The sequence below is a fragment of the Callospermophilus lateralis genome, chromosome 4, assembly GCF_048772815.1.
Source record: "Callospermophilus lateralis isolate mCalLat2 chromosome 4, mCalLat2.hap1, whole genome shotgun sequence".
In the NCBI taxonomy this organism is placed as follows: Eukaryota; Metazoa; Chordata; class Mammalia; order Rodentia; family Sciuridae; genus Callospermophilus; species Callospermophilus lateralis.
This window is the reverse complement of record NC_135308.1, coordinates 107,109,582-107,181,670: the sequence shown is the minus strand read 5'-3', so window position 1 is coordinate 107,181,670 and position 72,089 is coordinate 107,109,582. Positions and strand designations below refer to the sequence as shown.

At 38.8% G+C, this 72,089-nt stretch overlaps 1 protein-coding gene across 1 annotated transcript; it reads left to right on the top strand.

Annotated features, from left to right (window-relative positions):
• Positions 1-38,005: 38,005 nt before the first annotated feature.
• Amigo2 (adhesion molecule with Ig like domain 2) lies at positions 38,006-40,807 on the top strand. Its single transcript, XM_076852790.1, has 2 exons — positions 38,006-38,217; positions 38,581-40,807. The coding sequence occupies exon 2, from the start codon at positions 38,644-38,646 to the stop codon at positions 40,207-40,209; it is 1,566 nt and encodes a 521-aa protein (XP_076708905.1). The 5' UTR covers positions 38,006-38,217; positions 38,581-38,643; the 3' UTR covers positions 40,210-40,807.
• Positions 40,808-72,089: the final 31,282 nt, after the last annotated feature.

Below are 72,089 nucleotides of genomic sequence, written 5' to 3'. Positions count from 1 at the left end.
ACTTCAGAAACATTTTCAAACAGTTCTCTAGGCAGTTTGCCAATTCATATGGTTGACACAAGAGTTGAAATCTATTTACCGTTCTACTCCAGTGAGTATTTGGGATCATTTTTCTGTTTATCAGAGAATTGGGGCAGATCTGTGGAATTCAGTGTTCCACAGTGTCTTAGGCGTTGGCTGAAGTGCCTCCTGCATTGTCTCTGAGAGAAGGAGAATCATACCCCAAATGAGGCTAAGCAATTGGAGTCCAGGTAAAGATGGCCCATCTCCATCCTTTGTGCCTTCAACACTTTTAAACAGATAAAACACTTTTGTGGGTTATACATATTTAAGCGCCTGGTAACATTTTATTCAAGGAAAGTTTTCTATAACTAAATAAAAAAGTAAGTTGAAATTACGAGCATTATCATTAGAGTTTGGGCCCTGGTGTATCATTTTGTAGATTGATCTGATTGAAACTGCTAACTGGCATATCAGTCAAAAACTTAAACTTTTCATTTCAAGATTTAAATTTATAGAACAACTTCTTTAAGTTCTGTTTTTATGCTGCTGCTATTAATAAAGGATGCTCTCATGCATCAACAATAATACATCTTCCAGATGACAGTTACAGCATCTTTCTCTCATGAAGTATTAATTAAACATTAAAAGATATTATGATGCAAAATGGTATGTGAACTCTTTCAATAACTGAACTGTGTTAACAGAAAATCAATTAGTATAAAATGGATGAAGAACACTCTCAGCTAGTTTTTTAAAAAATATTTTTTTAGTTGTAGATGGACACAACACCTTTATTTATTTTTATGTGGTGCTGAGAATTGAACTTGTGGGCAAGCTCTCTACCACTGAGCCACATCCCCAGTCCCACTCTCAGCTAATCTGACCTAATTGTCACTTACAGAACATCCAACAACAATATGTATACTTATTCTTTCAGGCACACATGGTACATTTCCCAAGACAGACAATGTTCTAAGCCATAAAATGTATCTAAATAACTTTTAAAGGTTTCAAGTCTATAAAGTATGTTCTTTTATCACAATGGAAATTAATAGAAAAAAAATCTAGAAAATTTCCAAATATTTGGAAGCTAAACTACACATTCTGATATAGCCCTTGGGTAATGGAAGAAATTAAAGGGAAATTACTAAGTATTCCAAACTTATTGTAAATGCAAACAAAACATCAAAATTTTCAGGATACCACTGATGCAACTATTAAAATAATCCTTTTCTGTTAAAGGAATAGAATTAGAATTTAAAATCTTCCAACAAAGAAAACTCCTGGCTCAAAAATTCAGTGGAAAATCTGAACAAATAGCAAAGGAAGAAAAATACCAATTTTATAAAATTCTTCAAGAGAATTACAGAGGAATGAATACTTTTCATCTCAGTCAGGCAGATGAATATTATCCTAATATGAAAACCAAAGACACTGTAAGAAAAGAAAATCTTGTGTACCAATTTCCTTCATAAAACCCAATGCAAAGGTGCTTAACAAAGGTTTAGCAAATTAAATCCAAAATTATAGAATAATACTTTGTAACAAGTTGGGTTTATCCCATGAGTGCAAGGTTATTTAACACTAGAAAATTAATCAATGTAATTACCCATGTTAACAAATTAAAATGAAAAAATGTGTGATCATCTCAATAGAGGCAGAGAAAGTAAAATCCAAAATGCTTCCTTATAAAAATTCATAGTAAGATAGGAGGAATATAAGGGAAAGTCATCAAGAAAAGGGTTTTTACAAAAAAAAAAAATCCAACAATTTACATTTACCATCATACCCAATGATGAAAGACACGCTGAATATTTTCTCTGTTAGACTGAAAACAAGGCAAGAATGTCCACTCTCACTACTTTTGTTCAACACTGAATGAGAGAGTTCAGTCAATGAAATAAGAAAAAAATGGTCCTTTAAAAAATAATTTTAAAAAATATTGTAAAGAAAGAAATAAAACGACTTATTTGCAGATTGGCTATGATTGTTTACATAGAAAATTCTATGAAATTTACTTTAAAATAATGAGAACTAATAAATGAGTTTAGCAAAGTTTAGAATACAATACCAAAGTGCAAAAGTCACTTCTATGTCTACATAAGAGCAAAGAACAATCAGAAATTGAATAAAAAATGCAATTCCATTTATAATAGCATTAAATAATGAAACTCTTAAGGATAACACTGTCAAAAGCTGTGCAAGACTTTATACTAAAGACTGTAAAACACTGCTGAGAAAAGTTAAGAGTTAAATATGTGAAAAAATATACCATACATATGGGTAAGAAGATGATTAAGATATTACTTATCTTCAAATTGATGTGTAGATTGAATACAATCTCAACATTCCAGCAAGCTTCTGTTTTTAATTTTTTTCCAACTTCTAAACTTCATATGGAAATTCAAAGGGCCTACAGTAACCAAAAAAGGAAAAGAACAAAAGTGGAGGCTAGTACTACCTGATATTATGACATATTAAAAAGCAGTAGTTATCAAAACAGCACAGTATTTCTATCAAGATAGACAAATGGATCAATGGAAGAGAAGAGTTAAGTCCAAATAGTCCAGAAGCGCACATATATGGTCAATTGAATTTTGACAGAAGTACAAAGGCAATTCATTAGAGAAAGGATAGCTCTTTCCATAAATGGTAATGGAACAATTTGTTTTCTTTGTGTAAGGAAAAAGAACAAAAGAACAAAAAGGAACAATTCCATAACTTGGTGAGTGTAACAAAATTGATCATTGATCAAATGTAAAACTGAATTAAAAATTTTAAATCATTTTTTTATTCAAGCTCCAAAGATTATATCCCTCTCCAAATTCTTGCATTCCAGATTTGAAGGACATTACTAAAGCCTATAGAAAAGCTGCTTAGTGTCTTGGGGAAAATGTTTGATTTCTAAAGAAGGGTAGGCGCAGAGAATAGAAGTTGAAAAGAGAGAGGCTCCATCAACCTGGTCTTTCATACTATATACCTTGGTGTGTGTGTGTGTGTGTGTGTGTGTGTGTGTGTGTGTGTATATATATATATATATATATAGAGAGAGAGAGAGAGAGAGGTTGCAAAATGTTTAATGATTCTCTATTATTGAGGACACAAGGAAATTATTTACTTCTAACAGGACAAAATGCAGTGTGAGCAGTTATGACATTAGTCACACAAAGATAACATGAAATACCAATTTCTGGATTAAAGAATGTGTATGGATCCACTTGTTTCTGCCCATCTTCAGGGAAACATCACAAATGAAGAAAACTTTCTGAGGTATAAATACTTAAACAGTGGTAAATCCGCTGTGGTGTTTAATTAAAAGAAGGGACCAGAGTAAAACATTGATTGTATATATTCTACTGACAGAATTCTTATTAGGCCAAGTGATGAATGCCTAATTTAAAATTATAACAATAATAAGTATTTAGCATGATTATTATATTCTAAATGCCTTTATAACTTCACAAGAATTGAACTATAATTATACCCATTTTACAGATGAAGAAAGGGAAGTTTGGAGAATCTTTTGACAAGAGTCAGGACAGAAGCCAGAGTCTACGATGTTCTTACCCATTTCTTTACTGCCCCAGTCAGCCAGAGCTTTCTAAGGCATGTTAAATAACTTATGTCAACATCTAAAAAGTTCTGACTGGACAATGAATCAGTTTATTATTTTATTAAAAATGCATTAGAACATGTTAAATTTGTGTTCTTGTTCCTACACATTGAAGAAAAATTGCAAGGGAAAATTTTCTTAATTCTCAAACATTTTTAATTAATCCAAAAACTCAATTTACATCAGGCTGCATTTTGCTTTTAATTTTTACATGAACTCAAGTAGTTTGGTTTCTAAAGAGTCAGTATTTTTAGGGCAGGTTCTACCCTATCGGTACCAACTAATGATTCATAACTTCGCAGTCATGAAAGGCACCTTGCAAATCCATGGGATAAGCACCTGCCGCTTGCCAAAATCTCACCTATAAACCACTCCCAAATTATCATCATATAATTTCCTTCCCAGTGTTTAAAGAATAAGATTTTTCTTCCTTACTGTTATTATTATTATTATTTTTATCATTGGTGCTGGTGATTGAACCAAGGACCACTGAGCCTCACTCCCAACCCATCTGTATTTTTTTCACAATTTTATTGAGACAGAATTCGCATAGTGTACAATTTATCTTTTTGAAATATACAATTTGATGGTGTTTAGTATATTCACAGATATGTGAAACTCACAATTTTAGAACATTTTCATAACCTCAAAAAGAAACCCCAGGCTCTTTAGCTATGCTCCCAAATCCACCCTTGGAAACCACGAATCTACCTTTTGTCTTTATAGACTTGTCTGTTATGGGCATTTCATACAAAGAGAATCTTAAAATACATGGTCTTTGTGATTAGCTTCTTCCACTTAGCATTATGTTTTTAAGCTTCATCCATGTTGTAGCATCTGTCAGTAATTCATTTTTTTTATGACTGCAAAATATCCCACTGTATGAATCAATCTGTCCATCATTTGATGGATATTTGCATTGCATTTATAATAATTGATAATACTGCTAATAAACATTCACATATAATTAGGTATATAATTAGGAGTAGAATTGCTGGGGTCATAAGGCTACTCCTTATTTAGCTGACGAACTGTCAAATTGATTTCCAAAGTGGCTGCACCATTTTAAATTCCCACTAACTTTACATGTCCTTGCCAACATTTATTATTTGCATTTTTAATTTTAGCTATCTTAGGTGTCATGAAGTAGTATCTTACTATGGTTTTGATTTGCATTTCTCTGATGATTAATAATGTTAAGCACATTCTCATGTACTTATTGCTATTGTATAACTTGCTTGGAGAAATGTCTATTCAGATCTTTTTTCCTATTTTTTATATTGGGCTATATATCTTTTTATTATCGAGTTGTAAGAGTTCACATGTACCCTGGACATAAGTCTCTGTGCTAGTCAGCTTTCCATTGCTGTAACAGAATACCTGATGAGGAAAAAAAAATTAAAAGGAGGAAAGATTAACTTTGACTCATGGCTTCAGAGGTATCAGTTGGTGGGTTTTAGTTTCATTGTTTTGGGGGCCTGTGATGAGGAGAACATCATGGTGACAGAGAAAACTGTTCACTTCAAGATGGCCAGGAAGCAAAGAAAGAGAGGGTGGGGCCAAAGTCCCAATATACCCTTCAAGGTCATGACTCCCAATGACCTAACTTCCTCCTACCAGGTCCTATCTCCTAAAGATTTCACTACCTTCCAATAGCACCATCAGCTAGTGACCAAATGTTCAACACATAAGCCTCTGAAGAACATTTACTATCCAAACCATAATAGTTTCCTATCAGATATATGATTTGCAAGTATTTCCTCCTATTCTATGGTATGTCTTTTCACTTTCTTGATAGCATCCTTTGAAGCACAAAAATTTTTAGTTTGATGAAGTCTAATTTATCTAATTATTTTTTGGCTTGTATTACACCAATAGTAAACTATTATAAAGTTGTGTGTTATTTACTATTTAGGATAAAATGTAGATGATAAATGTAAGACTCATTTCCTAATCTGATGTTACATTTTGAATATCAAAATCTCAAAGTAAAATAAATTATACAAGTTTTGAACTGAAAGAAATATTAAATATAGGCTAATCTATTTTTATTATACAGATTAAAAATCAAATCTTCACTCTTTTCATGATAAAGATGTCACCTTTTGCCAAATTGTGACCTAAAAACCATTTATTCCATTAGACTTATTTGCAGAGCAGAAATAATTCAAGTGTTTTGACAGCCTGCATGGCTCTCTAAAGGAAACTGGTAATTATCAGTGTGGATAGAGCTTATCAACCTCTCTTTTGTAATCAAGACTCATCATGCTGTGGGTGTGTCTGCAACTATTCAGATTATAAAATTTTGTATTTGTTTTCTGGAAACGTGGCTTCATGTAGACCCAACAGAATATCTTAATAGTGAAGGTCATTTTAAAGTAGAAACATTTATGACAATACTATCTTATTTTGAGACAAAACATTAAAAAATATATATATACTAATAGGAATCATGGTGCAAGCCAGGCACAGTGGAACACGCCTGTAGTCCCAGCAGCTCAGGAGACAGAGGAAGGAGAATCACAAGTTCAAGGCCAACCTCAGCAAAAGTGAGACACTAAGCAACTCAGTGAGACCCTGTCTCTAAATAGATACAAAATAGGGCTGGGGTTGCGGCTCAGTGGTCAAGTGCCCCTGAGTTCAAATCCTGGTACCCCAAGAAGAAGAAAAAAAAAAGAAAGAAAATGAAAAGAAATCATGGAAAATCTATTTGGAAATATTTTCTGGTTCTGTGTTCCGTGTATATCTAAAGTTCTCATCATTCTTATTAAATGGGTTTGTGCTCTGTGTGCAGTAAGATGATCATGGTGGAAAGCTGGGTGCAGGCATCAGCTAACTCTTCAAGGCTCACTTGAGGCCTGGACCTTGGTGGTGGTCTCCATATGGAGGCCTCCATCCCTGCTCCAGCTGGAGGGCTTGGTGCCAGCAACCTTAAGCCTTCTGGGATGGGAACATGTGCTTTCGAAAGAAGGCTCTGTAGGTCCAGTGATAGCAGGAGAAAAATCTCAAACTTAGATTTTTTTGTTTTTCCTTTCCCATTAGGAGCCACAGGAGGAAGAAACAATTATGCAGTCATACAAAGGGCTTCACTAGTGATTCTCAAAACCCTATTCTTTTAAAAGAATCACATTTTGGGCTACCCTTTGGGCCTATATATATATTGTTCTATACACATATCCTTCAAATTTTTAGTACAAATTTCTAGGCAATTCAAATCTGGTAAAAACTAGTTGTCAGAAGCACTTCTGAGGTGGTGGGGTCAGGGTAGAATATGGGAATGGAATATGACGTTGAAAGTGTCATCAGTATGGAATAGTGCGGTGTAAGCACAAAGCCGGGCAGTCAGTGCTATCCAACATGTGTTCAAGAAAGGTAGGGGAGGCAGCCAGCACCTTGTTAGGGGTTCTTCTTCCTGTTCAGGAGGGTATAAGCCACCTAAGAAATTAAAGTCTAGAATAATTAGTAAAGAACAAAAGCCAGAGTCAGAAAGATAGTTTCAAAAAGATGGAGCCCTGATTCTAGTTCACACAGGAGCTGGAGTTAGACAATGGCTCCTGTGGTTTATTTAAGGGGGTACATCAAAGGCAGGGTTAAGGTTTCAGGGGTGGAGTCTTGCTTCATGATATCTTGCAGTCAGCAGGTCAATCGGCATCTTGGCAGGTCACACCCATCTCAGAGGTCCTGTGTGGCTACAGCAGGTCACCCCATCTCCAGTGCCGTGTGAGACCTTTGGCAGAGCTGAGGGGGAAGTTCACCTGCATCAGGCAGTCTATCCCTATGGGGGTGCCATGGAAAGTTCCTAGTGCCAGACCTACCCACTCACTGGCTGCGATGCCAATATGGTAGTCCACATACAGCCCATGGAGGGCTCTGGACATTTTCATTCCATCTCTGTGGTTTCTAAGTCCAGAGATCTACCCATCTTCTGAATTCCCACTGGCTTCTATTTTGTATTCTGTCTTGACTTGTACTATAGTAAGTGAGTGATTCTTCTCCCCTACTCCTTCAGGCCAAGGATCCTCTCGGGTGACTCTGGGCACCAGAATGAATGAAGAAGATATCTCCAAATAATTGGGAGGGGGTTGTGTACACTTTTAAAGACATCTATGTCTTGCAGTCAGCAGGTCAATCGGCATCTTGGCAGGTCACACCCATCCCAGAGGTCCTGTGTGGCTACAGCAGGTCACCCCATCTTGTTAGGTGTTCTTCTTCCTGCTCAGGAGGGTGTGAGCCACCTAAGAAATTAAAGTCTAGAATAATTAGTCAAGAACAAAAGCCGAAGTCAGTTCTATTGGCCCATTTTATATAACAGACTACCTCCCGAGAGTGAAGGATATCAGCTAATGGAATTGCATGTGTTTTTGCGCCCAGCAGGGTGGCAGTATATAAAAGGGGGCAGGTCAATGACTGTCACTTCCATGACCAGGATGCTGTTACTGTTCCCTGCAGCTTGACGTTCTTTTCCAGAGAAATAAACTTTAGTCTACTTGCTAAAGGGAGAAGGGGCTTGAATTATTTATCCCAGTGCATCCTGGAGCCCAGAGGAGAAATGGGAAGTCTTTTAAAGTGATAAGAAGGCAGGTATTATGGGTATGACAAACACTTGCAAGTGATGTGACTTTGTTAAAAGATTACAACATCAGAAATCATAAAAATAAAATAATGCACCTTGGAAGTTGTGTCCTTATGAAAAACAAACTCTCAAATTTCTCTTTATTAAGGTCCAAATCACAAGCAAACCTCCAGATTGTGAAATAAAAACAATCAGGGAAAATCAGTGGAAATGGTTGCTTCATTTCCCACACTAACACCGTAGGATATGGAGATATATATTTTCCTCCAAAATAAAAACGTAATGAAGCGTGGAGAAATTTGCCTTAAGGCTCTTATTGAAATGGCACTTAGTTAAAATAAAAATTTCTCTAGTACAGATTTTAGACTTTAAACAATCAAGACTCTGGATTTGAAAGGCATTAGGAAATAAAGCTTCTTTTCAGTGGCCTGGGAGGCATCCCCCGAAGCAAGCTTGGCAGATGCATCCCTTGAATAACAGAGAGTGTGTATCAAATAATTCCAGGTTTTATGCTGTGCTTGGTGCCGCGTTGGCCATATAACAAGTGTTAAATAAAATAAGAGCAACATGTAACACATAGAGCCTGATTCCTGCATTCTGACTGCTAAACCCACATACCAGATGGTAATGCACGCTAATCTAATGCAGAGGGTGTGTGAACCAGGCCAGAGGCAGTTCCAAGTCAGGCCAGCTGCCTTCCCCCCTGGCCCCTTGGTGGGAGAGCTGCAGGACTTCCAAGAACAGTTCTAAGAGCAGGTCTGGAGCTTTTTGAGAACGCACAGTGCTCATAGAAGGGTCCAGACAATCCACGAATGATGCTCATTTCCTACAACTCTGAGTGCAAAGTGACATCTAATCAGTTCCCTTTACCACCAGAAACCACTTTCTAATAAGCTTTATAACAAACAGGGATTCCTCAGCAAGAACAAGTACAATTGGTTGCTTATGAGACATTTCAAAGTACTAGTTCTTAAAAAAAAAACATATACCTTAAAGACTGAAGTAAGCCAATCACAAAAGGACAAGTATTAGATGATTCCACTATATGAGGTAGCCAGAGGAGTCAACAGAGACAGAGTGGAATGGTAGTTGCCAGGTCCTAAAGAGAAGGGGAATGGGGGGTTATTGTTTAGTGTGTGTGTGGTGTTACAGTTGCGCAAGATGGAAAGAGTCTGTGGATGGTTGGTGATGACGGTAGTACAACAGCGTGAGTGGATATAAGGTCCCTGAGTTAAACACTTAAAAATGGTTCAGATGGAAAATTCTGTGTTATTTGTATTCAGTCACAATCTGAAAGTATAGAAATAAATAATGTAAAAGTCTGACAAGCATTTATTTCTTCTGAGGGTCAGTGAAAATCATGGAGATGTTCCTCCTGTCACGAAGCCTTTTGAAGGCTGTCTTCCACAACCCTCTTGCCTGGTGGTTTGGGTTCCCCTGGAAAGCAAGTGAACTACTCAGGCAGAGTGAGGTTGGCCTCATCTTTGTGTCCTTGTAGCTTTGCACAGGCCCTTGAAATATGAGGTTCAGAGCACCCCTGGGTTTCTTTTATCAAGACAACCCAAGTGTTAAATGGACTCTTCACTTCTACCAAAAATCAATTAACAAAAAAACCACAGTTTAAAAACCACACTTCTAAAGCAGTTGAATTCTGTGGGAGGGGAAACGTATTTCTTCTTGAAATCTGAAGTTACATAAATCAAACTTCAAAGAACACCAGTATGTTCTTTAATGCCACCTATGGTTTTTGAACCGAAAAGCTCAAACGTTTGGTGCTGTGACCTCGTGGCTCTCTGCATTTGTGGCCTGAGAAATCAAACTTCACGTTGGACCAACTTCTGTATGTGTCTGTTATTGACTCAGCAGAGAAGAGACTGATCAATAACCACCTAAGGAAAATGCCAGTTTGATCCAAAAAAGAAACTCATGTTTTCATGATCAAAGCAGATTCTTAGGGAGCCTCAGACCCTTTCAGTGATGATGTTGCTGAAGGGTGACAGACATTTATCACTTGAAGTTCAAGGTGAGGCTGCTTCTCTTGCACTTGAGGTCTTTATCATATATTTAAGAACAATAACATTCAGTATCTTTGTGAGTTTTTGACTCTTCAACAATATTCTAAGTCCTATGTTAAGCAGAAATATCATACTCTGTTAAACTTGAGCCAGGTCCTATGCTGGGCCTGTTGTTCTTGTCAACCACAAACTGCCATCAGACACTTCCTGTGTGAAATATGTTTACAGTTCATAACTAGTTGACTGCATAGCTACTGAGTAAAAAATTGTCCACTGAAGCGGGTCTTCCCGTAACTCCATTGTTCTTTCATCTTTATTGGCAATGTCTACAAAGCTCACTTGGCATCTCTACACACAATGTTTTTCATTTTTAACCTCAGAATGGTTGCTGGGTATCCTCTGGATTAGCATTTATATGTCTTATTGTCCATTCATTTACCTTTCTCTGCTCATCTACTTTTCAACAACAACAAAAAAGCCCATTATAAGGTTTCATCTAGAGATAAGAATACCAGAGAAGAAGAAGGAAAATTCTTGAATGATTTGGACTATCAGCCAGCATTCTCCTGGTCAACCTTTTAGGCCGGTTCTAAACTCCACTGCACTGTGTGGGAAAACAGAATCTCCGTTTTAACAGGTTAAAAATTACTGAAGAGTATGATAAATTGTCCGAGCTTAACACACTTTAGAATCTTAGAGATGTTCTTTAGAGAGAATATCAGAGATCATCATGTTCAGTGACGCCCATTCTTGGCTGCACATGAAAACCAGCTGAGGCATTTAAAAAAAACATACTGCAATCTGATTTAACTGGTCTACAGTGTCATCTTTAAAATTTTTTAAAGGAAAAAATTTTTAATGTTTTTTTTAAAAAATGTTTTTTCAACTAATTCTAATGTGTAGCCAGGATCAAGAAACTCTGACATGGATCAACTCCTTCCCCCCACTTACAGAGAAAGAAAAGCTAAATGATTTGCTACAAGAGGCATGAAGATTGCTAGGAGAGAAGTAGGGATTTTAAAACTTTAAATCCAGTTTGCGAAACTTCCTTCTTTTGTACTCAGTCTCCAAAGCATTCCTTAGACAGTGCAAAAACAGAAGTAAACTATCAACTGGATGATTTTCACAGGACCTAGAATGATTTTGAGTTGAGTTGGAAGACAAAGCGAAAAGTTTATTTTAGTTTTCATTTCCAGATCTGAACATGATGAATCCGCAAGACAAAAGAGTTCTACCTCTTGTCAGGAATCTGCCAAAGGAAGATTAACAAGGTCTGTGTGTGCATGGACATGTTATACACTTCTAAAATTAAATGGACTAATCAGAGGCATGAAGTTTCAAGTACAGAAGTAAACAAAATAAAGCAATACGAGTGGCCACAGTGAATCCTGGGCTTGGACTGATCCCAAAGATGATTCCGCTCTGTTGTTAAGTGTCAAGTAATGGAGATGTAAGAGAAGATGCCAAGGGCCAATAAATATGCAAAAAGACACTCAGTCTCCCCAGGGGTCGGGAAAATGGGAATGAATCTACGACAATTTGATCTATCTGATCAGCAAGAAGTAAAAAGTTGATTATCCAGGTGAGGAATGCTCAGTGGGAATTGTGTCAGCTTCCAGACAGAAATCTGGACATCAGGAATGTGTAGGGTACACAAAATTGCAGGAGAGGAAGTCACAGGAAAGAACTGCTGTTCTTCACCATCCCTGTTACTTTCCTTTGAGGTTGTTGAATCTGCATGTTTAGGTCTGTACATGGGCAGTTTTGGAACTGGCCCCTGAGAAGCTCAGCAGCATTGGGCTGCTCTCTCTGCCTTTTGTACCCTGTCCTCTCCTCAGTCCCCACCTCAGCAGCAGATCTCAGTGTTCTCAAACTAAGAAAAGCCAGACTCATCCATCCGTCCACTCCATCTTGAATTCCTCATGGCCAGGGCGGTTAGTGAGTCCTTTGCTCCATCACAACTTTCCACCGCTGGGCTGCCGGACGTGTCTCTCTACCATTTACTGGGTGCTTGCTGGGGTCAGAATAGCTTTTCATTTTCTCAAATAGTCATTTTGCCCTCAATCGACCCCAGAAAGTAATTATTATCTCTAACTCTATTTTACAGATGAGAAAACAGAGTTTCAGAAAGATTAAGTGGTTTTCCTGAAGACCCTCAGCTGGCAATTGGCGTAACAGTCCTGATTTGTCTGCATTGGGAGTCTCATTTTCTTTGTGAGAGAAGTTTTGGGAGTGAAAACATACTTTCCCACCAATTTTCTCTTCCAGGGAACATTGGATCTGAACAGATCCTGCAGAACAGGCTCCTGTGTGGGAGGCGAACCCATGACTCCTGTGTGGGAAAGGAGCCTGTATCCTGAGACTCCTTTCATTCCTGGGGCATTGCGGCCTTCCCTGCCAGGGTCACTGCCAGCAGTCTGCACACTGGTCCTTTGGGCCACTTCAGCTGCAGATTCAGCCGAGGAAGGGATTTCTGCTGCCAGTTCCACTAGCTTCTGTGATCTGGTCTCTCTGCCCAGGCTGGTGTCAAACACTCTGCCCTGGCCCTCCCTAATGCTCTAACTTTAACCCAGGGTACCTTTTGCTTCTTCTGGGAAGATAGGCAAAACATGAACAGTTCACCTTAATTTACCTTTTTGTATTCAAGACCATTTTCTTGGCTTTCCAAGCGGGTCTATGGGATAGAAGCAGTACATACTCTGCCTTGAGAGGAAGAAACTCTATTCTCCCCTTCTCCATGGCCCAGGGAGGGAACTAACAGACAGCAGCCCTAAGGTCAGTCTCAGGAATTGCCCCTCCCTACAGGGAGCTATAAGATTGCTAATTACTGTGTCCTGAGCTGCTCCATCCTGCCCTTCCCCCTTCAGCTCACCTGTTTCCCACCTTTTTGGCCATCCCACCAAGCATTCCTGGGCCTAGTCACATACACAGGAAGGAGAAAGATAGAGGAAGAGGGCAGGAGAACAAAGGAAGCCTAGGACACATAAACAGGGCAGAAGGATACCAGGACACCAGCTATGGCCCCCTTCCACTCCTGGGAGAAGGCTATGTTACTCCCTTTTAAATAAACCCTGCTTTATATGCCTGCCTTGGCGTGTTTCTCTAATGTTCCAACTTCAACATTGAGCCTAAGACACTTACCACCTATTACTGTATTTCTATTTGACCCAATTTCAAAATGAAACGTCATCAAGCCAGAGACATCCAGATAGGTCTCTTAAATGCCCTGTTAATGGAACAACATACTAATGACAATCCCCCTGCTTCAGTATTCTATGGGTTATGTTAAAAATTACAGACTTTCAGGTGCACATGCTCTTGCTTTATGAACACTTTGTCTGAGCCTCTGTCAAATGAGTTCTGTAGCTTTCCTGGTCAAGGTTTCCTGTGTCGGAGTTTGGGCACATCACTAACATGGTGGGAAAACAGTCTACAGTGACCTAGGGTGGGTGTTGGGGTGTACCTTCCCCAGAGAAAGTTCTTAGCATACAGGTCTGAGGGGGAAGGTGCCTTAGAGAGAAGGCTACAGCCTGGAGACAAGGGAGCAGGCCCCCTAAGAATGTTTGGGTCCTCTTCCTACTCCTCCCCCTAACCTACCCTCCATTATTTGTATGAAAGGCAGAGACAGAAAAAAGGTTTGGAGGAAAAAGAAACCTGCTCTGATTGGATAGGCTTTTTTGTTTGTTTTAAACTTTTGCTCAGGATAGGGGAGGAACTACAGCAGAGAAACAGGAATTGAGGCCAAGGGGTGCCCGGTGGGGAGGGGTCCCCTCTGAAATGGAGGAGGGGTTCTGACCTAGGGCAAGGGTACCCAGAGACCCTGTGGACTCTGGCAGGTGGCTCTACATCTATCCATGCGGGATCAGAGATGGTGTTTGCTGATGCTTCTCAGGAATTCAACTTACCCTGAACACCTAAGAGGTAAGAGGGTGGGTCCAAGGAAGCCAGGGGCTGCCTAGAGGTGTGTACTTTCCTTCCCACTGTGCAACTCACACCCTGGACTGAGTCATCTTCATCACAAGGATTACCTTACACTTAATGATTTAATGCTACAAACAGGAAAAAATAATTGCAGTAAGGAGCAATGAGAAAAATTTATCTAACAAAACATTTTTGACTTTAGAAGGAGAAAATGCAAACCACCGGAGTCTTCTATTCAGCCATGAAATGATCTCTCTGGACTTTTGTGGCCTAGCAGAAAGAGCACTAGACTGAGAGTCCAAACACTTACCTTCTGGCAATAGATCCAATATTCATGGGCTGGTGACTCAGGGGGTTTCTTCACTGTTTTGTCCTGGTCATTCCTCTATAAAATAATAAAGGAATATTTAAGTTCTCCAGGTTTAATTTTCTGATATATATTTTTTTCAATTACAAATTCATACAACTTGTTAACTACATCATTATAATATTTTTCTCCCCTTTGGGATGATATAGAAAGGATTTCTCTGTACTGATGGGGACTGAAGTAGCTGTGAGACTGTGTTTGTCACATTGAGCATCAATTCCCATGCATGTTCTTTTGAAAGACATCAGTGCTTTCAGTCACTCTTCAATCATTCACACTCTGTTCATTCTCCCCCAGTGACTTTTATTCTTCCATGAGCAGTTTCAAAGCTACTTCTTACGAGAACCTTTTTTAAAATGGCAAAATATTTCCCCACCCCCACACACAAAAAATCCAGCTAGGAATGACTATTTGGGGTAAAGCAATGACAGAATAAATTTTAAGACTCAGGAATGAGCAAGAGTTTCCATCCCCTTTGCAATAATCATAGAGCTGAATTAATTGTATTTTCCTTCTCATTCTCAGGTTCCCTTTATCTCAGGCCCTTGACCCCGAACTAATCTTTCTCTCATTAAGCCTCTCCCTACCAATTCTGCCTGCACAGTACTACGCTCTCCCTCTAGAATCCTTCGTCCATCCTCTATCATCTGTATTAATGGCAGGATAAAGTCCAAGAGCTTCATCCAACCGTCCCACCCTTGTCAACATCCTTGGCCAATGTCACTCTCATAGGCAGCCTGTTTCAATTTCACAGGTTTCCTATTCTAAGAACACCCCAGACCCTTCCCATTCTGCTCTTGAACTTACTGACTTGAAATATCTCCTGTTTAACAGCCAACCAAGTCTTAGTCTTCCTTCCAAACTCAGCTAAGAACTCCAACTTGAAGGTAGGCATCCCTATTATGTGCAGTTCCCTGACTGACTTGGCAAAAGAAATGACCAAGATAGATTTAGAGACATTTCTTGATGGGGCCAGGACTTCCTCAATCTACTTTTGGCTGGCATGTGAGAGGTCCTGGGGGACCTCCTGAAATGGAGAAGCAGTGGGAGGGCTGAGGCAATGGGACCTGGCTTCTATGTCAGGAATTTGGATTGCACCAGTGGAAGCTGCTGTGGATGGCTTCCCCTTCCTTCTGGATCCCACCTACTGTCTTTCTTCCGCCTACAGGCCTCCACCCTCAAAAATACAAAATACCCTGTTAGAGTAACTAGCAAAAGTTTGGTAGAAATTTTCCAGTGCTTTGATTGAAGTTAATGGTCATTTTTTTTTTTTTTTTTTGTGGTGCTGAGGATTAGAACCCAGGGCCTTATGCATGCAAGGCTAACACTCTACCAACTGAGCTATATCCCCAGTCCTAATCTGGTACAAGTTAAATTCCTTATCACCCTAGAGACATGGCTACCTCTGTTCTTTCTCCAGAAACTAACAAAATTTACCCTTGATCCTTGTCCCAGTGAACATCCAAACACTCTGCAAGTGGGTATTGGAATAAGGCCTAAAACCTACAAGCACTCAGAAGATGACTGCCCACGTGATGATAAGAACAGCACACATAGCTAACATTCACTGATCTCCTACTATGTGGCAGCCACCATCGTCAGCACGTTCATTCACTCTTTTAATTCCCATTATCACTCCCATTATATAATGGAGAAAATCTGTAGTGTCAAAGGTGAGCTTCTTCCCCTCAAGTCCCACAGCTAGCGAGGGTCACAGCCCTGCCCCATAACTGCTGTTTTCATTTTGCTTCAATTTAGGGGAAAAGCTTTAGTGGAGGCAGATAGAAACTTGCATGTGTGGGGGAGATAGGGTCTTCAACACTTTCCTGACTTTTTCTCTGAGAGCATCCTCTGGGAACTGAGGGCCTCTCACTACCTGAACTATGAAAATGGCACATGTTTAATTATTCATTTCCCATCGCCCTTAATGAGGGGATTAACTGCTGAGTGAAACAAAGGGAAATAGTCTGACCTTCAGGCTGACAGGAAGTGATAATTAACTAAAACCTCAAGTCAGTTTAAATGGACAAATGAAAGGGTTTTACCGGTCTTGATGCAAATGAGTCATGGGGTCACTAATTGAAGTCACATAATGGAGCCATGACCAGGAGAAAATAAACATGGGCTAAAAATATGTTTTCTTAATGATGGGCACAGCACCCTGTGGGGGTGGGAGTCCATTTGATCTCAGATTCAGAAGAGCATCCTGAAAGTGGAGGCTACTATGAGGTGTGTTCATCACAGCTTCTAGACCAGCTGGTTGGCTTTTCATTACTCGGTTGATTGGTTTGACCAAAAGTTACTGTGGGATGATTCATGGAACCGTTTTGCTGCTTGGCATGTAAACACAGCCTTCTAATCTAGACCTTTCGCTATGAAAATGGTCATAAATAGCTGCGAATTACTACTGTTGTGCAACTCCTGAGTTCATCGCGCTTCTGGCAGAGCAGATGGGAGCCGTGTTCCAGGCTTTGCTGCAGTGCCCATCTTTCCCGTAGCATTTAACGAGCTAGGTGCTACCCAGATGACAAGACGGCACCCTGGTCCCACTCTCTCCCAGGACAACACACTTTTCAAGAAGGCCATCAAATGTTGCAAGTCTCTACACACAGATACTGCATAACCTATAAATATATATCTGCTCAAAATATGGCAAAATGAGTCACTATTAATAACTCAGAGAGTCATGGGGATTCAGGCAGCACAATTCTGCTGCCAAAAGTTCAGAATGTTTGCTCAGGGCTTTGATTTTTTTTTTTTTTTTTTTTTTTTTTTTTTTTTTAACTCTGTTCTTGGTTTGCTTCAGTACATTTCCTATTTAGATACTTCACCAAGTATGTCAAACTTTATCTGTGACCTTACTAGGACATACCAGAGGATGCAGAAGGGGAAAGCCTGTAAAGCTATTGGGGTTTTAAAAATCATGCTTGCCCAACAAACATTTTCCATTTCTCTTTCCCATAGCAACCATCATCCATGCCACATATGCAGAATTGCTAGAAGAGAAAGTGAGGAAATTCTCTAACTTATTTATATGGATAATAATATTCTATTATTAACTATTTCTAGAATATTTGTGACTTCCAGACAGAATACTTCTACATGTCATAGCTAAGCCTTGTGGCAACCCTGCAAAGTACATGTTACGCTCCTGTCACAAACCAAGGTTCAGCAGTTAGTTAGGTAATGGGCCTGATGCACAAAAGACTTTCAGGACTGGAAAGCAAACCCAAAATTCTTTAGCTTGAGCCACATGAAACTGACAGTAATGCATTATTTCCAACCCCCAAATGGCAACATCCTGGTTCAGCCTCATGCTGTAAAGCACCGACCCTGCAAGGATACCCAGACTCTCCTCCTGATGTCATGAAGCCTCTTTACAAACTGGCGACACCTTGATTGGAAGATTGTGTGACATAATCTGGGGTGAGGGTGGTGAGGGAATGGCTATGTAATCTATTATCCTTATACCCATTATTGTTATTATTATAGAAAAAGACATGATGTGAAACTGAACTAAAAAATGGCAAATCATGCCAGAAATCCTTTAATTTACATACATTTTTGATACATCCTATCAAATGCTCACATGTAAGCATGCTCACCAGATTTTTCCCAAGCAATGAAATGATTATGAGTACTGAAAAGCTAATGATGCTAAAAATGTTATTTTGATATACCATGTGTTTTTTCTTTAATATTTTTTCAATTGTAGATGGACACAATAGCTTTATTTTATTTTTATTTATTTTTATGTGGTGCTCCTCGGCATCAAACCCAATGCCTCACGGGTGCTAGGCAAGTGCTCTACCACTGAGCCACAATCCCAACCCCACATCATGTGTTTTAACAAGCAGGTAGCCTATGAATCTGCAACAGGGCTGTATTCAAAAGATAACTTGAATTTACTTTCTTGATCACTGGGCTTTAGAGAGAAGCTACTATCTATGACAAATTATATCTCCAAGTTCTTCTCTCAGAAATAATACAAAGTAAATTCAAATTTTGCCTTTAATTCATAGTTTTCTCCATCTATTTAGTTAAAATAGGAAAGATTCAAAGGGCTAATGATGATTATGCATTGAAAATATAATGGATCCTGAACAATGAATTGTTAAATGCATAATACTTGGGAAGATTTTGTTAAAAGTTTTGAGTCCAACGATGAACAATGAGAAATGGGTCAGTAAATGAGTCTTAGAATGAGATTTCAGGCACTCATTTTATTGAGGGGGATGATGGAGCACAAAAAAACCTAATGAGTGGCAGCCATTCACCTCATGGTGAGCCAAACACTGTCAGTGACCAGTGTTCAGCTCCTGTGACTTTTGGACAAGCGTTCCTTCCCATACCCTGACCCCCACCCAAAATCACAGTTTGGCTCCAAGTAATATTTTGTTCCTTACTGTTAATACTTACTTCTTTTTCTTGAAAGTATCTGGTATAAATAATAAAAGATGAGCCATAAAAAGAACATATCACAATGAACTCAATATCTTAGATGACTCTAAGTTGGAACAGAGTAAGCTAGACTCCTCATATTCAAACAAAACAAACCTTACTTAAACAAGTGAAGACATAGGTGTATCATCAGAATCCATAGTCATTGATCTTTCTCCAGGTGAGAAAAGACCTTTCCATCCTACCTTTCCAGATAACACTTGCCTCCCATATAAAAGGTACTAGATCTGATATATTGAAAATTATGCCTGATTCAAATTTCTAAACCAACATTTTAAATAGGAATATGAACCAACACAGGTTCAGGATAGCTTTACTGCACTACTTGTGGACTAAACCAAATAAATGAAAGGAAGAAGTGCTTGAAATAGACGGATTCCTAATACCTTTTCTAGTACAATGATAAATGCACTGAAGAAAAATGAAAACAAGGAATTGATTGACAGAAGGATGAATGATTCAGCTTGGTTCTACCTTCACAGTGACTCATTCTGCAAAATTGGAATGTTTAGCAAATAAATCCTACTATTGTACCAGAAAAGACAAGAACATAAGATGGTAGAGAACCGAGCATGCCAAAACATAATTTTCTTTTATTTCTGTGTATGACTTTTCAGTGTTCTGAATATTACTCTTCTCTTTGATGATACAGAAAAGGGAAAGAAGATGTTAATGATAGTCTGTCAGAAAAAGCATTCCTTTATGAATGAAAATCATTTTTCTAAAACAGTATTTATGAATAGTCCTAAGTTCCTTTTCTTTCCTCATTAGCCTTAGATTGAGTCTGTGAGAATGGCCTCTTTCCAGTGAATAGTTGGACACAGTAACATGGGCCTTTGGCACTTTGGGCTCCCACACCCAGTCCTGCCCTGGTGGCCCTGGGCTGTGTGCCTGCTGGGTCTCCATAGCAAAGGCAGCTTTGTGATTGGCATGGGATGAATCCTGCACCCTGGTTTGGGAGTGCACAGATGGAATAGGAGGGTGTGCTGGCGCAGAAAGATAGTGACTCCCTTAACCACCACTTTATAGATGTGACTGGGCCAACTCTAATCCAGTTCCCTCCCCACTGGGCTAAGTAAAAGCTAATAATGATTGCTTATCTTCCTCGTGGGCTTCAAACAATTCTAGCAGAGCTCATGTAAGTTCAAAGGTGGATGGAGTCCAGAAGGAATGGTAAAAAGGGAAAGAAGGGTTTCTACACATCAGGCCTAAAGTTCTTGGAATATTCAGATCAGATTATACGTAGGATATGTATCCATCCAAAAGAACATCATAACTCTTAGACACTGAATGGAGGTGCTCAGCATATGACACGGAGACATCACCCTTGTTTTCAAAATCATTTATGTTTTGACAGAAGAGGTGGTGCAGGAGGTGGTATGTGGGACGTGGGGGGAAGGTTTAAGTGTGATAGTAAGCAGCCCTTTCAGGCAGTGTGTGTTGTCGGCTACTGTGACAACTGGAGGTGCTTGGTACTCCTCCTACAATACATCCCAGCTGATGCCAAAGCATGGCATCGTGAATTCTCGTTATTCCTTAGTGCCTCGTGTGGCCTTCTCGCCATTATGCTTTTCCAAGATTCTACCCGAAGATTCGGCAAACTAAGTATTTGATAGTGAGTGTTTTTCAGAGCCTTTCTTTCCTAACAGCAGAGTGAAGGGTTGAACCAAAGCACCGGGTGCCCAAGGAGGGGGAGAAGTCCCTTCAACAGAGGTTGTTGGTTGCTAGGAATCAAGTCTCACTCCAATGAACTGAAATTAAACTATGAATTCTCTGTAAAGATAAAGATGCAATTTTATAGACATCCATGAGCAGGAAACAAAGTCCAACTGGATTCAGAGGACCAGTGCTAGGAAATAGAAAGCTAGATTTTCAGGCCAGTTGGTCTTGGTTCTCTATGTTATTCTTTCTTTTGTTTTTGACTTTTTCTCTTTGATTCTGATCTTTTTTTTTTTTCCCTTCAGGGCTGGGGATCAAATCCAGAGACTCGTACCTGGTAGGTACTCCAGTCCTCCTCTGCTTTTTAAAAGCATGTCTCATTTCTTCTCCCCATAGATTTTTGGCTTCCTCTGATGATAACTTTGCTCTCCAGTGGGTTTGGTTGTATGGGACTTGGGTTTTCACTGATGCCAACCTCGTCCCTAACTGAACGCAGGCTCTCAGCTGTGGTCCACGACCACTGATTGTAACTTGTAATCTGTATCTTGAATCAAAATCATGAGAGAGAATCTGATGTTGCTATCCAGGAGTCTACCCCTGGCCTAATCAGACTGTGGCAAAGGGGATGCAAGGTGGGTTCAGGGTCACTTAGGCCTGCCCTTCCAGCAGAGACTGTGAACTGCAGGGATCACAGAGATGCGACCAGAGGAGGTGGCACCACTGTCCCAAATGAACTACTTTCCCAAACCAAAAGCTTCCTCTGCATAGTGAAGCACAGGGCAAGCCTTACTTGGAGAGGGCAAGACTGTTTGCTATGGCATAATGCCAAGTTAAATAGTTTTTGGAGTATCTACTTCTCCATCCTTTTTCTCCTTCTACTACAAATTTCACAAAAACCACAAACCATTAAAACAAACCACTGTTTTAATGATGGCACAGCCACCACTCTGAATCTGTGAACAGTATGCATCAGGGGACAGATCTGGGGACTGAGGTACTTTTCATTCATTCATTGGACTAACTTTAGCAAGCACCTACACTGTGCTTTGTGCCAGAAGATTCTTACATCCTCCAAAAGTCTATTTTACCAATTGTTCTTTGGCACTTGTGTTAGCTGGCTTTCCACTGAACTACAATTTAAATTTCACCACTTAGAAGTTCCTAAAATACTCCTGGAATCTATTGTACCTAAAAATTTCTAAAAGCAGAATATTAATAAGTTCAGATACATAAACAATAATAATTTCTGGCTCTGGAAACTACATTCAGTTCTGTGCCTGGAAACAAAAACTAAGCAGAGGGCTAAAATAAACATAATATTATCAGCCTAGCCTTCCTCTCCCCACTGATGGCTCTAATGTGAGGTTCCAGGAAACTCACTGTGTTTGCTCTAGACAGATGTTTACATGTGTTTTGATTCTTCCAAATCTAGTGACATGGAACTGTGAAGAAAAAGAAAGAGAAGAGCTGATCATTTAAGAAGTTATAATTAAGCTGTGAATTTTGAGGGAAGTACTTTCTAGAGACACAACCATCTTTATAGACATTTATTTTTAGGTATTTAGACTTTATTTTTGGTATTTTTAGCTGATGCAGATAGGGAATTGAACTGGTCATCAGAGGACTTGAATTCACTTTGCCTATAAAAAGTGTATATGTAAGTTCCTTGCCTCCCATGATCCTCTGCTTCTCTCTCATTTTTTCCTAATACATCAAATTACTAATATTCACCAAGAGGCTGAATATTAGTGCTCCTTGAAAACTGAAAATTCCATTCAGCAAGTGTTTGAATTTGACTAAATTCAGGACTTTATTGAAAAATCAATATTCTTGCTTGGCCTTACTACTGACGTTATTTTGTGCAAACTTACATTATCAAATTTTTGAAATTATTTAACTAAATTCCATCTCAAATATATATGTATGTAAACTTATGTGTCTGTTTTTTTGTTTGCTTGTTTGTTTTCTGTGGTGCTAGACATTGGGGGCCTTGTACATGCTAGGCTAGTGCTTTACCACTGAGCTATATCCCCAGCCCTCAAGTATATTTTAAACTAACACAATTAACTTGCTTGTGGCTGTGCTCTAAGCTTATTTTCTAAAGTAGACAACAGAAACTAATTCAAGCATTTGTTAAAAAGCAAATACATCTCCAAAGCTGATAATTATTAAAAAAACATGAAATACTATAATATCCTTTAAATGAAAAGTCTGATTTTTAAATATTGTTTTTTTCTCTTAAAGCAAGGGATAGATTTTGCAACAAATCCAACCCATAGACGTTCTGATCCAGACAATGCAAGGTATTATGCTAGGACCTATAAAGAGTGAGAAAATATAAGAAAACTGCCTCTACCCTTAATGAGCTCAAAAGGACAAGATACGGGGAATCTAAATACATAGAGATGAATTAATTTGTGTGTAAAGCTATGCATTATTACATCACTATCAACATGGCCCTATATTGACAGAGTTGATAAGTAGTTAATCCTTCTGTTCTAAAGTAAAGGCAACATCAATTTTAAAGATGAACAGATCTTTAAAACGAGTTAATCCAATTAGCTAAATAATGTTTTTATTACTGAGTTATGTTCATCCAACGCCCAATATAGGATATAGTCTCTAAATGGCAGTGACAGTAAAATGTTTCTAAAATTTTTCAAATGATCAGATATAATGCTGCCCAGAAATGGATTTTCCAAGACCAGAGGGTCAAAGTGCAGGTGCATTGCTCAGAAATGTCTGGGCACTGACTCTCTAGGCTCCTGTCTCCAATATGAGGGTGTGGCTCAGAAACAAGGAGAAATCAGTACTGTGAACATCCTCCTAAACTGAGGCATTAAATACAGAGAGTATTTATGTAATTACTTCCTGACAAGTGATGTAGATGTTAAGTGTAGGCCCTGGAATACTGCTGGAGACTTCTAAGCTTCTCTATTGTCTGACCCAGGGATGAGCCAAAAATTAGAGTTGCCAGAAAAGGAATATAAAATACCCATTAATAGGATAAAGAAGTCAGGTGGAGTGGCTCACACCTGTAATCCCAGTAGCTCTGGAAGCTGAGGCAGGAGGATCGAGAGTTCAAAACCATCCTCACAACTTAGATAGGCCCTAAGCAACTCAGTGAGACCATGTCTCTAAACAAAAGATTTTAAAAAGGGCTGGGGATGTTGCTCAGTGGTTAAGCACTCCTGGGTTCACTCCCTGCCCCTCCCCCCCCAATAGGATAAAGAACATAGTTAAATGGTTAACAAAAAGGAGAACGTCACTAGAAAGTGAAAAACTTTCAGTTCAGTGGAAAGCCAGATAACACAAGTGCCAAAGAACAATTGGTAAAATGGTCTTTTGGAGGATGTAAGAATCTTCTGGCACAAAGCACAGTGTAGGTGCTTGCTAAAATTAGTCCAATGAATGAATGAATGAAAAGTATCTCAGTTCCTAGATCTGTCCCCTGATGCACACTGTTCACAGATTCAGAGTGGTGGCTGTGCCACCATTAAAACAGTGTTTGTTTTAATGGTTTGTGGTTTTTGTGAAATTTGTAGTAGAAGGAGAAAAAGGATGGAGAAGCAGATACTCCAAAAACTATTTAACTTGGCATTATGCCATAGCAAACAGTCTTGCCCTCTCCAAGTAAGGCTTGCCCTGTGCTTCACTGTGCAGAGGAAGCTTTTGGTTTGAGAAAGTAGTTTACATGCTTTGGGACAGTTGTGCTACCTCCTCTGGTCACATCTGAAAATATCTAAAACTAGGAATCCAAATGGACTAGTTATACAACAGATTGGACACAGAATAGCTACAGGATAGTGAGCTGCATCAGTAAGTTGGAAACCAAATTAATGGAAAGGACTTTGAAGCAAAAAGGAAGAGCACAAAGAATAAAAACAATAGCTAGACCTTGAGGCTTGGGGAATTTCACATACACATGTAATCGGAGGTCCCAAAATGAGAGCGAATGGAGAAAAACAACATGCCATGGGATAATGAAGAGGAATTTTTCAAAGACAAAGTCTTCACTACATAGATCCAAGAGTAGGATAAAATTGCAAATAAGCATGTCACAAACTGAAGACCAAATATAAAAAGGAAAATCCTAAAAGCAGCCAGAATGACAAGGAAAGAAAAGAAAAAAGAAGATACTATCTTCAAAGAAGCAATATTAAGATTTACAGTTGACTTATCAACAGAGATTATGGATTCCAGAAGATAATGTTTTAAACCTCAAGTGCCTAAAGAAAATGATTGTTGGCCTAGATCTGTAGCTTGCAAAATCATCCTTCAGAAATAAGGTGGAATAAAAATGGTTTCAGACTAACTAGAAGATATTCTTCAGGCAGAAAACAATAATCTCAGATAGAAATATGGAAAGGCAGAAAGGAAAAAAAATTGGAAGAGCAAATATATAGATACTTATAAATTACAATTGACTACACAAAATGGTAATTGTAATGTCATTTATAGTATAAAATAAATATATACAATTTATCTGCATGGCAAAAAGAATACAAAAATCATGAGGGGCACATAGTTTATTATTTCTGTTATTATTGGTATGGTGATTGTCATTATTATTATTAGTGGTAGCAGTAGTAGTAGTAGTAGTAGTTGTTGTCGTCGTAGTAGTAGTACTGGGGATTGAACCCAAGGGCATTACCACTGAGCCACATCCCAACCCTTTTTATTGTTTTTTTCTTTTGAAAGAAACTTGCAGAGGACCTGGCTAAATTGCCAAGGCTGGCCTCAAACTTCCAACCTCCTGCCTCTGCCTCCTGAGTTACTGGGATTACTAGTATGTGTCACTGCACCTGCTAGGGGTCAATAGTTTGAAAGGTCCAAGGGTCTACAAGTATCAGAAGAATGGCAAAATAATGATTTGTTGTAGTTTAAATATTTATGTTCCCAAATATGCCTATTCTAACCCCACAGGGATGACAATGAGGTGAACAGCCTTTGGGAGGCAACTAGACTATGGGGCTAGAGCCCTATGAATGGGATTTGTGACCTTATGAAAGAGACTTAGGGATCTTGTTTGCTACATTTGCCATGAGAAGATACTGCTAGAAGGCACCATCCATGAGGAGCAGACCCGCACCAGAAACTGAATCTGTGGGCACCCTGATTGTGGACTCCCCAGCCTCTAGTACTGTGAGAAAGACACTTTTTGTTTGAGCTATGTATTTATGGTTTTTTGTTATAGCAGCCCAAATAGACTAAGCCATTCTGTAATAAATCGAGGATATATGTTGTAATCTCTAGGATAACTACTCAGGATAATAAAATAAAATGTATATAAAATTGTACCCACTAGTGACCAACTCATACTCATTTCAAAAGAAACACTTTTTGTTAAAATTGATATATTATAAAGTCTCAACAATTTCCAAATATTGAAATCTTTCAGAATATCTTCTCTTACTACTGTGAAATAAATCAGTAACAAAGATCAATAATAAAAGTAGAAAAAAGTCCAACTTTATTTAAAAATTAAACAGTACATGAGATGGATAACCCAAAAATTAGAAAATAATTTAAACCGAATGACAAAAATATATATTTCAAAGTTTATAGGACCAAACTTAAACAGTGCTCAAAAGGAAATGTGTAGCCTTAAATGTGTATTATAAAATAAAAAAGGTGAAAATGTACTATTTAAGTGTTAATCATAAGAAACTGGAAAAAGAATAGCAACCAAACCTAAGGAAAGACATGATAGACAAAAGCAGACATCAAGGAAATAAAAAATCAAACACATACTAGAGAAAGTCAAAAAAGCCAGAGTAAGTTTTTTGAGAAGATTAACAAAATGATGAAAATTTAACAAGATTGATTTAACTAAAAACAAGTAGGGAAGCCACAAATTAGCAACAATAGCAATGATATCCTGGAGGACATCACTATAGATCAAATGAATATCAAAGAGATAACTAAGGAATGTTAAAAACAACTTTATGTTGATAAAAAATGGGTAACTCTTTGAAAAATTCGATTTACCAAAGTTAACAGAAGCAGAGATAAAAACATGAATATTTCAGTAGGCATTAAAAAATTCAGCCCATAATTAAAAAATAAAAACTTTCCCAGAAGAAAAGCCCTGGCTTTTAAGCTAAGATAGCTTACCAATGAATTCTCCCAAATATTTAAGGAAAAATTAATACCTGTCTTTTGTAATTTTGCAGGATGATAGAAACAAAAGAAGAGCTTCTCAGATTTTTAAAAAATTAGAATAGCATAATTTTTATTTTAAAATTCTGAGATACTTTGTGAGAATGAAAATTACAAATCTACTTTCCATAAAAATTCCTGAAAAATTCTTAACAAAATATTAGGAAATCAAATCCATTGATACTGAGGGGGCAGGTTAATTCAGATATGCAAGGATGGTTTAAAATTCAAATATCATAAACATAAGTCAACACAATAACAGAAATACAAATGAAATCTTACTGTTATCTCAAATGCAGAAAAGCATCCGATAAATCGAATATTCATTTGTGATGAAAACATTTAACCAATAGAACTTTCTTAATTTGATCAGAAAAATCTATAAAATATGTATAAGCAAGCATTATTCTTAACAGTAGAATATTAAACCTTCTCCCTAAACTTAGGACCAAGTCCAGATTGGCCACTGTTGCCACTTTTACACAACACTGTAACTAGAGGATCTATAAGAGAAAGAAATGAAAGTCATGGAAATTGGAAAGCAAAAAATAAAATCATTGTTTCCAACCAATAAGATCATGCCCATACAAAATTTCTACAAATTACTTATATCTGTATATACTGACAATAAACAAAGAGAAAATAAAGCCTATTTACAGTCATATCAAAACACTCAAAACACCTGGAAATAAATCTAACTAAAGATGTACAAGACTGAAAATTATAGCATCGAGAAAAATTAAAGAGCCAAATAAACGAAAGTATACACATGACTATGATTAGAAGACTCAGAATTATATAAATGTTAATTCTTTCAAATTAAAATACACTTCCAGCAACCATAATCAAAGTCTGCCTTTTAGGTTTCTTTGTTTTCAGAAATTGACTAATTCTTTCAAGCTGTAAATGGAAATGTGAAGTACTAGGAAGAGCCAAGGCATTCTTGAAGGACAAACGCAGAGGACTAGGCCTATGAGATGTCAGGAACCCTGATTATAGAGCTATGACACCCAGAACTGAGTGGTATTAGTGGAACAGAAGAAAGAGTACAGAAGCAGACCTGCATATATAGGATCACACATTTATGCCCAAAGTGACCTTACAACATGGTAGGGAAAAGGGTGGTTTTCTCAATAAATGATGGTGGGCCAATTGGATATGTAAATGGGAAAAGGTATATTGACTTTACTTCACACTACACACGGAAGTCAATTCCTAATGGACTGCAGAAATAAATGGAAAGTAAAACAAAGGTTTTTGAGGAAAACACCTTTGTGAACTTGGAATAGCAATTCTCTCATAAATAGAAAATAAAACAAACAAACAAACCAAAAACCATAAAAGAAAGGAAAACAAAAATGGGATAAACTTGATAAGACTCGGAACTTCTGCTCACCCAAAGTGTCTGAATTGGCAATCTGCAGATGGGAGAAAATATTAATCTCCATATTAATTTATGTATATTACACACATGTATGTGACTTTAAAAAAATCTCACAAACCAGAATATATAAAGAAGTCTTAGAGTCAATAAGAAAAAGATGGACAGCTCAACAGCAAAACAGGCAAAAGACTCAGAAAAGAGGATGTCTAAAAGAACATATGGGAAATTGCCCAAGTTCATTAATCATTAGGAAATACAAATTACAACCAAAAGGGAATAATACTACCACCAAAATGGCTGAGATGAAAAAATGGAAAATAGTAAGTGTTGACAAGGATGTGAAGAAAATGGTATCTCATATACCTCCTGTGAGAGAATAAATCAGCACAGCACTTTGGAAAATTGGCATTTAATGCTGGAGCTGAACATGTACATGCCCTGTGACTCAGCAAGTGCATTCTAAAGCATATAGATCTACAACGACATACAAAACATCAGCTGAACTTCTCCAACAGAAGCCAGACCCAAGAGTATTTGGTTCCATTTGTCCAAAGTATAAAAACAGGCAGAACTAATCCATGTGGTTAGAAGTCAGGAGAGTGTTGCCACTGGAAGGTTAGCAACTGGAAGGGAAAACCCAGAGGACTTTTAGAGGGCTAGTAAATGTCCTGATTCTTCACTTGAGTGACAGTTACAAGGGCACGGTGCCCTTGTTCTGATAATCCTCTTCCATGCCTGCTACATACGTTGTCTCATAACTCTCTTTGCCAGAACTTTCTTCTCATTGGAATAGCTGTACAGAATTCAATTTCTGCTTATGTTGCTCAGTTTATTTTCAATGTACGTATTTATAATTGTATTTTGTTGAGGTTCTGCAACATGCCGGCTTCTAATGACTTTTTTTCAGGGAACTGGCTTTTCTCTCCAAGGAGCTTTCTGATAATGTTTTTCTGACACAAGTTCTACTCTTTGTCCTTTTGGCTTCTTTCTGCATGATCATTATTCTACTTTATATGTGGTGCTGCTCTACCTTTCTGTGCTCTGTAATTACACTAATAAAAAAAAAGAAAAGAAAGAGATTATCTTACTAGAAAACTTTTCTCATTGGGGAAAAATCAGGGTGCTACTGATTACCTGCTTTGTACCTTCTGCCGAGGGATGACAATGCCAATCTGCAGACAGTTCCCTCTGTGTCAATGGGTTTGTCATGCTATAATAGCCTGAAACCATTAAACAAACTATTCTCCTTTATTATTCCATATTTACAAAGCATATTTGCATCTATAAACTTGGCTTTCAGAGAAAAATGATTAGGCCAGTATGAAGTTCAAATCCACTTGATTATTACTTTAAATTGATAAGTAGGTGTTATTTTTTATATTTCAAATAAATTTTCCATGTACAAAATTAACAGATACCCCAACTACCAAGTTTCTGGATCTGCCCAAAGGAGCTATGTTGATGCTACCAAGGAGGTCCTGCCTGGAGAGCCCGGGGTCCAATTTTTCCAAGGCTCACCCTAAAAACCAGTAAGCAAACATTTGAATACTCCCTTGTGGTTGTCAATGGATGGTCTGCTTCTAAAAATAGAGCCAAGGAACCAAGGTATCAGTGTCTACCCAACAAGCGGGATTTAAAAAAGAAGAATAAATATGTAGACTTATTTTAATAAATACAATTGAGTGAATGGAAAATTCACTTCAAAATAAATGTGGACAACTACCACAAGAAGCACATTTTCCATCATCCTCCTGTTTCCACAAAAAAGGAAATGTCAGTGAGCAGACTCATCCTCCAGCAACTTGTTCAGATTGGCACCTGACCTCTTCTACACAACAGCTGCCAAGGAAACCTACACTGGTTTCCTATCATGTATTTTTATCACAATGTAACAAGCAAGTAGCAGCATGTCAAAATTGCTCTCTGGAGAGAGTGATTATTATTATTTGTTTTATTTTGCTTTTTCCTATAGTTCAAAACCCCTTTGGGTACTCTCCAGTGTGTTTTGAGATTGCCTATCTTCATTCCTAACTAAAGATCTCCACTGAGGACGCTCCCCACAACATGTCACCTTCAAGTCCCCAGGCACTCTGAGAAGCCCAGGCATGCAGACTGGTGGACTTACTCCAGCCTGCAGTTGCTGAGACAGAGGACCACAGAGAGCAAGGCAGAGTTGAGCCAAATGAGGACCTGCTGTACTTTGTTAGTATAAACATATTGTGGTGAGGCACCTCTCCAGCTTTGTTTATTTTGTACATAAACCCAGCCATTAGGTTCAACAAACATTTATTAAACATCTGTGCTGTATCAGGCCATGTCCAAGGCACAAGGGCAATAAGACATCCTCTTTTACAACTTTCTCGTTCTCAAAGCACTTTTTATCTCTCATCTCAGTCAATCTTGTGGAATCAAGCAGTGCATGCGTTAGTACTGTACTTCCATTTTATGAATGGAGAAGGTGATAATCTGAAAGGTTGAGTCACTTAATATCCCATAGTTAATAAACAAAAAATTCTGGGACCAAACTCCAGGGATTTCAATGCTTTATTTTGCCATATCACCATTTTTTTTTCTAGACATTGCCATTTTGCATTTAATTAGAGTGTTTCAGACCCTTGGTGCATGCCAGGAGAGAGATACTACTTTCCTTTCTTATAAATCTTTATTGCTAATGCCATGGAGAAGATGAATCACAGGGTTCATGTTATCATTGCTTAATTCATAGAAAGAATTTTCATCTCTGACCATTTAACTGTTTTTCCTAATTTATGTTTTGATTTGCATGTAATTTACCTTGCTGAATCAGATATTTAGTCAACAAAATGAGTAAGATCTAAAATTCTTCAGGTATTTGGAATTTTTGAATACCCCAAGTACATATTGTCTGTTGCAAGTATTTTGGCTCTTGGTTAACTCCAATTTGGAACTGAATTCTGTGACTGTCTTATATCCGATATTTATTTCTAATAATACTACAGATTCCTAGAGAAGAGCAACCATGTTATGGCCCTGGGAGTGTTGCCAAGGCTAACAATATTTGCTGAATGGAATTTAAATTATGGCTAACCCTGCTACTCCCTAAATGGGAAGCATTAGAACTAATGGTTAAGTATGAAACTAGAGCAAGGCAGGCTTTGGTGAGAGAGCTAGTTCTACCACTAATGTTGGGCAAGTTACATACACCAGTTCAGACCCATGGCCCTCATTAGATAATGGAGACATTATTAAACAAGAAGCTTGGTATATAGTGTGACTGAGACCACTTGCAATTAAAAAGACTGGCTTCTGTGATCTTTTCAGAAGTCCATTTCCTGTATTAACATGATGTTTCTTTTCACTGTCACAAACTGAAAGGTCAGAGTTCCAGAGCAAATTGCCCATGGAGTAGCCAGCAAAAATGGCTTTATGTTTACTAAAAATAGTTAAGTATTTGAGATAGTGCTGACTATCTAGTGGGGAAAGCTTGTTTTTTCTCTCTCAATTTTATTTTATCTTGATGGTGGTTGGTGAATAATCATTGCTTCAGATTGAATAATCAGATTCACCGTTATAAACCAATGATAAATTAATTACTTCAACAGAAAATCCAATTTTTTAAAAGACATAAAACAGGAGTCTGAATGCTTCATGTAGTTTTCTAAACCAGGTTTGTTAAATATTATCTGTATTTATGAGAGAGATAAAATTAACTCCAGTTTCGAGGGATATAAAAGCATTTAGGAATTCAATTAGATGATCTCTTCAGGCTAATAATGAGCAAAATGAAAATTAGAGCACTTACTGTTTATGACCAAAATCTTAAGAGGTAACCATAATGGCTTGTTTCATGGTTTCAACACACCAAGTTTTTAAAAACAAATTCTCATTTGAGTATTTCATTCCTAAGGCTGAGAATTTTGGAGTATTAAAGAAAAGGATTTGCTTGTTTCTATCATTACACAATTATGACAGAGAAAAAAAAATCATCCTTTGCAAACTTCTCAGGTTCCACACTTCAGTAGATTTATTCTTTGAGAAGAAACTGTAATTTACCAGTGAGATTATGGATGACATTCTCTGATTCTTCCTATTTTTCATATACCTCTCAGTTTTTCTACACTAAGCACACAATACTTTTAAATTAGGAAAAAGGGTGTTTAGTAATTTTTGTTTGTCATTGAAAAAATAAATGGAGCAATGGAACAGGGAGCACTCTACCTCACCAAAGGCTGGCTTAAGGGTATGCCTTTGGAAAGAACCCATAACTGTTGGGGGTGTGTCTCAACCAAGGAGGTTGAATCCCCAACCTGGGGTGTGGACTACTGGTCACTAAGAAATATGCATGTGACTATTATACACTTTATTTTAGCCAGGAGTGTATGGTTGTCGTAGCACTTACATAACTCTCAGACTAAAGAGGAGCAACTGACATGTGGTAGGCCCTTAGGAATTATTTGCCAAATAAGCACCTGTGCTAAGGTAGGAGAACAATTATTGTTCCTCAGGACAGAGGCCATCTCATTTCCTGCCTGAGAAGGCAGGGAGGCTTGTGGCTTCTGAAACTGTAGAACTTAATCACCAAGTAGGAATCACAATTAAACAGAAACCCACGAAAAGCTGATGCCATGACTTCAACCAACTAGAAGTTTTCATTGTACTTTTCTTACCACAAAAATATTGTAGAATAACACACAGATAAGGAAAGAAGAAATATTTTATGATCTATCTATGCATACCATAGAATTGATATACAAATATATTTTTATTTTATGAAAATTAGAATTGGTTCATTTTATAATGTTTTGCTATTTCACCAGATATTCCCCTTCCACATTATTTTGAAGAGCACTATAGTGTACCAGTTGGGTGGGGGAGGGAGGGACTAGCTATTGGCTGGTATCCAAATTACAGATTGCAGAATACTTGCTAAAATCCCTGTGAAAAATTAAGAATGTGCTAATTTTTTCCTGCTGGAAATGATAGTGCAATGAATATGTGATCCCCCATTATAATTGAATACTTAATAGATTAAAGTAATCTCCCAGCATTGGAGAACTTGCCTGAAGTTGTTTTTCTTAATGAAGTAATGGATTGACATCATTCACATGAGAGAATGGAGCCTGTGTGTCCAGGGTAGTAAAAACTGACTCAGACAAGAAACCAAACCTAGATCTGCTCTAATGGGTTAGTCTGTTCCTGGGCTTGGGCAACAGGGGACAATTATCAAAATATCATATCAATTTTTTGAAGTTGGAAGGAACTTTAGAAATTGTCAATTGTCACCCTCAATGAACGCTTGGGATTGTGGGAAGCTAACAGATTTTCACTCAAGTCTAAATCTTAGGTCTCCTCATCTTGTGATTCTAGTAGATTTCCGTACTCATCCTGGGTCTGATACTTTTATAATTGAAGACTCTGAATAAATGGGACTTTGGGCGCCCTGAGCCACATTCTAATTCAAGTGCAACTAAACCAAATATGCAGGACTTTCACCAGGATGATCTCAAACAGTTCTGCAACCCTTAGCTAAAAAACTCCATCCAAACGCTAAAAACATGTTAAGTGAAAGAAGTCAGACATCAATGACCACATATTACACGATCCCATTTATATGAAATGTTCAGAAAAGGAGAATACAGACAGACAGAAAGTAGATTACTACTTACCAGGAGCTGCAAGGAAGTGGAATGGTAATGATTACTTAATGGGTCTGGGGTTTCTTTTCAGGATGATGAAAAACAATCTGGAATTTAAGGGTGGTTGCTGGGATCGGTGGTTGCACGCATGTAATTCCAGCGGCTCAGGAAGCTGAGGAAGCAAGACTGCTGGTTCAATGGCAGTTTCAGCTGTGGCTCAGGGATTAAATGCCCTGAGTTCAATACCAAGTACAAAATAAATAAATAAACGGCACTCACACACTGATGATGGTTGCACGACATTGTGAATAGACTAAAAAAATCACTAAATTGTACATTTTAAAATGGTTAAGATAGTGAATTTTATGTCATGTGATTTTATTTATCTCAGGTGAGTTTAAAACAAACGTATCTAGCCTAGGCTAATGAAGGTAAGAGACAGACCAATCAGATGGGTGGGCAGGAACTGATTAAAGAGTTGCTCTATCCTGAGCTCTACCTGGGGCAGGAACCTGCCTCCTCTCTAGTCATTTCCAGCCAAGTAAGAGTTTCAGGATAAACAAGCTACAAGTTGACAAATGCCTCATGGAACTCAGGGACTGGAGTCCGAGTCTCCTCTGAAGATATTTTTGGAGACCATATTTTTGGAGACATAGTATGAATGAGAGATCTCATTCTATAGCAAATCTTGGGCAATTTAGAAAAACCTGCTGGAACAGGCCTAGAGAAGGACAGGCTGCTGGGACACTTCCAGAACTAGTGGGCAAAGCTATGTATTTCCTGACTTAAGCCAAAGTGTCCCTGGGTTTAAAAGAAGGATGGGGGAGGGAGGGACTAGCTATTGGCTGGTATCCAAATTACAGACTGAAGGATACTTGCTAAAATCAATCACGACAAAAAAAATGTGGAAGTCCTTCATAGAATAAAAAGTTCTATTAAGGTGTTCATTATTGGTTAAGATGACTGAGAATCGTCAAACTAGTGCTGTAACAATTTCTTGTCTCATATTTCTAATTCCTTAAGTCTTGGAATATAACCTAATTCTGGAAATTCTGGAAATCACAGGCCTGAAAGAACCCCTGAGATTTCATTTAAATCACGGCCTCTGTTCCAAACACAGAAAGATGTTCACATGACCACACCTGCCCTAGCACATCAGATCCAAAATCATGCCCAGTGTCAATTTACTTTCTATTATCCATTAGAGTCATTATCAAATGGTCAGAATACCAGTAGCTTATACCATGTGGAAGAGGGCTGAGGAATAGCTCTCTGTCCTATTTTAAACTCCTGGAAAGGCAACTTGACCATCTGTCTTAGTACCCATTCAGGTTTGGAACCACTCTGGCAATAACGTTCTTATTCTGTTTAATCTAAATCCTTCAAATGAAACCTTAAGGTTATTTCAACTCCATTTTTTAATAATTTGAAACAGTTGTTTACCGTTTGGTTGGGGTGAACATGAAAATGAAATAATATATGTTGAACACACAACTCAGAGTCTGGCATGTGATCATGGCCCAATATACATTTATTACCATCACTATATTCATTATGACTCTGTCACTCACAAGTGACACAACACACCTCAAAATCATTTAGGCAAAAAGAATAGAGGGAGGCAAAAAGAAGAGAATGTAATCAAATAAGAAGTATAAGTGTGTAGTGGTTTTCGGGCACTACTGGACCCAGGATCCAAATAAGGGGACTCTCACCAGAGGCCAAACAGATAGGGCTGCCTGATTTTGGACTTTCAGTCTCAAAGAATGTGAACTAAATAAAACTCTGTTCTTTATATAGTACAGAGCCTCAGATATTTTGTTATAGTGATAGAAAACAGACTAGTATAAAGCAATCTGTTAGAAAAAAGATGAAGAAGGTTAAAAAGATACCAGAAAGTTAAAAATAAGGACATATTTATATCATTATTGAGGTCAAGTCAGTTTTCTTTTCTCCAACTTTAATAAACCCATCTCTTTCATATCTCCCTTCCCATTAACAGGTGGGGAACCCAATTATCACTTCTTCCAATGATTAAACATTCTTGTCTGTGGATTTTGAGTGCATTTAGTTTACTTATGCTGTGCAATCACTGCAAGTTTCCATGGTATGCCTTCAGCTATAATAACATAACCTTCTGTTTCCATTTTTAAAGTCATTTATTCTTCTTACAGCATTTTTGTATTAAACACAGGTCTTTCTCCTATCTTCATGGTTTTCTCTGAATGGGCTGTTATTCAGGAAAGTACTGCAAAAACCTGGTCATTTGTTAGTCATTTAAAAAGTACTAGAGCACTGTGAGTAATTTTAATTCTATTTTTTGGTTAACCATGTTAATCCTATAAAAACAAAGAACTAGAGACCAAATTTTTTGAAAACTCCAGGGGGGTGACCTAATAGAAGAAAACCTCAACCTCTGCCTCTCCTCTGGAAGTGAAGAATGGTTTCATGAAGCATTTCAGGCTGCGTTCCTGTGATAAAATTCAACTTTCTATGAAACTGAAATTAATCTGAATCAAATTGCCCTCACTTGAAAACACTTTGAATTTACCAGTGCTATTCTGGGTTTATTCCACAAACAGTTAAGTAAACAATGCACATGACTCCATTTAAATTAGGCACTGGCTTCTAAGATTAGTGCTAGCACACCAGATAGACAACTTTTCACTAAACTGAAGGTTGTTTGAATGTGGGGTGGAGGAAACTGGTTGTCACTGTCATTGTTTTTATTTTTACATAACATTACATATTATATGCCCTACTCCAACTGCTTTCTGTTTTTTCAATTTAGTCTGCTTTTCAATTGGTTTCCCTATTGCTTCTGCTGTGGTTAGCATCTTCTGTTAGGGCAGTAATTTCTTTCTTTTGATCCGGATATAATGGCCAAATGGGTCATTTGGCTCAGTCAAATCCCATCGTTAAATCTTGGAATTAAGCAAAAATGGGTTTTTAATCGAAAAGCTCATCAGCTTCATGCCCTCTACCTCATTTTTGCATGGCCTTGTCCAGCTTGTACCTTCCCTTGCCTGCTGGACCAAAGCATGCTGGAGCCCCGGCTCTCTGAAAGGGGACTAAATCCCACAGCACAGACACCCCTTCTGGGATCAGTCCTGGTCCGGACAGAGTGGCCAGCAGTTTGTCAAAAACAAACAAACAAACAAATACGTAAATAAACAAAACAAGCAAGAATCGGTCTGGTTCTGGAATTTTTTTCTTTACGGTTAATTCTCTTATCTTTGCATTCAAGCTGGAAGGTCGGCTCCGAACCATCTTTCCTACCCTTCTCCTCCGATTTGGGCACCATCCCTGATGCCGCCTCCTGAGTTAGGAAAGGGATACAACTTTTCCAGGGAGCAGAGGGGTGTCCTCGCGGTGCCTTCTCCATTCTTCCCCCCAAGATTCTGGTCGCCCAGGAGGAGGAAACGTGCTCGAGTCCCCATCCCCCCGCCTCCTCCCCCAAATGAGGGCGGAGACGGAGGCAGCTTTTCTGTTTGGTAAACCTTTAATGCCAACTGAATTTAGCGCTGATAAAGCTCCCTTGGCCCTCGCCCCCAGGCAAAGCGCGAAGCGGTCCGGGAATTGCGTGGACTAGTGAGGGAGAGATGCTACCTACATGGCCGCGGCGAAGTGGGTCCCCAAGATTGCGACCCCTCCCTCCTGGACTGGGCGTCTCCCCCTGAGCCTCTCCCGACCCCAACACCACCCTGTTTGGGGCTGGACCAACGGACAGGAGAGTGCAGGGTCGCGAGCTGGGGCCTCCGGTGTGGATCCCCGTCGCAAAGCCGCTCCGCGGGTCGGGGGGAGCCGGAGGAGGGAGGCGGGAGGCGGCGGCGGGGTGGGAGTGAGGGGGACGCCGGCCGCCTCTCCGATTGGCTGCGCCGTCGCCCCCTCCAGCTCCGCGGCCCCTACCGAGCGCCGGGCAGTTCCCTCCCGCGGCTTCCGAGTGGGGTCCCGCAAGAGCGAAGGACGCGCAGGGGCGGGACCGACCTCCGCGCCCGCACCCGACTCCGGGCGCGCGGGGATAAAACCCCGGCGGCGGGCGCGGGAACCCCAGGCCCTGGGGCCTCCCGAGCGCGGAGAGGTGGGGCCGGCCCGACCCGCCGCCCGCGCCCCCGCCTCCTGGACTCGGCTGCGGGAGCGGGGCGCCCCGCGCGCGGGCACAGGGTGGCCAGAGCGCCGAGGCGGTACCTTCAGCGGTGCAATGAAAAAAGCCCGGGAGAACCAAGTGGAGCCCGCCGAGAAGATTGCTGCGCCCGGGGTTGCTGCTGCCGCCGCGGCTGCTTGAAACTCCCGAAGTTGACAGACAGCGAGAGGCTGCCTCCCGCCGGGAGCAAAAGGGAAAGGATCTCGGAAGGTGCCAGAGACGGACCAACAGACACGCAGACCTGTAGAAAACACCGCCGCCGGCGACCTATCTCCGCTACCCGTGAGGCTTCCCAGCTCTGTGAGTTGTTTTTCTGGACGGGGGTTTGCTAAGTATTTCCGTTTAATTGTTCGTAGGATGCGTTTGTGTATTTTTTTGTGTTTGTTAGAGGGAGTTAAGAACAGAACAGGATGCACCCCTTTAAAACCACTGAGTTTCTGATGGTGAGACAGTTATATTGAGACAATGTGCCTGTAATGTCGTTAAGCAGGAAAAACCTAGGGAAAAATGCATTTAGTAGTAAAAAAGGCAGCATAGAGCTCCTTAGTATGAAATGAACCCCATTTCAAAAGTTATTGGAAAGTATAGCATGACTCTTGAGGGTTAACCAGCGATAATTAACTTATACTCCCCCCCCCTTCTTACATATTAATTATTTACCAGGTTGACTGGTGGGAGGCTGAACTGGAGAAAAAGACTCCTGGAAAAGACGCAGAGGCGACCATAATGTCTTTACGGTTACGCACACTGCCCACCCTGCCTGGAGTTGTCAGACCTGGTTGCAGAGAGCTGCTGTGTTTGTTGGTGATCACAGGGACTGTGAGCCCGGGTGCCTCCGGGGTGTGCCCCACCGCTTGCATTTGTGCCACTGACATTGTCAGCTGCACCAACAAAAATCTGTCCAAGGTGCCCGGAAACCTTTTCAGACTGATTAAGAGACTGGATCTCAGCTATAACAGAATTGGGCTTCTGGATTCTGAGTGGATTCCAGTATCGTTTGTCAAGCTGAACACCCTAATTATTCGTCATAACAACATCACCAGCATTTCCACAGGCAGTTTTTCCACGACTCCAAATTTGAAGTGTCTTGACTTATCATCCAATAAGCTGAAGACAGTGAAAAGCGCAGTGTTCCAAGAGTTGAAGGTTCTGGAAGTGCTCCTGCTGTACAACAATCACATTTCCTATCTTGATCCTTCAGCATTTGGAGGGCTCTCCCAATTGCAAAAACTCTACCTAAGCGGAAACTTTCTCACACAGTTTCCTATGGATTTGTATGTTGGAAGGTTCAAGCTGCCAGAACTGATGTTTTTAGATGTTTCTTATAACCGGATCCCTTCCATTCCAATGCATCATATAAATTTAGTGTCAGGAAAACAGCTAAGAGGCATCTACCTTCATGGAAATCCATTTGTCTGTGACTGTTCCCTATACTCATTGTTGATTTTTTGGTATCGTAGGCACTTTAGTTCAGTGATGGATTTTAAAAATGATTACACCTGTCGCCTGTGGTCTGACTCCAAGCACTCCCATCAGCTGCTTCTGCTCCAGGATAGCTTTATGAATTGCTCTGACAGTGTCATCAATGGTTCCTTCCATGCACTTGGCTTTATTCATGAGGCTCAGGTCGGGGAAAGGCTGATTGTCCACTGTGACAGCAAGACTAGTAGTGGAAATACAGATTTCATCTGGGTTGGTCCAGATAACAGACTGTTGGAGCCAGATAAAGAAGTGGAAAACTTTCATGTGTTTCACAATGGAAGTCTGGTTATAGAAAATCCTCGTTTTGAGGATGCTGGAGTGTACTCCTGTATTGCAATGAATAGGCAACGCCTGTTAAATGAGACTGTGGATGTCACAATAAACGTGAGCAATTTCACTGTAAACAGATCCCATGCTCATGAGGCATTTAACACAGCTTTTACCACTCTTGCCGCCTGTGTGGCCAGTATCATTTTGGTACTCTTGTACCTCTATCTGACACCGTGTCCCTGCAAGTGTAAAACCAAGAGACAGAAAAATATGCTAAACCAAAGCAATGCCCATTCATCTATTCTCAGTCCCGGTCCTGCTAGTGATGCCTCCGCTGATGAACGGAAGGCAGGTGCAGGTAGAAGAGTGGTGTTTCTGGAGCCTCTGAAGGATGCTGCGGCAGGGCAGAATGGGAAAGTCAGGCGCTTTCCCAGTGAGGCAGTGATAGCGGAGGGCATCTTAAAGTCCACGAGGGTGAAATCCGACTCAGATTCAGTCAATTCAGTGTTCTCAGACACACCCTTTGTGGCTTCTTCTTAATTGTGTGCCTGTAATTGTATGATGTCATAATTTAATCTCTCCATATTTAACTGTGTGTGGTAGTCTCCAAAATAAATAGTAGGGCAGAAATTGTAGGAGGAATTTTTTTTTTTGTAGTTTGTTTGAGATCAAACCAAATAAACAGTCTATTAAATGCTTGATAGGAAATGAGGTAAAGCACTTTGGTTCCCCCAAGGTGCCAGAGAAAGATGGGGCTGTTTTCCAAAGTTTTAAGTTCTAGATAACTGTATCTTAATCTTTAGCATCACTGATAATGCCAAAGCCAGCCCAAAGGTGATATTATCCCTTTATGCAGGACTCTTAAAAAGAAAAAAATGAACTACATATATTAGTGCTCTTTTAAAAAGTAGACTTTGCTAACTTATTAGGATCAAAGTTAACTTATTTTTTAAGGAAAAGCATTAGTGTCCTGCTTTATTTTTCAAAAGATATAAAGGAACATCAAGCAGCAATGATTTATAAAGCATAAAATTAGATATGGCAAGTAGCCAAAATCATTTCAGACCAGAATGAACTAACTGCACTGATAGAATTTACTGGATAATGCCATATTGTCTACAGTGTTAAGTAAGTAGTTCAAGGAAGGTACATTTGTTTGACTGTCTTCTTTCCATTCTGTACATTCTCTCCATTCTGTATCCTTGTACAAAGGATCTCATTGAAAATTTAAAGTTGTCATTTGTTGATAAGAATATGTGTTAATACCAAAATGTCAGAGTAACTTCTTAAAACTTTGTTTTAGCAGACTAATATTTGTTCATATACTTGTGTATATGTAAATCTTAAATTATATAATCTATTAAATAGACCCTGCTGTAGTGTGCTTTGGACATTTAAATTAGTGTAAATATATGTATTCTGTGACTTGATGTTTTGTTTTATTTGGCTATTTAAAAGCATAAATCTAAGATGTTTTATGTGATATGATATGTGCTATTTTGTGTCAAACACCACCAATAGCAAATTTCCAAAATTCTTGTAGTTATAATAGAGAATTTATCTTTTAGAGGGAGAAAATGCTTTAATGTATTCTAGACCAATTTATGCTTTCTGTATCACATTTTACTCTGATATCATTATGCACTTCAATCAGGAAGATACTCAGATTTCAATTTTGCTACAGATGAGCGCCTGGGAGATCTCCTCATTATTTCCGTCTCTGCTTTGAGGTAATCAAGTACCTTCTCTGGACCACGGTTTTCTCAGCTGTAAAATGAAGGTGTTGGACCAAATGATGTTTAAGTTTTCTTCCCACATTGAAATCTATGATTTCCTGGTGGTCTTAGCTCCAACCTATGCTCACACTGGCTTTCTGAAACTGGGATCTCTGAAAATGGATGGATTAAACTAGACTAGCATAGCATTGTAAACGGGGAGGGACAGTTCTGGATCATCAAGTCCAGTTCCTTCCCTTTCCTCAGGCATGACTGAGGCCCAGAGAGGGTCATACGTGGTCTAAGCTAGAACTATGAACTAGTGTCAGGGGTGGAAGAGCTTCAGCACTTTCATAGCAATGGTAAAAGGGTCAAATGAATGGGAGCTGGGGATATAGCTCAGTTTGTAGAGTGTCTGCCTCACATGTACAAGGCCCGGGGTTCAATCCCTAGCACCACAAAAAAAAAAAAAAAAAAAAAAAAAAGAAGAAAATGGGAGACATATATTATATGTGGGGAGAGCTAACCCTTGAACCTAGGAAATAAAATATTGCATTTGGCAGGGAAATATCGTCAGTATTAGAGCTCAATGGCTGATCCTAATACTAACACCAGTTTAAAGTTAAGGATGAGCTGAGATAGAAATCAAAACACTTAAAATCAAAATGAGAAAACAAAAGATCCTGAATACTGAAAACAAAGCTATGTTTTGAGTAAAAATAGGAAGATATAGTGATAAAAAACCTTGGAACTGAATGTTATGTTGTGGAATTATTAGTTTTTAGGTGTATCAGTTATTTTTTAGCAGGAGCCTGATCTCATGTATTTTAAATATAGGAACAAAATTAATATATGCTTTATCAATTTGTCTCACTCAAACCTTTCATGTAACTTTTCTTCCAAGTACTTACTAATCTGGATTTATGTAACTGAGTTGTTCTTTAAGCCGCTCAGTATTGTTCATGTTGTAGGTTTCCCAATAGGGGAAATGAAGCAACAATCAGAGAAGGGAAGTTTTCCCAGGCTTAGCATATTTTTTTTCACTACAATGAAGATGCTGGGTCCACTATTTTCTGTATGTTTATAACTATAATTAATTTCGAGCTAAATTTTTAAAATTCACCTTTAAGATTTATAGTCTGAAAGAATGGCCTAAAAGATTTTCTTATTTATACTTAAATTCTGTATTAGTCCTCATTGCTGGATTAAATACATTTTAGCATATTTATTTTTAACTTTAATTGTTTGAATTATTTGCACAGAATGGTTTTTATTTTTCTAAATAAACATTTTTCTAAAATGTTAATCAGAAAGGGACATAGGTGAAACTTTTGGGGGTGGAAACATAAGAGGAACAGGCAGACACTGTCCAAATTTCAGAACGACATTCGATTATCAATCACCCTTCTATGCACTGGATAAACAGAATATACCCTGAGCATCCTTCATCATCACAGGTTTTCCTTTACCATAACTGCTGCCTGATTATTGCCACCTTTCAGTGTCATCTAGTTTATGGGGTGATTAGCAATAGGTCCCAAAACAGCATTCTCAATAGAATCTCAGGGGAAAATGTAATAAACAAGAGTCTCCAGCAGCTACCCCTTCACACACTCCTACCAGAGACTCTGCTCCAGGGAGTTTGAGATACTATGTGCCTATTGTATTGTTTTTTAAATTGCCATGTAATTCTGATTTTCCCTATTTTGATGAAACATATCCTGAAACAGGACCATAGCAAATCTTGTGTTTGAGGCTGTGGCAAAGCACATCATTCTTACTTGCTAATGGATTTATTAATAAAAAGAATATTCTAGTTCTCTAAAAAATTATATGTATTTTTAAAACCCAAATAAATAACCCAAGAGTTTGGTTCACTGATACCAAATGCACCTTACAGTAAGTACATTGTTGTCTATAATTTCTGATTTATATTTTTCTAAATTGTGAAATCTAAAATTACTTTGAGATGATTAAATCCCTGATTCTTTCATTTTTTTAAAAGCTATTTTAGTTTGAAAGCAGCTACAACAGATCAGATTCGTAACAATGAGCTTTGAAGCTTTCAAATTTTATTAGATCATAGTAAAGTGAGGATATATTCCAACGATATTTGAGAGCAGATTTCATCTACAGAGAACCAAACGTCTTTGTTTTCCAGTGGGTAGTAGAAAAATATTTTTTAAAGGAAGGACGAAAATTCTTTTTATGATTCTCTCATCCCTCCCTGCTCAAGAGCCAACCCCCAAACCCGCATTTCTTACTTAGTATAACATGGAAGTTAGTGTGGAAAGATGATGGTTTATTTGCCTTTGTAATTATTATTGGATGATAATGTATAAAAAGAACTAAAAACCCTTATAACAACTTGTTGAATAATTTAGAGGACTGCTTAAGGGGCATTGTTGTATGTGGACAGATTCCAGAGAAGGGAGCCTTTTTTATAATAAGGACCAGAATAAACAGAACATGGATAAACAGACACGTAGTAAGTTGTAAAATGTACACGTGATCTTCACACTGGCTTTAACTTGTTAAGCAGAGATAGCATTTATTTGTTTTTATTCTTCATAGCAAAAACTTTCAAAGATGGGTAATATTACCCTGTTGCAGCTGGGGAAAGAAACTCAAAAAAGAAAAATAATTCAAGTGACTTAAGTTAATAAGCTGCTTTTATTATGATAATCATTTAAAAATATCCACAATACTCAGATAGGTGTTTTATCAATAGAATGGCTTTTTAAAGCCTGAGTCATAAGTGAACTTTCTGCAAATGTGAGAATATGAATGAATTAATGCTCACAGCAAGTCTGAGGAGAAGAGAAGAGGAAATGGAGATCCTAAATCATAATAAAGGGTAACATGATTTTTTTCTTCCTTATAAAACATGATGGATCACAAGTGGCAAAGTTGGAACCCCCCTAGAGAGGTATGAGTTTGGTAGACTGGCCTCCTCCAGTCCACTGGCTCTGTTTAGTCTGCTGCAATTCACACATGAAAGGTGTTAATATGCCAGGTAAATATCTGTCTTATCATTATAAATGAATAAATTATTATTTTCAATATTTTTAAAATTAAAAATGACCCAAGTTTATAGAGAAAAAAATTTTCTGTTTGAGGGAGATCGAAGAATTTGTTTTTAATTTCCAGAACAGCAGTAGAGATAATGCAATCCTCATGGGGGATTTTTTTTTTCCAACTAATTTTAAAATTAGATATCTCAAGTGAATTTTAAAATAATTATTTCACAAGGCAGCCTCACTAGCTTCCTGGATTAAAGTTCTCTATAAGGTAATATGTTACCAGAGAGTAGAAAACCTCTCTCTCTCTCTCTTTCTATATATATATAATTTTGTAGGTGTCCATAGGATCTTACTCTCACAGAATCATAGAATGAATAAATGATTATTATTTATCACTTTGGTGATAAATGACCAGTAGTAACCAAGAGCAGATTATGGAGCATTGCTAGATTCTATGGAGGCCATAAATGATGTGAAATAACTACACTGTCCTCTTAAAGGGCATTATAGTACAGCGAGGGTAATAAAAAAAAAAAAAACTTACAGCAATTCAATAGTAATTCAGAGTTGATTTGCCTGCTAGTGACTCTAATAGTCAACAGAGGTGGAAACAAGATAATATTCTTATTTATACCCAAATTCCAGGCTAATGTGGCACAGACTTAATCATAGGTAATTATCCCATGAATATTACTTTCGCTAGGGTCCTTAACTTCAGAAAGCCAATGGGAGATAGCTCAAGCAAGTCATAGTGCTCTGAAATGAGTGTAGGAATTCTTTTAAAAGTTCCACTGATGTGATCACTGATGTGATCCCATCTAGAGGAGAAAGGGGACTTAAAATTTCACACCGGTGTTCTATCTACACTCACAGCCCCAGCCTTTCCCATCACAGTTGGGATGAGCCTTCTAAATGTGTCCTAGCCATGTCATGAAGAAGGAGAATAAGAACAATAATTACATTTCTTTTAGGTAAGCTCCATACTAAGGGCTTTATATATTTTGTCTCATTCCTATGAGAAGGTTATTATTTATGTCTATTTTTCAGATGAAGAAACTGAGGCTTAGATATGCTAACCAACTTATCCAAAGAACATGTAGTAAGGGAGTCAGAATTTGAACCTGTTTTTATGTGGATCTAGAGCTCAGTCCTCTTATAATGTGTATTCTGTGGTATATTAAACTGTAATTCTTTTCCTCTCCATAAGAGGGCTTAACTCATCATATCACCTTGGTTCTCTTGTATCCTTTTACTTGGTTTGAGGTAGACTTTCGGTCATAGTCTGGTTCTATTTTCAAGATTCAAATCTGTGCCCTTCCGTTGCAGCTATCCTCCAACCCTGGCAGCTCACCACTTTGGCCCTCAACCAGTATTGGCTTTTATTTTTCTGCTACTCTTTTCATCCCTCATTCCCCTGACCCAGGTCCTCAACTTCTAGAGAACCTATCTCCTCTTTATTAGCATCTAATACATAGTAGGTGCTTTCATGCCTTGGCAGTTCAATTTCTTTCATTCATTCATTCATTCATTCATTCATTCACTCATTCATTCACTCAACAGACAGTATAGAATACCTAATCTGTGCCAATCACTATGTTCAAAGATCAACATGATCAAGCTGCTCCCAGGTTTCTGAGAGGCAGAAATACAGTTTTATCATGAGGAAAGTGCCCTGATGTAGAAATACCCAAAGACAGATCACTGAAAGATTCCTGAAGAAGGAACACACATTTAGAGTTTCTGTTTGGTTTCCATAGCTTAGACGTGCAGACACATTGGAAAGTGAGACTGTGAATGTGCTCCAGGCCCATGGGGATCCAAGTAAGGTGGCTGTCAGGAAACCAGGGTGCAGGCCTCCACACACTGTCTTATAATGAGGCTCCTTAGCAGTTTGCTCACTAGTCCCATTGGATGGGGTCCAGGGCGAAGCTTCCTCATTTCTCTCTCTCTGCATTGAAATTGTAGCGGCAATGTATTCCTACTATATAGCTCTTCAAGGAGGAAAACGTACTAAATTGGCTTATGTAAATGCTTATAGTATTTTTTGCTAGGCTAAAAAGAGTTGGAAATATTAGCTTCTCTTGTGTAACAATATGGGCTTAACACGATAATGATGAAATAATCCTACTTAATTCAGTTATCACTCTATAGACCAAGAAATGTCTCAGAGCGAATGTTTACCCAAGCCTCACTGTAATTAAATTTACATTGCCAGCCCACATATTGACTTGACTAAGCCGATTTTATAAGAGTGAATGATGGGGGTGGGAAGAGACAGAAAGGTGTGATTTTTCAAGGAGAAAAAAATAATCAGACTGACCTGCAGAATTAAATAAAAAAAAAATCAGGCTCATGTTGACTATTCATCTGCCCTTTTGCCCCAACTCTGCCTGGTTAAATACTTCTCCAAAGCATGTGTGCTTGAGTGAATTTTTCTCAATCTAGTTTTGTAAAGCTGCTGCACAGTTTTTAAAAATTATTTTTTTTCAACTGTATTCCTTTTTCCAAAGAAAATATCTTGCCTGAGGTGGAAACACAATGAAATATCAGTGATGTGAAAGCCTAAGTCGTTTATTTTTTTATTCTCAGTTTTTTAATATTCATACTTAATTACAACCTTAGGGAAACCTTCATCTCTCAATTGGACTTACTTCAAATCAGTGGAGAAACTAGCAAATATCTCCCCTTGGCAACCATTTATAATAACTTTGACTTTTCCCCAAAACCCAGAGGAAATACAGTGCTTGATCCTGGGCCAAGTTTGTCAGGAACTATTTGTGTTAATAAATCTTACTCACATAAGGAGTCAATTGGAAAAGCATATCATTGATTATTATATACAATTTGTAACAAGGACCTTAATTAGCCAAGTTTTGTAGTGATTTGAATGACAAAGGTGTTATCACCTTTATTTCTTGTTTAACTGATCGACATTAAGCATCTTAAGAATTTGGCAGGGTTTTTGAAAATGAAATTATAGGGAGCCCCATTCAGGGTCTGAGATTTTCCAGACCAGATCTTCGACTCAGGCATGGCTCTACGGGGTTTTCTATAATAGTGAGCTGGCTAGCTGACTCCCTGCCATTTATCACTCAGCATATTCAGTTTTAAGTACGGCACACTGAGAGGTGGGAGTGTCACCTACCATGATTAAGCATCCTGTACTTCTCTTGAATTTAGAGGTGGTGACAAGGAAGTCTCTTCCCATGAGGTCTGAAGATTTAGAGGAGATGGAGGCAGAGTCATTTCTGGGAAGATTTTCCTGACTATATCTTCATCTCTTCTGCTCACTCCTGAAAAATGCTTGGAATACATGTTTATTATTTATTATTAAACCACCTTAAAGACACTCAGCTATAGATACTCACTCTCCAGCCTCTCCCCATAGTCTCTTAAAAGCATCAGTGAACCCTTCAAGTGCCGGTACTGAGCACTCTGCTATCTATGGGCACTGGTGTTTTATATTTGATCTAGAAATGCCTTCTTGGTTCTTCCTGTGACCTTTCTCATCTTGGTCAAATGGCAGTTCCATCCCTCCAGTTACTCAGGTCCCAAACCTGGGTGTCATTTTGACTTCCCATTTGCTTTTATATCCTATATGCAACCCACGGGGCAATTCCCTTGGCTTTGTCTTCAAACTCTGCCCAGAGTCTAACTCCTTCTCACCACTTCCAGCCCACCCTGCCTCAAGCCACCAACCTCCCTCACTGGGTGACTGTAGTAGCCCAACTGGTCCCCCTATGCCCACCCTTTCCCTCCTTGGGCAGTCCTTAAAATTGTAGCCATCACAGCCCTTCTGAAGTGTAAGTCAGCTCACTGTTCCTCCTCTGCTCACAACCTATGACTTCAGTGTTTCCAATCCCTTGGCTTCACACTGGAAGCATATATGGAAATTTCAAAAACATTCCTTCTTGTGGCTCCACCCTGGAGATTCTGATTCACTTAGTTCAAAAGCTCACAGGGGTGTCTCAGCCTTTACCCACCCAACTCGTGGGTTCCCAGGGCTCTGACCCACACTCACTCTACTCTTGTCTGTTAGCCCCTGTGCCCATTCAGGGGCTTTGTGCTTCTCTACTTTCTTCCTGATCCCCACCTACAAGTCTTTGCTCAGATGTCCTGGGAGGGAGGCCTCCCACCAGGTTATTGAAAGCTGAAAACCCTGCTCACCCCAAGCCCAGCCCAGCCCCCTTTCCTGTTTTATTTTTCCCCTTGGCATTCATCACCATCTGACAGGCACATGACGTACCTTTGATTTACTGTGTGATTTCCACAGGACAGAGATTTTTATCCATTTGTTTGCTACTGTTTTCCCAGTGCTGAAAACAGGACCTGGCCCAGCAAATAAGTATTCATCAATGAGTGAATGAAGGAGCACCCAGTTAAACCTGTATGGCTGCCCACTGTCATGAACTCTGAGCAGAAGCAAGGCCACCTAGGCAGTCCTGCTTACAGTACTTCCATGTGGCATGCTTTCTGCTTGGCCCCACAGTTTGTGATAGTCTTCTTTACCCCCAAAAGAGCACACCAAGAGTTTTGCCATATCCAGGGATGAATAAGCTGTCTAAATACCTCTAAGTACCCGTTTAGCATATACTTCCCACTTGTTTAAGGCATCCCATTTGGTGTTTATGAAAAGATGTCATGCAGAGTACAGGAGAAGCAGGAAGCCCCTGCCTGTCTCCTCGCAGCATTTGCTAACAGAATAATGCTAATTAGCATGTGTCAAGGGCCTGAAAGGAATGAGACTGGGCTTAAAAGGTATCAGGCGGTAGGCCTGACACAGATTTAATAAGGTGCCTCCCACCTTTGGAGCAGGTTTTGAGGAATCTAGTTCTGTCAGAAGGAATTCTGGCTGCTTTAGTGAATTAACAGCCGAGCTGCAGTGTTTACACAGTCACAGCCGATGTGCCATCAGAGGTGACCTCTTTGGAGGGTGTGCAGTCTGACGGGCCAATTAACTCTTCTCCTGTCAATGTGTGGAAACTTCCATGGCAACGTATTTTCTGAATAAGTTCCTGAATAAAGAGAAGCTGGCATTATCATAGAGAAAAACCTAGAAAAAGAAGAAACCTGAGTGGGGTGGCAGGATGGGGCCAGGCCCTCACAATATCCACCCATCGCGGGGTGGGGGTGCATGGGGAGAGTAGGCATGTGACAGTGGATGGCAAGTGCTGTGTGCACTGTGAAAGGCAAGAGGAGGATGGCCATCGAAGACGGTAGCCGGGCCAGCCTTGGGGCAAGAGGAGGCTCAGCCCTGCTGAGTGTCCATCTCACTCTATCAGTGTTTTCCAGAGTAGCTGCTGCTTGGGTTCCAGTCTCTACCCCGCTTTGCTTTCCATTGAGCATCTATAGTACTAACCCCAAGATAACAGTAGACAGCACTCCACTTTCTGGAAGGATTGGTATATTGCACTCCATATTGTTTAAAAAAAAAAAAAAAGCCATTTTTTTTTTCCAAGTTTGTGCCATTGTCATCTCATCAACCTAATTTCTGGCTATCAACAATAAAACCAGTGAGGAAGAGGTGACAATGGAAAAGGAGTAGCTATCATTTATTGAGCACTGCCTTGGAGCAGCCATTGTTCTAAGTGTGCTCTGTGAGATAACCCTCATGACACTCATGACAACCCCTGAGCTAGGATTACTGTGAGCTTCACCTGACCTAGGAACAAACCAAAGCACAAAGAGATTTAGAAATCTGCCAGAGTCACGTGGCTGGTAAACGGCAAGGCCAGGGTTCATATACGTTGCTTCATTTAATCTAGACACCAACACGCTGAAGTAAGTGCTGTTGCCCGTTTTACATATAAAAAAATTGAAAGAGATCAAGTTCTCAATCAAGGCCATGTGGCTCGTAAGTAGGACAGTAAGATTAGACCTCATGTTTATCTGGCTTCAAAGCACTTGGTTGTGCTCCTTGGGTAAGGCCCACTCTTTTTGATTTATTATTCATTATTAAAATTCTAAATTCAGAATGACCATAACTATTGCTGGAAGAAGGCTTCTAGAGATTGCTGGATGTTACGTAAAGATCCTATAATTTTTAGCTTCATTAAAAAAGATAGTTGTTGTATCAGGATTTGAGCAGCAACACATTAGAGCTGCCAGGAGTGACCACTATTGGCCCTGTGATTGCACACAGTGGGCCTGGCATAGACCCAGGTTCTTTGCTTACATAATTTACAAAGAGGTTTGCCATCCCTGTGAGATGAGTACTAGTAGACCCATTTTCAGGTAGGAAAATTGCCTGAGATTATATAACTTAGCTAGTAGTAGCCAAAATGGGAATCTGATTCCACATCTCTGACTTCAAAGCCTGTGCTCTTTGCAGGGCCACCAATCCTCTACCAGGCTCAATGCAAATGCTACCTGCTAATAGGTACCTAGATAACTTAATTGCACGTTCTAAAATTTTGTAATGAAGAATTAAGAATGATTGTCACTCCACTGAGGAGTGAGTGTGAGCTCAAAGCCAGATTCCTTCCTGGGCTTAACCAAATCAATCTGCTACAGACAGCAGGCTGGTTCTTTGGGATCCCCACCAACCATCTCAGAAAAGAATGCTACCGCTGTCCACTAGGAAGACCCTTAAGGCTGAAGATGCCCATCATAAATCTGACATTTTTGTTGGAAAAACAATTCCAAGAGCATAGCCTACACATACCAGTTTGATGGTACCTGGATACCTTGGCCAAAATGATAGACGCTGAAGGCATTTGGCCAATCTCCTCTTCTTTAGGCTCAAAGATGTAGTAAGATTACTTTATTCATTGTTTAAAATGTTCACATCCATTCATTTTCTGGCAATTTCCAGAAAGTACTTACTGACAGCAGGATAAAAGTAACAGAATGTATCCAATAAAAATATTTTTGAAAATAGAAGCTGCATTATTGTTTAGACAGCAATCACAGAATTGATATTTATATATATCATTCATGTTTATAGTTTTACGATTGTTTTCATTCAAATGGAAAAATATCCCACTGAATCTGGCACGAACTATCGAGGCAATTCTTTTTAATTTTCTCTTTTTCTTCTCATATTTCTTCTTTCCCTTCCCTCCCATCTTTTCTTCCTTCTTTTCTTTTCTCTCCTTCTCTCTTATTCTCTCTTACTATATCTTTTTTCCTTCCTTTTTTATTAAATCTCTACCTGTTTTGTAATAATTTTAGTGATATAAAAGTCTAGAAAATTTAAATGTTAGTCTAGAAAAGCTTTGGTACTTCTCTCATAGACTCATATAGTCTTTAACATCTCACAGTTTGGAATTTGCTATTTGGAGCTGAGAACACATTGCATTTTATCATACAGCTCAATTTCTAATATTAAATTTAAATCATTGCTATCACCAGTCTTTCTTAAATGGTACATAACCAGTGGATTATTACCTTTTTATTTTACTTCTAAGGCTGTCATCATTCCAATGAATGTCAATCTGTTGGAGGGAGGGAGATAATCTCAGTCAAAACACCAAACCTCTATTTCATCTTCTCTTAAATGTTACATTAGGTGTCATAAAATATTGCATAATATAATAATGTCACAACTCACATTCAGAATCATGATAGCTAATATTTAATGTTTCTGAGGAATAATTATGCAACATTAATCTAGGTTTGCAAAATATGTATCTAATTAAAATTTTCTTTAATAGAAAATGTATTAGTCAGTTTTCTATCATTATAACAAAATGCCTGAGATAATCAGCTTGTGAAAGAAAAGGTTTATTTTGACTCACAATTTTAGAGGTTCTAGCCCTTGGTAGGTTGTTTTGAACCTGTGGTGAGGAAGTATATCAAGGAAGGAGTGTGGTGGAGAAAAATTGTTTATCTCATGAGCCAGGAAACAAAGACATGAAGAAGGGGCTCAGGTCTCCTGATCTCCTTGGAGGGCATGCCTTCAATGACCCAAAGAGCTCCTGCTAGGCCCCACCTCTTAAAGGTTCTGCCACCTCTCAATAGTGCCACTGTGGGCCTTTGGGAAGTATTTAAAATCCAAACTAGAGCAGCATGGCACACATATTTGGTGATATAATGCATGAGTATGAAGTTTGAAAGTCATTGTAGGTTGGGGAATTTAATCCAAGTGTTCCTTTTCTCAATCTATTTTTTTTTACTTTAAAAAATAATAGCAGAAACTACATTAATTTAATCTTTTCCAGTTTTCAAGTAGACTAAAAGGTTAAAAATCAATGGTTTAGGGCTGAGGGTACAGGTATAGGTGAACAGTAGAGTACATATATAGCATGGGTTCCGCCCTAGGTTTGATCCTCAGTGGAAGGAAAGAAGGAAGGAGAAAGAAAGAAAGAAAGAAAGAAAGAGAGAGAGAGAAAGAGAGAGAGAGAGAGAGAGAGAGAGAGAGAGAGAGAGAGAGAAAGAAGCCAAACCCCTAAACCACACATAGTTTAATTATTAGCCAAAGATGATTCATAACACTAAGCAGAAACTTTCCATAATGCAGAACAATTTATTTTGTGGTGAACAGAATAAAAACTCTTTCTCTGAAGCATTTGAATCTGACAACCAAACTTCTACCCAACAGACGCATAGTCTTAAACAAACCATCATTTTCTTTGGAGGCAAAAAGTTGAGGTTGTTGGGCTGGGGACGTGGCTCAAGCGGTAGCGCGCTCTCCTGGCATGCGTACGGCCCCGGGTTCAATCCTCAGCACCACATAAAACAAAGATGTGTCCGCCGAAAACTAAGAAATAAATGTTAAAATTCTCTCTCTCTCTCTTAAAAAAAAGTTTGGGCTGCATTTTTTTCTACTTAAATTACAGCAATGTTGTTGTTGTTATTGTCTGTTCTCATTGGCTGAATTATTTCCGTGGAAGTGAGATCAGTTTTGAATAGTACTGGGGTTCAGAATGTGCTATCCCAAAATGTGGCACCTTGGCATTGGAGAAAACAGCAAAGCAGGTCACTCTCATCTCTCATCCCCCAAGAGAAACTCTCATCTCAGAGGCAGCCTCTTTTATTCCTGGAAGAAAGGAACATTTTTATCTCCAAAGACAGAGGATCAGAGAAGAATCTAAACAAACAGACCTCGCTATGTTCCTCCAGTTTATTATCAATAGAGCATACCACTTGTCCAACCATACTTCTCTACAGCTGCCCTCCTCTGCTTCAAGCCTAAATGTAAAAATACACAAGTTGACCTGCTTCTTTGGGTCTTCATTTCTGAAGGCCTTGAGTTGTATAAAATATATTAAGTAAATTTGTGTGCTCTTTGTTAATCTATCTTTTCTATTAGGAGTTTCAGCTATGAACCTAGTAAATGGCAGAGGAAAAGATATTTTTCATCCTCTTTAATATGTATATGTGTAAAATTTAGAGGACCAACCAAAATGGAATCATTCATACTAAAGTTCCCCATCACAAGTAGAAACTAAGTTATTTTTTCTGAGAAATCAGGAGAGAGAGAGAGAGAGAGAGAGAGAGAGAGAGAGAGAGAGTAGCCAATCCTCAGATAGGCCTGTTTTAGCCATCATAATAAGAAAATTCCCTCTGCTTTGATCTTTATGAGGAAAGTAACTTTGAAACAACAAATCCACTTTTTGTTGCTTGCTATTGCTCCCTTCAGCCTTTTTCTGTCTATAAATACTTACTGCCCACATTGCAGAGTGGAGCTCTCTGGATCTCTTCTGAGGGCTGTCAGTTTGTGAATCATTCTTGCTCAAACTCTGTTAAGTTTACTTTGTCTAACATTTTTTCCTTTATCATATAGCATTAATATACACTTAAATATTAAGTATTTAAAGAGGTACTTGCTCTGGTCTAATACTACAGTAACTAATGGCTTTCTTCTAAAACTTTTTTCCCCCTAGATTGGTCTGTATCAGTTATTTTCATATCAGGGCATTAAAATTAAACCTCTTAAAAGTATGTGTATCTGACCCCTCAACCCTTTTTTCTCCCAAAGTCCTTCTTGGATTCTTCTGTCATTGCTATGACATTGAGTTTGTAGTCAGTCTTTTGAGACACTGCATATGACCTGCCACTTAATAAACATTTCTTTAATTTCCTATTTAACTTCCTAAAGTGCATTAGTCTTAAGTAGAAAAATTAGACAAAGAACTGAATTTTCTGTTTCATAGAACACATTTTGTGGCACAATCATTTATGATTGCATTCAAAATCCTCCTTAGATTGACTGTAGACAACCTTTACTACAGTGTTCATTCCCCCCATTTTTTTTAATCTAAAAAACCATTTCAGTTTGGCCTATTCTGAATACTTAAAGAATGTTCTTTTTAGTATTTTACATTGATTGATAGTCTGTGTTAGTTAGTGTTCCATCACTGTAACAAAATACCTGAGAAAATAAAAGAGAAGAAAGGTTTATTTTGGCTCATGGTTTCAGAGGTTTCAGTCCATGGTTGCTTGGCTCCATTACTCATGGTCTAGAGTAAGGCGGAACATTGTAGCAGAAGGGTGTAGTGGAACAAAGCTACTTACCTCACGGTCACTGGGAGGCAAAAAGAGAATGAGAAAGTGACCAAGGGTGAGATATACCCTTCAAGAATATGTTCCCAGTGATCTACTTCCTCCAAGGAGGCCCAACTCCTAAAGCTTTCACCACCTCCCAGTAGCCTTACTAGCTGGGGACCAAACCTTCAACACATGAGCCTTTTGGGGACATTCTGGATCCAAACCATGAACAATAGTGTATTAGTCCTAAATGGCCTAGCATAAGTCCCACTTCTAGGAAGCCATCTTTGACCTCCTTCATAGATTCAAGGTTAAAGTAAGACCTTCTAAACATCTACCTGTTCTGATTTAAATTGTCTTTAAAAGCCCCCTGTCAGCAGGGAAACATATTAATTCAATTTGCATTCGAAAACACTACCTCTAGCAATAATATTGAGATTGGTTTTGACTGGAGAGAGTTGGACTGAAAGCAGAGTGTTTTGCTTTGGATCTGGAATGTCCTCAAAATCTCACATGTTTTCATCCTCTTTAATATGTATATGTGTAAAACGTTCAGAGGGAGGTTTTTAGGAAAGTATTGAATCACGAGAACTCTAATCTCATTGGTGTATTGATCCGTTTTATAAAATTTGGTTTTTTTTTTTTTAGTCGTAGATGAACACAATAGCTTGATTTTATTTGTTTATTTTTATGTGGTGCCAGGGATCGAACCCAGTGCCTCACATATGCTAGGCAAGTGCTCTGCCACTGAGCCAGAACCCTGGCCCAGATTGATCCATTTTATGGGTTAATAATCTGAAGTTATTTTTTGTTTTGTTTTTTTGGTACAGGGAATTGAACTCAGGGCCACTTGACCACTGAGCCACCTCCCCAGCCCTATTTTGTGTTTTATTTAGAGACAGGGTCTCACTGAGTTGCTTAGTGCCTTGCTTTTGCTGAGGCTGGCCTTGAACTTGTGATCCTCCTGCCTCAGCCTCTAGAGCCACTGGGATTACAGGTGTGTACCACTTTGCCCAGCTAGGTTAATAATTTGAATGGATACTGGAATGAGGTGTTAAACTGTAGGCAAGTGAGGCATGGTTGGATGAAGTAAGTAAGTGGGGGCATTCCCTTAGGGACAATATCTTGTCCCTGGCCTCTTCTACTCTCCCTGCTTTATGGCTGTCAATAGCTAAGCAACTTACCTCCATCAAAACCTTGAACGGTTTTGTCTTGCCTCAGACCCAAAGCAATGGAGCTGGTTAACCATAGACTGAAATTGAAAGCCCAAATAAATTTTTTTCCTCCAAATTGTTTTAATCAGGTATTTGGTCACAAAAGTGAAAAGCTAACTCACATAGAGGGAAACCAATTAGGGGGTCTTTACAGTGGCCCAGGAGCAAAAGGAGGGAAGATTCTGTATATAATAAAGAATCGTCATTTTTAGAACTTGGAAACTGACTGCAATTAGATAAATTATTTCAAATTTGTATAAAGGCAATCATAATTAATTACTCCATGCCCCCTCCTTTCCCCTCCCACTACTCTGCCCTAATTAGAGTTCATCTATTCCTCCCATGCTCCCTCTCCCTATCCCACTATGAATCAGCCTCATTGTATCAAAGAAAACATTTGGCATTTGGTTTTTTGGATTTGGCTAACTTAGCATTATCTTCTCTAATTCCATCCATTTACCTGCAAATGTCATGATTTTATTCTCTTTTATTGCTGAGTAATATTTCATTGTGTATAGATGCCACATTTTTTTTTATCCATTCATCTATTGAAGGGCATCTAAGTTGGTTCCACAATTTAGCTATTGTGAATTGTGCTGCTACAAACATTGATGTGGCTGGGTCCCTATAGTATGCTGTTTTTAAGTCCTTTGGGTATAGTCTGAGGAGAGGGATAGCTGGGTCAAATGGTGGTTCCATTCCCAATTGTCCAAGAAATCTCCATACTTTTTTCCATTTTGGCTGCACCAATTTGCAGTCCTGCCAGCAGAGTATGAGTGTACCTTTTCCCCCACATCCTCGCCAACACTATTGTTTGTATGCATAATAGCTGCCATTATGACTGGAATGAAATGAAATCTTAGAGTGGTTTTGATTTGCATTTCTCTGATTGCTAGTGATGATGAACATTTTTTCAAGTGTTTGTTGATTGATTGTACATAATGTTCTAAGAAGTGTCTCTTTAGGTCCTTGGCCACCCCCACTATTATCCAAAATACATGTATGAAGACACAAATTGGTGTGAATATACAACCAGAGATATGAAAAATTGAGCTCTATATGTAATAAGAATTGTAGTGCATTCTGCTGTTATATATAAATTTTTTAAAAAAGAACAACAATAACAAAAATAGACAGGATCAAGTCAACAAAAAGTTAGATCTTTAAAAAGATAAACAGGATTGACAAACACTAGCCAAAATAACCAGAAGAAAAGGAGAGAAAACCAAAATAAATATAATAAGAGAAAAGAAAAGAAAATGTCACAGGAGAAATCCAGAGTATCACTACAAACTACAATAAATAAATAAATAAATAAAGGCGATCATAAAAATATGGACAAGGTACTACAAGGGAACAAAGATAGGCATGGTGCTATACATTCAGAAAAGCTTCCTAAGGCAAAGTCTCCCAAGGCAAAGTTGAAGACTGAGTTCGTAAGGCAAAGTGGAGTGGGAGAAGGGAGTTCCGGTCCAGTTGGAGGGAGTAGTGAGGTTAAAGATGAGAGACTGGAGACAACGCAGTGTCTCCAGTGAATTGCAAGTAGTTTGCTTTTGCCAGAACCGTAGTTGAGGCAGAGGTGAGGATTGCAGAGGGGAAGCTGGAAAGGTGGTGGAGGTCAGATGACCCACGGTCCCATGTAACACCTCACATCATTTCAGCCTTATTCTGAAAGCTATGGAGTCATTTTGTAAAGGATTTCAGCAGCTGAAGTGGTAAATAAATGGATTAGTAATCTAGAAAGAGCTTTCTGTCTGTAGTAAAGAAGAAGCTGCAGACTAGTCAGTGAATTATAAGGTAATCTGGGAAGAAATGATGACGGTTTGAATTGAAATGTGGTAATGGAGACGGAGCAGGGGATGTGTTAGAGGGATGCTAAGAAAATAGGATTGACAAGATTGGTGCTTGATGAGGTGAAGGAACATGGAATAGACCACGGCTGACCCTTCCAACTTATTGTTTGGGCAGTGAAGGATGATGTCATTTTCCAAGATAGGGAATCTATCTGTGGGGAAAAAAAGTGAGCTTCATTTTCGATGTGTTAAGTCTGAGCAGCCTGCAGGGCATTAAAGAAGAAATGTTCAGCACAGAGATACATGGAGACGCCTGGTGCTCAGAAGGAAAACCTGAGCTGGAGATTTAGAGCTTGGGCATCAGCATTTAGTTAGGAATTAAAGCCCTGAGAGTGGATAAAATAAATCAGGAAATATGTAGCCAGAGGGTGGGGGGAAGAGGATGCAACAGCAGAGACAGCAATATTTTAGTAGTTGGAAAAGCAGGCGCCAGAAAAGGAGGGGCCAAATAGGAGACAGCAAAAGCATAGGGAGAATTGAATTAGTGAAGCTGAATGTGGACAAGGAGACAGTGTCCAGCAGGGCCAAGCACTTCAGAGAGATTAAGGAAGAGAAAGCTTGGAAATGTTCTCTAGATTGAGGAACAGGTGACCTTGGCACCGTAGTTGAGTGGAGGAGTAAGCCAGATGGCAGTGGGTTGAGGAATGCATGAGAAATGAGGAAGTGCAGGCATCTCTTTTAAGGAGTTAGAATGGGAGTGATGGAAAACAAGACATAGAGCCTGAGCTTTGCAGAGAGGCACGGAATAGAGGGAAGGCTGCTGAATTTCTGAAGCTTTGGGTATATCTACTGCTAGCAGGGAGAAGTCAAGTGAAGACAAGAATGAGGATCTAGCTAAGACCAGGCAGAAAGAATGAAGCAAGCTCGGAGCAGTGGCACCTGCCTGAATTCCAGTGGCTCTGGAGGCAGAGGCAGGAGGATTGAGAGTTCAAAGCCAGCTTTAGCAATTGAGCCAGACCCTAAACAACATAGTGAGACCCTGTCTCTAAATAAAACATAAAAAAGGGGCAGGGGATGTGGCACGCAAAGGGATGTCATAGCAGGAAGGGAGACCATGAGTGCATGGGAAGAAGGGAGGAGAGCTCTTCAGAGAAGAAAGAAGGGGAGAGGACGGGTTGCTCATCTGTGAAACAGAGAGGGGGTCATTTGATGAGAATGAGGGGGAACCAAAATGTTGGGAAGATCCTAAAAGAAAGCGGGGAAGATCTGGGAAGTAAGAGAAAGAGAGTAGGGAAGGAAGTGAAGGCAGAAAAGGAAAACAGAAAAGTGGATTAGAGAACTTGATGAGGCTGGAGCACCAGCGTAGCTGGGATGTTCTACAGAATGACCAGCTCTAGGATTGTGGCTAAAGGGTGATAAAGGAAATGCAGTGACACGGGTAGGAAGAACTGTGAGGCTAAGGCTTTTGAAGGGTCATCTGTATGGATATAGATGTTATCTGGGGTAATGGCAAGACCTGAGATGACAAGGATGTGAGTCAGGAAAAGCAAGGTTCGATGCTGTAACAAGAACCCCACATTTCCAAGGGCTTGCCACAACAGAAATTTGTTTTTCACGCATATCACAATCCACCTCAGGTTGGCAGCTATCCTCTAAGCAAAGACTCAGAGACTAAGGATCCATTGGTGCATGGATCTGCCATCTTGGAGTTACTTGTTTCTAACTAAAATGACTCTGATACTACACTTAGAAAAGATAGCACAAAAAGAAAAAAAAAAAAACAACAACTCACTGAGGAACATGGAGGTAAAACTTTAAATAAAATAAAATTTCAACAGTAATAAAACAATATATCATGACCCAGAGAGTTTATTTTAGGAGAGAAAAAGAAAGGTTATGCCTATGTGGGCCTAGCTGAACTGGATGGAATGGAAACATTTACTTTGCTCAATGTTCTGCAGCTCATCCAAACATTCATATATCATAAAGTCAGAAATATTGGTCTTTCACTTCAACAACCAACAATGAGATAAATCTGTGAAGACATTCTGTAAATTGAAATGCATGCTGTAGGAGTGAGGAATTTTTGAGCATACAGGGCCCCGTGCTGGGGGTGGTACTGTTTAGTATAAAAAGTTTAAGACATGACATGATTGTCCTCTTTCCATCTTACCATCTGGTTGGGAAAGACAAGGCACAAAAAGATGCACAGGACATCATGTGGTGAAGGCCAACAGAGATAGAGACAAGGAATATGTATATTTACAGGTGGGAGGGAAAGAAGACAATATCCAGGCATTGTCCAGCCCAGAGAAACCAAAGATATTTCATTCTCTACCAGGAAACAGAAAGATGGACTTTCTCAGTCCCCAGGAGATCCAAGTGACTGGGTCCTGGCCCCTCTAATATGTGCAAAAATTATGTTCACCACCTATAGTCCATCAATATCAGACTGCACCCATTCTCTCTCATTTGTGTAAAGAATAAGCAAATGTCAATATTTTTAAAAATGCAGTTTGTTCTTCAGTCTTCTGTGTTCTTAATTTATTTATTCTTTTAAAGAACATTTATTGAGTGTTTAATGCAGGCAGGCATTGTGCCTTCATAGAGCTGACATTAGTGGATTGATGACCTCTAAGATTTTCTCCGTGTTATTTTTTGTTACTTTGAAAGCCTGATGTTTTATTTACTAATTCAACCAATTATATTTTCTAATTGTTTTTAAACATCTCTCTTTAGCCTTATTATGTTCTTGTTCCTATTTTTTTAAGTTCTTTTAAATTGTTTTTTTTAATTCCTCACATTGACTTTTCATCTTGTTTAATAATAAAAGTATTTAAGTGCACATTGAAACCACTTCTTGTGCATATTCAAGGTTATTAAAACAGCTTTATATGCTTGTGTGGACATTCCTCAGCATTACCAATCCCGTTTATGCCTTAGAGGATGCAGTAAGTTAGAAAAACATCTGTAAGAACTCCAAAACTCAGGAGAAAGAACACTGGTTTTAAACATGTCATAACCATCGACAAAGAAATGAACTGCGCTTTTCTAGAAAAATCTGTTTGATTCATATACTCTATGAGCGTATTTTCAAAACATTTTTACTCTAAGTGATTTACATTTTATGAGCTGATTTTAGAGCCAATAATCCATATGGGAGTCACAATTATTTATTGGTTTGTAGCTGTTATTGTCTCTCATGTATTTTCAGGAATAACATTCTCATTATGATTAGTCTAAATATCATGTACTATGGTTTTGATTTCTTTGAATTAAAAGAGTTGATATTAAATATTACTTTACCCAATTCCTTGTTGCAGAAAGATCCTAGGTTATAGGAAGTGTTATACATCCTCTGGTTTCTAAAGATATATAATTAATTACACACACACACGCATACATACACACAACTTTACAAATTGTCACATTTACTTTACTGGTCTGCTCTAGGCATCCTAGAATGTGAATTAGTCACTGAGTTATGCATCTTATCCTCACACCACTAACAAAAAAGTCCCACAGAAAAGAATCATAATTAGAAGGCTACAGAGTCCCCAGTCCATCTGTGTTTAGAGACACCCACTACTATCCCTCTGCAATCAAAGCTATTTAGTCAGAAAAGGTTAGAACAAGAACGAGCTCTTAACAAGCAAAAGCTGAGACTACCAGATCTGGGTATTTGAATGAAAAGCCTTGGTTTGGACATTCAGTTATGGGTTATGGGGAAATCACGCATCCCCTGAGATCCTTCCTCATTTAGGGATATCTGTTCACTGACAAGGACCCTAGAAGCACCAGTGATCTAGATGATGGACAGCCTGGGAAGTGGAGTCCCTCAGACATGAGTCCCAGTGTTACAGAGCTGGGGCCTACAGAGAAACTGAGGCAGCACAAAGACCCACACTTCCCACCTCGATTCTTGTTTTCAAGTCAGAAAGGTTTCAGACCTGTCACTCAGTAACAGGCATGAATTTTACTGAAGGGATAGGAAAAGGAAAATGGGACACTCTTAAGGGAGAGAAGGGGTCCCTCTCTTGCTGTCCAGCTTTACTGGGAATCCCAGAGAAGTTTCCAGAGTCTCGCCGAGGTCCGCCACTTGACTTTTGACTGACAGCAGGGCGACAACAGACTTTCAAGCACCTATTGACATGAACAATTCTAGGCTCCCTTGGCCCATGCTCAGCTATGCTAATTGGATTCTTATTCATTTTTACAGTTTTTTCTGGTTAGGAGGAATTATCCGTATCTTCCGAAATCTGGTCTGTAAAAATGGTCACAAAAGTTTCTCCCTTCAAAGTAACTTGGATTCCTTTTATCATTTCCTTGCAGATAACAGGTAGCTTGCTGAGGAATGTGACATACCCTATCTGCTTAGGCCATACAGAGCTGTAGGTAAATTATTTTTGGCAAAGAAAACATGTGAGGGTCAGCACAGTGGGCCCATTTTATAGAATTTTTCTCTTAACCTTGTGTTCCCACCTTCCTCATCTGTCTGTCCTCTAAACAGTAACACCACACAGTACTGTGTGCTTTTGTGCAAGGACTTAGTCTCCTGATCTAGGAAATGTAGGTCATGGTACTCTCTTCTTGGAGAATTACAAGGAAAAAACAAACCAAAACAAAACATAATGCACTTAACCCTGTGCATCCATAGCTAATAATCATAGCCATCATTATCTTATGGCTTTATGAATTGCAAGGAGGTTTTTCCCCCCTCTAGTCTCTCATTTGTTGCTTGCATTAATCCTGTGCATTAGCAATAAGCTCAGAGAATTTGGTTGCCTAGCCATAGATCACACAGCAAGGAAATCTTGGTTGCTATGGAATTTCTATCACCTAGTGCTCTGCCTGGCACATACTGGAAGCTTAGAAAATTTTTGGTGAATTACCAAACAATGGAACTGCAACTTCAAGTCACATGCTCTTCTTATGCCTCACAGTGTGGTTGTGAGTCTCAAATGAGAAATATATGAATGATGTTTTAAATTGCCATGCCTGCTGTACTATTATTATATTTATCATGCTGTCCTGGGGTATGGGAGGTGGCCCCATAATTCTGTGTGACCTTAAGTCTTAATAATCAACAGAACCACAAAGGCAGCAGCTTCATTCTATTGCTCTGAAATATTTCTCTGTAGATACGTTTTAGATGGGAAAGGAAGGCCCCTTGCTGATTCTCTCCATTCATCCAGAGCTTACTAAAATGATTTTGTTCTCAAAACTTTGTAAAATTCCCCAGGTTTAATCTGGCTTTCACTTAAGCTGGCTGCAAAAGTGGGAAAGAAAGAGGTCTCTTCATCCCCTTAGGCTTATCAGCTTTTGAGAAAGAAATCAATGGCTCAAGGGTCTACCCAGTGGAATTGTTGATTTGTGCCTTTTTTTCCCCTCAAAGTTTAGAACTAATTATTTCCTGTCACATGATTTCATGAAGATAAGTAACATCGACTCAGCAATTAGTTTGTACCATGCCCTGTTCTTGATGTGTTATGTGAGGTAGGTATAATAGCTGTCTCTACTATAAAGTAGAAGAACCTGAAACACAGGCAAGTTAGGTCATCTGCCCAAGGTTGGCTGGCCAGTAATTAAGTGGCAAAGCCAAGTTAGGAAGCCATGTGGTTTGGCTTCAGAGCATATAGTCTCCATCACAGAGCTATGCTATCCTTTATAAATGCAGATATTCATAATTGCAACTAGATAACCCAGGCAGTTTCACACCTGACTCTGTATGTACATGGCTTCAAGTTGAAGGCATTGTGTAAGTAGCAAAGTTACAAATACAGGCATTCTAAGAACTTAGCCATCAAAACTGCAACTGATTGAGATGTAACTTTCACAAAAGTTGAAAGCCAAAAATCTCTTTTCAGAATACTTGGAGCCCTCCATATCCCTGAATTTTGTATCCATAGAGTCAACCAACTGTGGTTCAAAAGAGTTTGGGAAAAAAACATTGTCTGTACTGAACATATATAGACTTTTTCCCCTTGTTATTCCTTAAACAATGTAATTTAAAAACTGTGTACATAACATTTACATTGTAACAGGTATTATAAGTAACCTAGAGATGATTAAAACATATGGGAGGTTCTGTATTGGTTATATGCAAACACTATACCATTTTGTATAAGGGACTTGAGCAACCTCAGATTTTGATATCCAAGAGGGGTTCTAGAATAAACCCCCTCTCCCCTTCACATCAAGAATATCAAGGGAGGACTGTAGATCATCACAACTTTGGAACTTGAAAGGGACTTTAAAAGTCACATTACTCAACCTGTGTGGCTAAATGACTCTTCCAAAGCCCCATTGGCAGAGGTAGAATCCAGGGGCCTGAAATTCTCAGTTCCAATTGCAAAACTCTTTATAATAAGACTTTTTTTTTTTTTTTTTTTTTTTTTTGCCTTTTCAGTAAATTTCTTTTTTCCTAATCCTCTTCCAGGGCCTTCAGTATTAAAGAAATAGAAATAATTGAGATATTTCTCTCAGTGTGAACACTGCAACATAGATAAAAGAAACTTCCAAGGTCCCTGCTCACTCTATTAGGACTGTGTTTTTCAGCTTTTCATCACCGTGACCAAGATATCTGACAAGAGAAACTTAGAGGAGGAAAAGTCTATCTGGAGCTCGAAGTTTCAGGGGTCTCAGTCCATGGCTTGCCAACTCCATTGCTGTGGGCCTTAGGTGAGGCAGAATATCATGGCAGAAGGGCAGAGTGTAGAAAAGCGGTTTAGTCCATGGCCACAGGGAAGAAGAGAGTCTGAGAGAGAAGGTGAGGCACCAGGGACAAGATATAAACCCCAAAGGCACACCCTTTGTGTGACTTACTTCCTCTAGCCACACCTCACCTACTTACAGTTCCTACCCAGTTAGTCTATTCAAATTATTCATCATCAAATGGATCATTCCATTGATTAGGTTACAGCTCTCATAAGATAATCAGTCCACCTCTGGACATTCCTGTATTATCATAGGAGGTTTTCAGGGGGACACTTCATATCCCAAACCAGAACTATGTGGTTTTTGGAAAGATTATGTATCTTCCCTTAGTTCCTTCTGTTAGGAATCAAATAAAAGTTTCAGATACATGTTAAGAACTGCAAAGAGGCTGAGATTTTACCTGATCTGTAAGCTAACAAGTTAACCTACTATGGTCTCATGGATGCCGATAGAAGACCCAAAGACTCCTCAGTCAGAGACAAAGGGAAGTTTATTATTCATAGCAAAAATAGTGGTCAGAATTTTAGTATTTTTTTTTTTTTACCAACTCCCCAAAGCACTAACATCCAAGAGGGAGAAAACATGGCCAGATAAGACTTGTACATGTGGTGAGTTGGATTAAAAAAGAGGAAATATGACCCAAATCTTTCATAATGAGCAGTAAGCATGCTTGTTCTTTGCTCCATAGAGAAATTCTATAGCTATTATACTGGACTGCAGACAAGCCTGTCCTTTGTTCCAGAGGGAAAACCCTATCTCTGTCTGTCAAGGTTGTTCTCTATACAAATGTCCTTGAAAAGATAGTCCCTATCGGTGCTTCTGCAAGATGTGCCAAAATGTTGAGAGACTCAAGGGAAATTGTCTCCCAACAGTACAAATCCATGAAAACTGCCCTATTCAAGTCATCTAATGTTGTGCTATTTTTATATTTTCAAAGCACCTAAGATAACTGAACTTCTGAAAAATCACACACCAATTCATTTGTTTCAATTAAGGCGTTCAGCAAGAAAACTGTTTTCCTAATCCATTCCAGTAAAAATAACTCAATACCAAGGAGAGCATTACAATTTTTAAAAAGAATGGGAATACACTTTTTCTAAGAATTTCATTTTTCCAAAGAAAGGATATTTTTCTTCCCATGCAAGTGCTCATTTGGAATGTGAAATGGAGGGAAAGAGCCAGTGATTACCCAATTTTTCAGCAGCTGCATGTGTTTTCATGTACAGCACACACTGGGAGATGTTTCCATGTTGATGTGTGTAAATAGATCCCTTGATGTGATCACTTTTTTGTAGGAGTACTGGGGATTGAACTCAGGGGCACTCAACCATTGAGCCACATCTCCAACCCTATTTTGTAGTTTATTTAGAGACAGGGTCTCACTGAGTTGCTTAGCACCTTGCTTTTTCTGAGGCTGACTTTGAACTGGCCTTCCTTCTGCTTCAGCCTCCTGAGCTGCTGAGATTATAGGCATATGCCACCACACATGGCTATGTGATCACTTTTAAGGTTAGATAATTACTCTTTCTAATAGAAGAAATATCATAAATCTTCAAAGTATATACATTTTCCATAAATAGTTTTGATTGACAACTAGGATCTTTGCCATTTATACAGCAGTTTCTTTCGTTGTTTTCGGTAATGAATTAATACCACTTACAACTTGTTGTGCATCTAATGTTCAGGTTCTTTGCATATTTCATCTTATTTGTGCTTTAATTGAGGTACATGAAGGAACAGAGTCTCATGCGGAGCTGTAGATGGAGAAGCTAGGATTCAAAGATCTAGCTGCCTGTAAAGATGGTAACTTTCTTTATGTTACTCTGGATTATTGTTAGCTAGGCCACCTTTTGGCTTGGGATAGAGATTTCAAACAAGATCTTGAAGCATTATCCTCCACACTGCTAAGTCGGTTGCCTTAGTCCCATTCACTTGGCATACTGATTCTCAGCTCTCTTTCCCAAAGCTAAGGAACATCATAGACTCTTAGAAATTCTAAGAAAGACTGACACCAACAGTCTGCATTTTATAGCATCCCCAGTGGATTCTCAGATGTTTTCAGATTCAGCAGTTCCTTGGTTGGAAGCTCTTGTAAATGGAAATTTTTGAGAGTCTTCTATTCTGTCTCTTTGTAATTTGCCCATATTATTCTAAGTCTGTTCTCTAGTCTACTTCTTCTTCTAGAAGGACCTTTCATGAAATCCAAGAAAACTGTTTCCAAAGAAATACACTGAACAAGGGACATTAATCTAGGTGGTTGGTATAGTTATATTTTAAAATATATTATCAAAATTAGAACTGAATACTAATGTTTCAAGCACTGATTAAAGTTAAATCATGCCAACAAATGACTCTTAATCGTCTACAGTGGAAAAGAGTTGAGGTTGACTTAGTGAAGGGCTTATTGGTGCTAATACATTTACCATTATGACCTCTGAAGTTATTACACTTAACCATTTCATCAGAAACCTAAATGTTATGGTTTGAATGTTTGTTTTCCCTCCAAATTCATGTGTTAGCAGCTTCATGCAATGATATTGGCGGGTGATGCCTACTGGAAGGTGTTAGGTTGTGAGGTCTCTGCCCTCGTAAATGGATTAATGCTGCTATGAAAAGGGCTCACAAGAGAAGGTTTTCTTGCACTCTTCTGCCATGTGAGGAGCAGTGTTCTTCCCCTCCAGAAGATGTAGCATTCAAGGCATCCCCTTGGAAACAGAGGCTAGGCCTTTACCAGACTTTGTCAGCGCTTTGCTCTGGGACTTAGCCTTCAGAACTGTGAAAATAAATCTGTGGTTTGTTTTGTTTTGCTTTGCTGTTCTGGGCATTGAACCCGGGGTCTCATGCAAGTTAGGCAAATTCTTTACTACTGAGCTGTCTTCCCAGCCAATTTATATTTTTCATAAATGACCCAGTCTGAAGTAGGGGCACAAAACAGACTAAAGCACTCAATATTGAGTAAATGTTGAGTAAGCATTTTTAAGTGTTCCATGGAGATATTATCAGTTGTATTTACATTTGCACATTAAACTGTCCAGCAGGTTTGATGGATGGTCTGATAAGTAATTTTCCTCCCTCAAAACCACCACCTATGGCTGTTTAAACTCTTCTTTGATCCATCTACTTTTCTGCAGCTTAGTACTTTTAAAGCAATTCCATCTCAAATATACTTCATTTCCTCAGATTCACGATAAAGTGCCAAGCAATTCAATAGTCTCAAATAGTAAGGCTGGATTTTTTTTCTTTTATACTTTCGGATTCTAGCTGGTATATTTTGTGTATTTCAGGCAACTGGAGTGGATTGAATAGTCTCCCTTAAAAATCGTGTCCATCCAGAGCTTAAAAATATGAGGTTTTTGTAGATTTATTTAGTTATGGATCTCAAGATGAAATCCTGATTTTGGTTGGACTCTAAAAACCAACGACTCATGTCCAAGAAGAGAAGAGGCATGGAGAGACCACACGCAAGAAAGAAGAGGATGTAAAAATTAAGACTAGATTGGAATTATGTCACCACAAGCCAAGAAGGAATAAGTAAGGCCAGCAACCGCCAGACAGTAATAGAGAAGCATGAAGTGATTTTTCCTCACAGCTTCCAGAAGGAACCAATCCTGCCAACATCATGATTTTTGACTTCTAGCTTCCAGATCTGTGAGAAAATAAGTCAGCAAGTTTATAGTAATTTGTTATGATAGTCCTAGGAAACTAATATAGCAATATAAAGACAATATAAGATGAGAAATCATGTTTACCAGTAAGTGGTGTGCTAATTAAACAAGATACATGGAGAAAAGTTAAAACAAAATATTGACGGGAAGATGCTACTAGATCTGAAAGTATGCTGCTGGTAGCAGTGCTTTGATTTTTAAAAGATGCTGTTCTTCATAAGTAGTTTGTGAAGATGAAGAAACCACTTGTCTTGTTCTGTTATTCTCCATCACACGGATCACACAGTGTTGAATGATTCGTCCTCAAGTTCAGGGAGGGCCCATTCTCATTCTCCAGCGAAGCTCAGTCTTAGCAGAGTGACTGGCACATGGTAAGTCACAGTTCAGTGCGGAACAGATAGCATGACCCTGGGCAGTCCTTGTTCACTTCTGTTTTTCTGGTATAATTACCAAGAGTGTCCTCTTTCGTTAAAGTGTTACGAGTCATCATCCATGGGCTGTGTGTGTGAGCGTATGAAGGGACTGGTCTGGTGTCGTGCAGATTGGGTTGTGCGCCCCAAGTGTGCCTTCCTCCCGCTCTGCCTGTGATCCCACACAGCACCTGAGATGGGTGTGACTAGCCAAGATGTCAGTCAATCTGCTGAACACAAGACATCATCAAGCAAGACTCCACTCTTGGAAATCCTATCCCTTACATTATGAGGGTGGAATATTCTATTGAATGTCTTCTCCCCAATAAATAGGGGCGGCGTTTGGGTGCGCTCGCTCTCTTGTCTCCCTTGCTCCTCTTGCCCCCCAGCGTGGGAGCTGACACCTGAGGTCTCAGAGCCATCCCTGACCCCTGAAAAATATATTTTGTGTTTGTGTGGTCTTTACATTGCCAGCCCAATTCATGCAGAGTGATCCTGAATCCATAGCCCTCGCGGGATGTAGGTGACATTAAAGTGTCCCAGTTTGAATGGTACACGGTCATCATATTGAAAGATCCTTAGTGTATGTGTGGAGTAGATGATTTTGAAAACATACTATTTGCTTATCTGTGATTTTGTCTTCAAGTTTCAGTTCCTGCAGTCAACTGAGGTCTGAAAATATTAAAAGAAAAATTCCAGAAATAAACAATTCATAATTCACTGTTGTGAGTAGTATCACAAAATCTCATAAAGTCCAGCTCCTTCCTTCCTGGGACTTGAATCTTTGTCTTGTACATCTACACTGTGTTTGGATTTGCCCATTAGTCACTTAGTGCCATCCTAGTATGACTACATCATAAAAAGAAAATTGAACATAGTATAATATTTTGAGAGAAAAATAAATCACTCTCACATAACTTTTATTACAGTGTATTGTTATAATTGTTCTATATTTTTATTGTTGTTGTTGTTAATCTTTTACTGTGCCTAATTTATAAATCAAGCTTTTTTATGTATAGAAAAATATGAACAGATGTAGAGGAAAAAAATTACATATATATGTTTTAGGCCTCCATTGAGGGTCTTGGAATGCATCCTTTGCAAATAAAGGGGGGACTACTATACTGTTACAGACCTATTTAACAAAATAGTAAAGTTATTTTATCCCATCTTTATTAGACTTTATTTAAAAATTTATATATACAATTAATATATCCAGAATGATTTTATTAAAGCTAGTCAGATGATGTCTTTTCTTTGTTCAAAATCCTTCCATGACTGCTCATCTCACTCTGAATAAAAGCCTATCTTTTCAATGGCCTACACGGCCCTACCTGATCTGACCCAGGTCCTTCTTTAGTGCTGAGTTCCAATCAAACTGCCCTTCTTGCTGTCAAACACATGCTTGTTTCTGAGTTAGAGGGTTTACCCTTGTTGGGGATAATAGGCCAGGCGTGGTGGTACATTCCTGTAATCCCAGTGAATCAGGAGGCTGAGGCAGCAGGATCACAAGTTCAAGGCCAGCTTCAACAAATTAGCAAGGCCCTAAGCAACTTAATGAGACCCTATCTCAAAATAAAAAGAACCCAGGCTGTGGCTCTTAGTAGTGCAGTCTTGGATTCAATCCCCACTACCAAAAAAACGAACAAAACAAAACAAACTAAAAAAAAAAAAAAAAAAAAAAAAAAAAAAAGAAAGAAAAACCCTATAATAGAAAATAAGAAGATAGAAAATGAATGACTTTCAAGTTAAAATTTAACTAGGTAGGGAGAAAAAACAAAATAATTTTTAAGCAGTAAAATTAAAAGTAATAACAATAAATGAAATTAAATTAATGAAATTAAAAACTTGTAGAGAAATGATCAACATAAAAGTAGTTAGTTAAAAAGACTAAAAATTGGGCTGGGGATGTGGCTCAAGCGGTAGCGCGCTCGCCTGGCATGCGTGCGGCCCGGGTTCGATCCTCAGCACCACATACAAACAAAGATGTTCAGCACCACATACAAACAAAGATGTTGTGTCGCCAAATACTAAAAAATAAATATTGAAATTCTCTCTCTCTCTCCCTCTTTCTCACTCTTTAAAAAACAAAAAACAACAAAAAAAAACAAAAAACAAACAAACAAACAAACAAAAAAAGACTAAAAATTCTGGCAATTTTGATCAAGAAAAAAGATACAGGATAGGAGTAAATTCTATTAGGGATTTTAAAATTATGGAACATCATATGACAGTTATGAAAATAATTTTGGTAAAACATAGATGGGATAGATATTTTTAAGAAAATACAAGTAACCAATACTGACTCAAGAAAGATATATTTTATAAGTACAAAAATTCCAGTATACGTTGGTGATGATTTATGGTCAAAACTTTCCCTCCTCAAAAGGCATCAGATCTGGCAGGTTTTATAAGTGAGTGAAGGATATGAAAAATAGCAACCCTCAAGAAAATGGGAAATATTAACCCCCAGGGAGAGAAGATGACAATGTGACCTGGGAGAGAAGGTAAACAGTGGGCTCTCACCCTTTCCCAACAACAGTGGGTTTTGAACTTTTGCCAACTGTTTCCTCTGATTTGAAGTTGCACAACTGTTCAACTTGACTACCCAACCAATGCATTTTTGCCATAATTCAAATCTCACTTGTCATGATTCCAATCTCTCTTAAACTTTATAAAAATCAGATCCTATGGATAAAGAAACTGTGGTATATATACACAATGGAATATCACTCAGCATTAAAAGAGTATATAATTATGACATTTGAAGGTAAATGGATGGAGTGGAGAATATCATGATAAGCGAAGTAAGCCAATTCCCTAAAACAAAGGCCAAATGTTTTCTCTGATAAGTGGATGCTAATTCCTAATGGGAGGAGGGGCATCGGATCAATGGAGGAACTCTGGATTGGGCAAAAGGGTGAGGCAGAGGGGAGGGGGCATGGGGTAGGAAAGATGGTGGAATGAGATGGACATCATTACCCTAGGTACATGTGTGATTGCACGAATGAGATCCTACATTGTGTACAACCAGAGAAATGTAAAATTGTGCTCCATTTGTGTACAATGAATCAAAGTGCATTCTGTTGTCATGTGTAACTAAGTAGAGCAAATAAAAAAAATCAGATTCTAGTTGTAATCAATTACCATTTTCTCTCCTAAATATGTAGCATTCCACTACTTAATAAAGAAAGCTTGCTGATCTGTCTGTTCCCTGTTTTGGTATTTTTGCTTTCAGTGAATTGTACTAACACTTTAAAGAACAGATCATCTTTAGCTTTCATAAACTAATACAGAAAAACAGGAAAAATTATTTAATTTACTTTTAAATTTAGTATAATCTTGATATCCAAATAAGAGTAATGCAAAAACAAAAAAGCAAGTTAATCATACCTTGAACAGTATTTTATAAAAATATTGGCAAATCAAATCCAACAGCATACAAAATAAAA

Bases quoted from the DNA above. Each gene is read 5' to 3' on its own strand.
- Amigo2 (XM_076852790.1), top strand. From the start codon at position 38,644: ATGTCTTTACGGTTACGCACACTGCCCACCCTGCCTGGAGTTGTCAGA.